Source organism: Xenia sp. Carnegie-2017, unplaced genomic scaffold (genome assembly GCF_021976095.1).
Source record: "Xenia sp. Carnegie-2017 unplaced genomic scaffold, XeniaSp_v1 HiC_scaffold_14, whole genome shotgun sequence".
In the NCBI taxonomy this organism is placed as follows: domain Eukaryota; kingdom Metazoa; phylum Cnidaria; class Anthozoa; order Malacalcyonacea; family Xeniidae; genus Xenia; species Xenia sp. Carnegie-2017.
Window position 1 is genome coordinate 2,638,921 of NW_025813447.1, and position 72,089 is coordinate 2,711,009.

Here is a 72,089-nt window from a genome sequence, read left to right on the forward strand (position 1 = left end):
GCCAGGGGTTGTAATGCATATGGAAAAGTAGCCTTAAGATCACCATTACAACTGACAAAGAAAATACGACTCAAAAAAGGATTTTAGTAAAAGACAAAGAAATTGGTCCTTATTATTATTCGAAAAGGCCTATCACATTCATCGTATCAATCCTTCACTGAACCACGGTGTACACGCGTAGAGTGATTGGACGAATTTCCGTTGATTATTTATTTATATAATTTAAATGAAATCAATGAACAGTTAATCACAATCTCATTCATAATTCGGAATTTTTTATAAGCTCGCAAGGGGTACGTACGTCTTACTGAGCTAGTATAATTTATTAGCAAAATGTCATAACGGCGTATTGTATTTTCAAATTCATGCACTTCTTAGAATAAAATCCTGGATCAGGCCTTGTATTACCTCATTGATTATTGCCTTTCGAAATTTTCCCACTTTTCTCTTGAAATGGACAATTTTTCTGCACATAAGCTTTTTCAAAGAGACGATTGTTTTTAAAAATCATTACAGAACTCTAGCGAACTGCTTTGTTTTCTGTAATATTTTGCATCGGCATAAAGGTGTAAGGAAAGCATGAGCAAAACTGACAAGCATTGTTCGCAGAAAACCCGACAGATAAATGTAGTGTTTTTGATCCTGTATTTCTTTATGAATATTCATGTTCTATAGGTCTCACAATTCTCACTTTAAGAGCCCATTCACAAAAATATAGTATGCCAATGAACTTGATTTCTTTCCTTTTTCTTTAAATTTTCAGTGTTGTATGCTTTCAACAAAAAGTTTTTTCTTCCTACCTAAACCAAGTAACGCTTGCGTCAAGTCTGCTCTTACAAATGCATTATTTTACTGGCCTCTTTTAATTTTCTATTTCTGGACCAAATACAATTTTTCGATCAAACGCACATATTTATGAAGTTTTGAAAACGTTGCAAATTACATATCACTTTTATGAATTAACAGCTTCACAGCCAAAATAACTACAATTTAACGGAATTGGACATTTTTTGCTCGTCCATTTACTCCTACATAAGTCATTTGTCTCCAGAAGAGATAGAAGAAAAGAGACAACAATATTGTCGTTGCTTTCAATCGATTCTTCAAGCTTACCAAGAAAAATTGAGGGAGAAAAAACGTCTCAGAGATGAACTAAAGAGATACAAACTAGAAAACAGAAAACTAAAAGAACAAGTCCAAAAAATAATGGACACACAATACGATTTCCAATCATTGTGGCAAAGAAATAATTCCAAAGCTCGAAGATGAGGTAACGTTTATGGTAGTTTATTTCTGAATTAAATCAGTTTTTCAACATATTTGTGTTGTACTAATTTCCATCACATTTGAAGTAAACAAGAAGTAAACAACGAACTATGAAATTGGTGTTAGTTGGTATAAGGGAGAGAAGTCTATTGTGATATCTTACCCACAATTTTTTAATTTGTACAAACTCCATCCTGTAATTATTTCATTATGGATTTGAATGGAAAATCTCAGCAATAATATTTCCTCGATTATTTATATGAAAAGCAAATTTAGGAGTAGTGGGTTATTTTCGTGCAATAATGCTTTTCAGGTAGCCGAGAAACTGACAATGACAGATGGGATTCAAATAAAAGAACCCCAGCAACACACTGAGAGTTCAATCCCTGCGCCAAAGGAAGATGACGAGGTAAATATGACCGAAGAGAATGAAAAACAACTATAGAAAGGCTAAATATTTGTGATTTAAATGATTGTATACGCACTTGCGCTGGTAGAATTTCCTGCTTTGAAAAATTATAACCGACAGGTGCTTGAATGTAAATTAAACCGATATAATTTATTTTTGACTTACGCTTGATTTTCAACGAAGAGGATTGTAAACTACTGTTGCTAGGAAACACACTAATGCCAATAGTTGACACGGCTGTCTTGCAAAAGTAGTTCCACCAACAGTTTTGATAAATATATTTCTATTAACAGGGACGAAACTAGAACGTTTAGGGGGGGGGGGTGAATATTCTTATGTATTAACTAATTTGGTTTGTTAGCGATTATAAGTTCAGACAAAATCAGCAGGGCAGAGCTAAATATCAGAATATTCACACCCCCCCCCCACTTAACGTTATGACAACTACGTTTAAAGAAAGGAGAAGCAAGCCCCCAAGGTGATGATCAACATGGCATAGCAAACAGACGCATAAATTAGTTAGCTGTTTCCTAGATTATTCCTGAATCGTGCACCTAAGATGCTCAGATTAAAATTAGAACTCATCGCCATTTTGCTATTTGCAACTCTGTCTAGGACTCTTCAGATGAAGAACTTGGCACATTATTTACTTGCGAGTACGCGCCATGTTGCCTTATTGCATATATGTTTGTAAATGGTTCAAACCATTTACTTTATCTTATTCATATGTTGGATAGATCATACATTAACTTTTGTCCGATAAAGTTTCTGTCGAAGATGGGAAAGACTAAAAAGGATTTGAAGTGTACGAGCATATTGCAAAGCTTATTAAATGAAGACTTATTGGAGATAATCCATGAGCAGTCTGGCATCACCACAGGACATGAAGTTGCTTTGGAAAAGGCAATGGAAATGTTTAAACTTACGGTTCCTGAGCGTAAAGCAGGAATTTTGCTTTATTCAACTGTCAGCGATGAGCATTACAATCATTGTGTGAATATGTACCTTAAGAAAGGTAAGGTGAAGGTTCGAGATAACACAAAAGGTAAAATTTTTATCAATGGTTTTCAATACGTTCGTACAATCCAAGTCGCTGTCTTAACCTTTGATGAAGAAGATGGAATGCCGCTTCTAAAAAAGAAATGGCGCAATTGTGAGAAGAGAAATTGTAAAAAGGAGATTAAAAACCCGTCAAAAACCCAATTAAAAGATGTTGTTTTGAATCAAGAGACAGATATAACTGACGTCCCTCAAGACATGTAATGCGTAGTATCAATGACAATGTCTTTCAAGAGGGAAGAACAGGTTCTAAAGGAACTTTACGAACGAATAATGATAAAGTAATACTGGAGTTTGATATAAATGAAGCCGATGGTTAGCACTGTTTAACACCGTCACAGGAATACAAAATAAATCAATAACGAACTAGTATGCAGTGAATAAATAAAGGGGATATTCTTTAACTCTGTTGTCAATATAAGAACGTAGGTTTAAAGGCCCGTTCATACAACCCGTTTTGTAGGATGCAATTGTTTCGGTTTCCGACTTTTAATTGGTTGTTTGTTCAGACGGTCCGATAATTTTGTTGATATTATATTCGTTTGGATAACTATATAGTCTTGACAGCAGCCAATTGTGCTATCCAGTACATTTATTGATATATTGCGTATTTTTATTCTTGTTTTCGAGTCTTTTACCTGTCAAATTTGGGAGGTAAAGAGAGTAAAAAGTTTGAGGCTAGTCGGCTTCCTTTCACAAATCGGATCGTGTGAACGGATTATAACACCAGTTATTAAGTTTGTCGAAGATCAGAGTAAAGGAGCAAAGTGTGGGAAAAAGTAATGTTGATTAAAACACAAAAATTGTCGTACTTAAAAAGCGTCAAGTTAACACCCTGAAAATTTTATAATATATGATTAATTATTATTTCTAATTATTATTTTAAATTAGATGCCGTTTCACATGACCTCATGCTGTTGTCGGGTGAATACTCTGCATATTTATTCCCAATTTTCAAAGCTGGTTACATTTGCATTATGGGATCGTGACTAAAACACCACACGAGTACATACGAGTACATACCATTGAGTTCTATAATAACTGGAGGGGAAACGTCAACAAAATTAGTATAAATTATTAGCGCGCGGCCGCGTGGTCAAAAACATGGCGGATTTTGGTGGTCAAAGTCAGCGGAGAGACGGGGGCTCATGAAATAAAATTTTTATCGCCCACCCTGATTTGACCACCACAATTGCGAGTATAGAAATTATCAAAACTATTTATTTTCATAACATAAACACTTTTTTAAAATTTTATTTATTAAATTGCCAACTTCTGTGGTTTGCGGATGCTGAAATAGTGACAGAAAAGTGAACATTTCTTGACTCCGGTAAGTAGCACAGTATTAGTTTTACTATTTTGTTTTTAACACGATACTTGAAGAGTGTTTCTACTACTAAGTTTTAATTTAAAGTTATTTTGGTCCAGTCTTGTTTGTTCTTCACTTAATCGCTCGCCAGACGTGTCGAAGCTGTCAATTTTTATCGAGTTTTGCATCCATCTTGTATCATGATCAAGGCATCAAGCTAAACTCTCCTGATTTGAATTGAGTTTACCTCCCAAAAATGGGGCATAATTTGTTCATGTTTTTTTTTGAAAAGATGAAGGAAAAGTTTACAACAGAGTTGTGTTGAAATTGAATGCAGTGCCATGCAAAATTAATGAGAACTATGGTATATGTTGTATAATAAAAATAACTATTTAACTGTTTGCCTGCTCAATTTGCCTGACTGTATAGTTTAGACAATTATAATGGGATTGGAAAGTAGGATTTATGCAAACAATTTTAAAGTACTCCTTAGTGTTACTGTAAATGAAGTATTTATTGTTATAGTAAAGAGGTTACTACTTCAAAACCAAGATAAAAGTAGTGTGTTGAACAATGTGCTAAAATTTGTTTCTACCTTGAAATTTTTGTTCAACAGTAGCTTATGATTGTATCATTAATATGCATGAAAATTAAACATATTGTCTCATCTCATTAAATCCATACTTGGTATGATTCCAGGTGATCCACAAATTCACATCGGATGCATTGGTTACAATGAAGTTGAATGTAGAAGAAGCAAAAATAGATGGCAAAGAAATTCTTTGTGTCTTATGAAGAATTAGTAGAATTCAATAAAAAGAATTCTTTAAACAAATTGTAAACAAATTTAAATTTGCTCATGGTCAAGCAACCTAGTCAAAGAAGCAAAGTCTGTCTTCAACATGTGACCTTTCCAATTATTTAGTTTCTTTGTACAAAATACTATTTTCGAGAAACTTGATTTGTAAGTCTTTCATTAATATTTTTTTACCAAGAGATAAAAGGAACTAATTCAAAGGCTTCATGTAAAATACAAAGATTTAACAAGTTGTTTATCATTTAATTCCCAAATGTTAGTTTGTACATATAAATAATTAGTATTGGTAGCTGTAAGCTGTTTAAGCAAAACAGAAGAGTAGTAGTGCTCGAAGGGGTTAGCACTTTTGAAAAATTATATCTTGTTCATGACATATATTACACAATTCCAAAAAACTGTAAGTAATGCACAATAATATCTATAGAACTTGATAAATTTCTTCACCTACACTGTCAAATAACTATTTTGCCTTCATGCAGCAATAGACAGTGTTTTTGTCAGAGAAACCAATGCACTTTAGTTTCCAAGTTTGTAATTTCAATGGAAAATTAATGTAGTTCTGTTCAGTAATAGATCCAAGATTCTGCCAAGCTGTTTACAAAATACAAATTACCAAGCAACAGTGTCATGGTGTTCTGAATTTTTTTCTTTTTTGTAGCTCTTCTAGTTCAATATACTTTCTTTATGAGTTTTCAGTAGATTTATCAGTTAATGACAATACACTTATGATACTTATCCATGGTAAATTTTCAGTTGACATGTCGTAGGACTGAAGCAAACATTTTCTCGCTTCCTTAGGAGCATTTTTACACAGATTTATCCATTTGAGCAAGAAAAATAGTTGCACCAAACTGTTTAGAAACAGTCAAACACACAGAAGCATGAAATAATGTATAAGTTGACAGGTCTACTAATGCCGTTTGATTTTCTCTTTTAAAAGGCTAAAATGTCATAAAATAACTTAAATGTTACAGCCAAAATATGCGTTTCTCTACCGTCGATTTTCTTTATTTTGATGTGTGTCTGTACTGTGTTTTTCACGCAATGCTGAAGCCTTATTTTCACATGATATGCTGTCGGTATCGTAATTGTTTTTTTCTCACTTGTTTTCGTTCATACAAACAGTATTAGAAATCAGGAGGGAGTGAATATTGAAAAAAATTTTTAAAGTGGAAGTTTTAACCACCAAAATCCGCCATTACCGCCATGTTTTTGACCACGGGGTCCAGGCCCCTTTGCCCCTCCAGGTTTTATAGAGCTCAATGGTACATACGACTCCATACGAGTAACATATGAGTACATACGATTGACATACGAGTACATACGAGTAACATACAAGTACATACGAGTAACATACGAGTACATACGAGTGACATACGACTAGTTTCCATTGAGTTCTATAAGACCTGGAGGGGAAACGTCAACCAAATTACTATAAATTATTATCGCGCGGCCGCGTGGTCAGAAACATGGCGGATTTTGGTTGTCAAAGTCAGCGGAAAGACGCGGGCTCATGAAATGAATTTTTTTTCGCCCACCCGGATTTGACAACCACAATTGCGATTATATAAAATATCAATGCCAAGCACAAAAACTGTTAGAAATTTTATATTTAAAACATGCTGCAAACTTGTTTGGTATACGGATGCTGAAGTAATGCCAGAAAAGGAAACATTTCATGACACCGTTAAGCAACGAAAGATTGTTCACTATTTAAAGTGTTCAGTGTTTTGTTTTAAGTCAATACTTGAAGTGTGATGGCTTATATTTTGTGAATGTTTTTACTCCTAAGTTATATTTTAAGTTATGTTTATCCAGTCTTATTTGTTCTTTACTTAATCGCTTGCTAGACGAGGCAAAGCAACCAGTTCTTATCGAGATATGCATATCTTAAAACTCCTTGTTTCAACTGAGTTGAAATGGAGGATTTTTTCATATTTTTCTGAAAATATGAAGCAAATATTAAGGACAGAGCTGTATTGAAATCAAATGCAGTGCAAGATTAATTAGTGAGCTCTTTGGTACATGTCGTACAAAAAAAAATACCTGTATTAAACAGCTAGCCTGGACAATTTGACAGATTATGGACAATCATAGTGATGGTGTGTAAAGGTTTGCTTTATGCTTAAAGTTTTATAAATGCCATCTGGTGTTTCTGTAAATGAATTGTTTGTTACATAGTGTAGTAAACAGGTTAGTACATCAAAATCAAGATAAAAACTACTTTGTTCAATAATGTGCCAAATTTTGCTCCTACCTTGAAATATTTGCTCAAGAAAAGCTTATCATGACATGCATGAAACATTAAATACAGTACTGCATCATCTGACAAAATCCATACGTTTTCAATTCCAGGTGATTAAAATTCACATAAGATGCATTGGTTGCAATGAAGTTGAATGTGGAAGAAGCAAAATTGATGGCAAAGAACTTTTTATGTCTTTTGAAGAATTACAATATCATTTAAAAGAATAAGAGTAGCAATCTAGTAAAAGAAACCACATCTGCCTTCAACATGAGACTTTTCCAATTATGTATAGTTACTTTGTACAAAATACTATTTTAGATAAACTTGATTTTTAAGTCATTCACTGATATTTTTAACAAAAGACAAAAAGAAAAATTCAAAGGCATAATGTAAAATTCAAAAGTTTGTCAAGTTGTTTGAACCTAGAAAAAATTAGTATAGGTAACTGTAATTTGTAAGGACACAAGAGAAAAGTAGTGCAAGAAGGTTAGCATTTTTGAGAATTAACATGTTCTTCTTGACATACATTACACAAGGCCATAATATTATAAATAATGACTGTACAATAACAATTATACAACATGCTAAAAATCTTCACCTACATTATAATTATTTAAACAGGTTTGCCTTCATGCAGCAATAAGAAAAGTGTTATATCAGAGAAACCAATGCACTTTAATTTAAGAAATAGTATTTTCAATGGGAAATTAATGTAGTTCTGTTCAGTAGTAGATCCATGGTTGTCAATGACAATCCAGTTTCTAATATCTTGGCTCAAAACAGAACCAGCAACATGATTATAGAATTTCTGAATTTCGTTCTTTTGCTCTCCTAGTTCAAGATATTTTCCTCATAAGTTCTCAGTAGATTTATCAGAATATCATAATACTTTATAAGACACCCAGAATCAATCCTACCAAAAAAAATTCAAAAAAATTACATACCTACTTATAATATATTTCCAGTCGACTTAAGTCGTAGGGGTAAGCTAACTTTTTCTTACTCCTTTTTGGACATTTTAACTAAGATTTACCCATCTATTCAAGAAAGACAGTTGCACCAAGCTGTTCACAAACAGTCAAAAACACAAGTAATGCGCATGGGATTATGAATTAAAGCTTAACAACACATTGACAGTGTAAAGATTGCCGTTTGATATTTATTTCTAATATAGCTAAAGCATTACTTGACAAAATATACGTTATTTTACAGTAGATTTACCTCATTTAAATGTGTGTGTCTATTTCACAAAAACCTGAAGCATTATTTTCAATATTTTATGCTTACGGTATCGTGGTTGTCATTATCGTGGTTGTCATTATGAGCAGTAATAGAGATCCGTTTCGGGAGGGAGCGAATGTTAAAAATTTTTCTCAAAGTGGAAGTTTTGACAACCAAAATCCGCCATTACCGCCATGTTTTTGACCACGGGGTCCAGGCCCCTTTGCCCCTCCAGGTCTTTTAGAGCTCAATGCAAGTTTCTGGTCAACAAATGAGAGACAACACAATTTCTTCAATACATTGATATTTGCGTTTATTTTTCCTTGTATTTGTGTGGACTTTGGGGCAACCATTTGATGGATTTAAATGCTGAAAAGGTATTTTACTTTCATACTACATTCATTTGTATGTTTTAGTTGAATTAGTTATAGGTATTTTGTCGATGCGATTTGCCAGTATTTGAGTGCTTTTTGAAACACTTTCACCTAGGAAATACATATTTATGAAAGCGATTATACATTCATTTTGGTCTTTAAGATACTGATTTTGCAGTTAAAAGACTGAATTATATCAGCTAGAACTTTAAAAACATTAAAAGTAAGCTGAAATTGTACGCATAATATGATATATATACGTAACACAGTGCAACTCTCATTTAAATTCAAATATATATAATGTACATTTATTTCATATAGCACGTTTTGAAAGCATTATTTATACGTTGTTTATTTAATCGCTTTCATAAATATGTATTTCCTAGGTGAAAGTGCTTCAAAAAGCGCTCAAATACTGGCAAATCGCATCGACAAAATATCTATAACAAATTCAACTAAAACATACAAATGAATGTAGTATGAAAGTAAAATACCTTTTCAGCATTTAAATCCATCAAATGGTTGCCCCAAAGTCCACACAAATACAAGGAAAAATAGACGCAAATATCAATGTATTGACGAAATTGTGTTGTTTCTCATTTGTTGACCAGAAAATAGTCTTATGTCACTCGTATGTACTCGTATGTTACTCGTATGTACTTGTGTGTTACTCGTATGTACTCGTATGTCACTCGTATGTACTCGTATGTTACTCGTATGTACTCGTATGTACTCGTGTGTACTCGTATGTACTCGTGTGGTGTTTTAGTCACGATCGCATTATGGCGGTTCGATGACTCACTTTAGTGAAACACGTTTTGACTTTTATCACTATACGTTTACTACATCCTTTGAACATTTTCGTGTGACAGGAAAGAAAGTGAGTACTTAATACCGATTACTTTTTGTATCGTGGTTTTAGCCGGTTCAAATAAAGAATTTTCGCTGCGTATTTGTAATTGAGTATCAAGTTCGTAATGTCTGATTAAATTGATTAAAATTGACGCTTTATTGACTTCCCAGAAAACTTCAGTTCAAAGATGAATAAACTTGAGTTGATTTTTTGTCTTTTCATTCAGAGAAAGGATTCTCAAGCCAAGTCGTTTTTTAGAAAATTGCGGAAATGGCAACGACAGAGCAAACAGTTGAAAATAACAACACGCAAATGCTTGACGTAGTCAGCCGAACGCAAATTGTGACAGACCTGGACACAATAAGACAATTGGGAAACACGGTAAGTGATCACCGAAGGTGTTGCGCAGCAAAAATCAGTAACATAATTTGCTTGGCTGTTTAATTGCAGAACCCGCCGACAATTCCTAATCTAGTTGTTAATTTGAACAGTTCGTCATAGTTTTTTATGTGTAAATAGACTCTTTACAGCATGTAAGTCCATTTCCCAATATTTATTGCCTTGTGTGTGCTTTTTTCGACATTTCTTTAAAATATCAAATATTGTCACAGCTTAATCAAATATGAGCGAAATAATGAATACCATTACAATTCTATATTTGGAAATGCTTAATAACTTATTGGCGAAATAATTTATTTTGCCAATAAATGTCAAGTTAAAGTGATTACTAAATGACCTCGAATGTTACAATTCAACTTCATTTATTGAAAGATGTTTTTGTTTGAAAAGTACGAGTTATTTCTCTTCTAAGCAAGTTTCAGTATTGCTATGTAAGCATTTTGTTACTCAGTTAATTTAAAAGCTAGATTATAGTTAGTTTAGTTAGATTTCTAAAGAAATGTACATATATAGTCATTCTCTATAATCTGGGGGATTTCCCATTTGACCCCTTAGGCAATGTTTACCTTTATTTAGGGGCGATTATTTGAAGCAAAGGCTTATTAATTTGATAAATTTAGCCCTTTTTGCTTCTTTTTATGACGTTAAACGTTGCCAATGACATATATACACCGAAAATTTAAAATGTTATAGCAATCGGATATACGGTGTGCATGTACCCAGAAAAAGTGAGTCGAAGCTTGTTATGCTTAAGTGCATTTGATATTGTGTTTTACGCTTATAGTTTTCCAGTGATAGCTATGTTTTACATGTTTTCACGTCGAAATTGCATTTGCCCTCCGCTAGGAACTGAGTGCAGTAAATGAGGTTTCATTGCTATTTCAAACAAAAGCAAATGAAACAGAAGTTTTTTCCCTGTGATGCATCATACGCTAAATAATGTTCAATGAAATTTAAAACAAACAGCATTCTTCAGTACACATACAAAAAGAAACAAAGAGTCTTTAAATTCTTTCATTTTGCGACTACGTAAAAATTTTCAGAAATTGTTGTTTGTTGTTGCAAACAACAGAGGAGTAAAGTTTCAAGGAAAATGCTGCAAAATTGCAACCTTTTCATATCACCCGACGTTAAAACGTTGCAATAATCCCAGGAAGTCGGCAATTTGTTACGAAAGCTAAAATCGATGAACACTCTGTCACATACTTACTCTACCTGTAAGCCTGATCCTAAACCTAATCATAGCCCTAAACTTAATCCTCATCCTAACCCAACCTGATGGTTGTTGGCAGTCCGTTTGTGGCAAGGTGTTCCACAATTGTGTCCTCCCGTATGTGAGGCAACCGCAATTTGTAAGTTATGTAGCTAATAATTTGTCTCATATTGTGTTCAGGCGTAAAGTTCCGTTTCCACTTAAGAAATTTTTGCATAGAAAGGAAAATTTGTTGCATATCTGTTTTTTCAGGAACAATTTTCATTTTCCATTCATGCAAAGGTGGGAATAAATATGGTGGCCTTAAATAGACGTATATTATTTCTTTTGCTGATAAGAAACCGCTACTACACAAGGTTGGGCATACAAAATAAATACAAGAAAATATGTTGTAAGACGAATATTTGCTGAAACAACGACTAACGGCAAATTTGCCACTTTTATTCGGGAAATAAGACTTGTAGACCACAAATACTTTTCAAACAATTTTATATTAATTTATGCTAAATGTTTCTAACATCTGTAACTTGATTTCAAAATTTCTGCTGGAATAAACACTGTTTCCACTGGAAAATTTGAACGCATCTCTTGCATTGCTTAACACGTGCACAATCTGGAAAATTTTACTATCCGTGGAAAATTTCTTAAGTGGAAACGGGCCTTAACTTAGCACAATAAATTTTCTTAGTTTTGTGGTTACTTGAGAATTTACTCAATGTTTTGAATTAGAACGTATTTTACAATCCTAGGTGTGTAAAAAGTTGCACATGCATTTGTATACTAAAAATTGGCACTTGTTGCTATGTAAATTACGGTTTTGCAGGTTTTTTGACACAACCCTGTATCAGGGATCGCGGAAGATCGATGATTGGGAAGAGGGGCATGTTCATTCATTCATATATACTGTATAATTCGTTATTACAATTATTTTAACTAACTAATAAAGTAGAACATGCATAATATGAGCATCCTCCCCCACTAATCATCAACCTTTTGCGTTCTCCGTGTATTTTATCTCTTTAGCTACCATAGTGATTATAATTTCGATCGCCCCTCAGTAAATAAACATCGATGATAGAGAGAAATCATGCACTTGATTTTTTATCTGGAGGTTTTATAGATGGTTGGTAACATTTTTCCAATACCATTGCCTGCATTTACAGGTCGATTGTCAAAAAGAATCCCAAGACAAAATGGCATTTGACTTGGAATATTTGCAGTCAGTACTTTTCTACGTGTCAAACGTCCGTGTTCTAATATCTTTGGAAGGTGAACATGAAAAAATTCATGAGTATTGTCGTTTGATTGAATCTATTGCTGAAGTTTGTCAAGTTAAAGTCAGAGAGCTTAAAGAACGTTACGATGAATTCAGTTCAAAGACGTGCGATGAGTTTTCCAAGATGAAAATTGAGGTAATTTTTGTAACTTGTCATTTGTGATCATCAAAATAAGTTGACAACCATGTTTATGCGCATTTTTCATCATATTTGATGAACAAAAAACGGAAAACTAGTCACATTGAAGCAAAGATTTGATTAGCAGAGAATTTCTTTAAGAAACTGTTCCTATTATCACCTGCAGAACAACACAATTTATCATGCTTAATGAAACCAAATTTTCCACTTACCTAAGTCTGCACTAACACAAGACACAATCACTTGAGTATGTCCCCGGAGAGAAAGAAATCAATTTTTCAAAGTTGTCACGCTTATTTCAGTTGTGAAAGATCTTTCAAAACAACACATTTGAGCATGCGCGAAGGCATTATTCCAATCAGTTTATACAGGATGTATGAAAAAAACTGACTATCTCTTAGAAAACGATATTTTTAAAAAAATATTTGTCGATTTCAGGGGCGGAAAATTATGCAGGAATCTTGTGTGTCAGATCACTGCGAAGAATACCAAGATCACCCGGTAGGTTTTCACTTTTTTGGCATGCTTTCAGACTTATAGATGAGATTCTTAATTTCTTCTTCGACGTCACTATCATCAAACTCTTTTCAGCAAGAAGCAATCAAGGCAATGACACCAGAAGAAAATGAAGATGAGTTGAATGGTTCTTTGTACGACAGTGATGTTGAGGTTAGTAAGGTGATTAATGAAGCGAACTCTTTACATCCAGTGTTAAAGATCTTTTGAAATGGTACTTTTATTATCGTGCTGAAGCTCTTGTTTTTGTTCTTTAAATTTTGGTTTGTGTATATGGGTCTCATTACAATTCAAGTGTTGTTTAAGCATTGCTATAATATTTTATCGTTATTTTTTGGCGATTTTTAGTCTCAAAATATGTTGGAGACCGAAAGAGAAAGACTTCCACTAGAACGCAGTAAACCTTGGTCCGAGCATGAAGTATGTAAACTAATTGCTAACAAAGGGAAATTAAAATTTTTTCGAAATCAATAGTTGTTGTGCTTCGTCTTTGGGAAATATTCGCTCATAGATAGCTAATTTACACTTTTTGTCTAATTGTTGATTCTCTTTAGGTTTCAGTTAATCATATTCTAGATTGCATGATTTAAAATCCTAATCTTTGTTACAAGCCACATATTAAACAAATAGACAACCAATGCTATCCTATTTTATGCTATTTGATCATATTTTCACATGATCATAATTGCCGCTTTCAATATCAGTCACACTGCGCTTTCTTAAAGTGTTATACTTCCAATTTTACTGCTTCCGTAGTTCTTTATACAGTTACGATATAAGTGTGTGGAAAGTAAAGGACCCATACAATCTAGGTGTGCATTGTACATTGTTTATAGTGTTGTTTTTTTGTCTATTTTAGCCTCAAAATATGGTGCAGAGCGAAGGGAAAAGTCTTCCACGAGAATGCGATGAGCCAAATACAGACAATCAAGTATGTGTGTATATTATTGCTTAGTATGGACAATCCAATTTCCCCAAATATGTTTTACAATATCCCATAAAGATACATTCAAATCCAATAAAGAAACCACATTTAGACAGATGACTTGTAAACTATTCCATTTCTAAAACATGTCTTATCTGTTTGGTTCGGTGGATTCTAGTTTAGCCATTGAAACCTGAAAATTTCCATAATTCATCCATAGGAAACGAGGTGCCCAGAAACTCAAACGGAATAAATTGAGTTTAATGTAGGCTAGTTATAAGTCCGTGGTATCATAGCTATAATTTGTGTGTAATATATGCATTTAATCGTAACAAGTAATATATGCATGTTTTAGTCCAAAGAAAACAATAGAGTTCAAAAGAAGTGAATGTGGTAAAACATGCATGTATGGATATGCGCCGCCACCCCCTTCCTCCCAATTGTCGAGTTTGTTACGCCACAGCCTAAAATATATTATATTATGTTTACAGTTATGCTGCCTCGATCCAAGGAAGATGATTTTCTGTAAACGGTCATGTGGTTTAGTTGCCCTGCAGGTGATGCTCTATGAAGAAGGAGTACGTTTTTGTATGTCAAGGTTTTGTCAGAAATTACAACAAATTATGGGGAAAGGTTTGTTCGAAAACAGGGAGACAAAAATGCAAGAGAAGCTTGGAGAAATGGATCGTTTGTTGCCATGCACAAAAGTACTTCCTGTCCTAAATGAAAAAGGCTTCTTGAGAAAAATATTCCTCAAACGGTGCATGGATGACAGCAGAGGGCTTCTACTGGAAGATGTGAAAAATGCTTTTAAAAATTCAAAGCGTAATGCAGGTGTTTTGCTTTATCACACGAATAAAATAAGCCATTGCGTTAATCTGGTGAAACACATGAAGGAAGTTAAAATTTACGATGGGACCAATGGTAGAGACAATCCGATAGACTTTGATAAAGCCCTTTCTGCTCAGGTTGTTGTCTTATCTTTTACAAACGATGAAAATGATGAAAACTATGGAATTTCTGTCATTGCCAGTAAATGGTTTGATTGCTATTCGGACATTTGCAAAACGGAATATGTCCAAAGTCACGCAAATAATAGAAATCTTAGTTGTTCAAGTAGGATGGATGCAGCTGATGGTCTTTAAACTTAAAATTTGTTTTGGGTGTTAGCCAAATTCCGAAACTTTCCCACACCCAGTCAATTATAATGAATTTACAAAGAAGCATGTGAACTTACATAAAATAGATTTTACGCCAAACAAGAAGACATTGACACCTCATCCCACAACTTACGTAGCAACATACCGAGCATCCCAACAAATCCTATCGACCTTCTCTTAAGCAACAAAAGAACCAAAAAAAAAGATCAGGATATTATACAAATAGAACCAATAGAAAAGAATGGGAAAATGCCAGTTAGGCGCTCATTATGCCAACCAAAAAAAACAGATAAAAGCCTCAAAGGCAAAAACCACCAAACGACCTGACAAGTTAAAAAGTCGTTACCTCAAGAAAAAAAATCCAGAAAACGTAGATAACACACAAGTTGCAAAGCCTCTTGGGTCTTAAATTATGGGCCAATATTATCTCACTTTCTTCCGTTCGATTTTAATCCATAGAAATAGGTGAGTACATGGGATAGAAATTTTTTCAAGCCTACTACAATAGCAGTTATATTTCTTCGATAGAAAGAAGCATTTTTACAGTTGAATAAACTTTTAAAGTAAATGGTTTGAACCCGGGAGTATCGTTATATGTTTGTAAATGATGATCGTCCAGGTTAATAAAGTCGTGAGAAGGACTGTTTTGTTTTTGTCAAATGACTCTGAAGATGACTACCGCTAAGGTTGTCGAAACGTCAGTCAACAACAACAAAAACAGTCCTTCTCAGGACTTTATTAACCTGAATAAACTTTTAATAGAAAAGTTTCGAGTGCTTATGGACGAACATTTTCGAGAGAGTTTTTTGAAATACTGCAACGAAATACTACCAAAAGGCGTGCGATATTAGCAGTCTTGGCAATTTTCCAACATTTATAAACATTCACCACAAAAACATTACTTCCTGACGTGTTTTTAATCTTTGTATTTTTTGTAATTCTTGAATTTCACACGATTGCGATTGTGGAAATTTTTGTTTAATTACAACTGCCTCCATGTTTTTTATGCATGGTAAAAGAGCTTCTTTGGCTTTCAATGCCTTTCTGTCAATCAGGTTACAGTATTTACATTACACATTTTCACAGTGTAATTACTGAGTTCTACTGAACAATTACACTTTTTAGATTTGCATTTACAAATAAACTGCACTGCAATCTGCTACTCGCAGTTTAGATATATCTGAAAATATTTTATTCACATCGTGACTATTTTTCCTTTAAAGATTTTTGAAAGAAAAAATAAAATCCTATCTACTTACCAAGTGCATAGCATTAACCAGTGGCTATCCAGTCTTCTTCTAACCGGCCTTCTGAGCATTGCTGTACGATCTGTGCTGTAAGTATTCCCTCTTTTGTTATCCCTGTAAGAAAGTGAAAAGTAGACAGATTCGAATGAAAAGATCGAGTGACGTCAATTGTACACCTGAAAGTGAAAACTTTTTGAAAAATATGCATGAAGTAGCTATTTAAATCATTCAAGAATATGCTAGAGAATCGTCTTGAAACTGAACGCCTATAACAGTTAGATATGAACTAGTGCAAAGGAGTTCATCAAGATCAAGTCTGTTGTCTGAAGTCATAAATTTATTGTCGTGATACTTGTCTATATGGGACTTTATATTTAAGCTAAGATACACAAGAAGAAAGATGAATTTCTGTTTTTGCTTTTGATCAATGGTTAAAACTTAGAAAGAAAAACCATTTTAAGGCCTTTAGTTTTTCAATCAATTATTTCCTTTTAGCCAAATTCTTCATATGTTGATTTTGATGGCTAAGTTACTTTATGTTTTCTACTCGTGCTAGCAAACACACGAAACAGATACTTATTCGTGGAAACGTCTTATCACTAGAGCACTGAACCAGACAATTTTAAATTATTTTAAGAACAGAGGAAACGTTACGACATTTAACAGTGCGAAGAAAGCAGTTTCATCGAATCATTTGGTTGCCACATCACGTGACCATTTATGCCTCTAGTTGTTGGATAAATCTTATCTTAACTTTGTCGAGTAAAATGTCTCACAACTTGGTGACATATAGTGATCACTACACCGTAATTGAAAGGTACAGGTGACAAAATGATGATGTTCTATTTGATAGCGATACACGTGACCACATTTTACTGTAAACAAGACCTATCTAAGATGTTTCAACAGTTTGATATGAATGAACGCAATCATCAACGAAAATTGAATACCACTGACGCGATTCAAAAGTTTTCATTAATGGAATACTTACTGGCAAGATGTAAGGGAAGAAATAGCTATAGCTATAAAATTTCTGATAAAGTTGAAAAAACAATCGCAAGATAAATTATTAATTTATGTATAATAGCTAGGTCTTTATAACATACAATAACGCTACCATTTACAAATTTTGTTTGATATTTCGATATGAGTGACGGATCATTGACACATCAATCAGAATATATTATTGTAGCTCGTTTGGGGTTTAAAAAATACCTTAGAGGAAACTTTTTTGATAAAATTTTATCATTTAGAAATTCAATTATTTAGTTTTCTTCTGAAAGTATTTCGTATTAAAAATTGAGCATCGAGCCAATAATTTATTTTGACTAACACTGGATCCGCCATTGTAACAAAATATATTTAATCACAAAACTAGCTTCAAAAGAGTTGTACGTAAAGTTTTTAATATTATTAAATTTGGCATTAATGAGTGTATACATCATGTAATTTTTTCTTTGGGATCTAAGTTTCCTTATTACTTGAAGTATCGCCTATCAATTACAAGTAGCTTTACAATTTTGAATCAACTTTTCTAATGAAGTACTATGGATTATGGTATGCTATCTCTTAGAAAAATGGAATCATATTCCGGTATTTTCAACTTAGATTTTAAGAGATGGCGGACGGCAGCATTTTATCCTTTATCAGAAAACTTTAAAAACAAGGCTGTATAATGTCATTTTAATTCACACATTTGATCAAATTCAGCACACAATAAGGATCGAATATCACTTTAGCAACTAGCAATCTCGTAAGTTTTGCTTTCTTGCAAGTTTGTTTGCCTGGTACTTCACCTTATACTTTTTGAGGGTAAAATTTACCTTCGGTAAATCAAATGTATTCACAATCTTTCGAGGAATCATTGATTCGATAACAAATAATTTACAACAAAACAACGAATATATTTGAACATTCAAAATTGACAACACTAGCTCTAACATCAACCGATAAAAAAGCTCTCTTGATGAAGAAACACCAGAGAAATCTTGGATAAAAATATCTTTGTTCACAACATCTTTTTTTCTTGTAATTTCAATTTCATCCCTCGACGTACAACTGCGTCAAAGTTTATGCATCTTTTGTGTATTGTCCTTCCTACGTCAAATTTACTTTCATTCCTGACCCAAAATTGTATTTGTCGAATAGATCGACCATCATATTCTCGCATAGTCCAATCTTTGTTTCAAATTTCACTGCAAATATAAATAGCTTTTTTTAGCCACGGTAATCTGTACAAAATCGAAAATATTTCTTGCAGGACGAAAATATCATACAATGAATCGACTCGAGCTATCTGCTAGAAATATCATTTCGAAAATGCAAGCATATTGCTTCTTCTTGGAGGTTGCATAATTATTGACTTAGGCCCTGCCTACACGTATCAAATATTGTTTATGACTTTTCGGGATGTGATTAGAAAAAAGTAACAATAAACAGCGCTTTCCATACAATTATGTTAAGTTTACTACCATAATACAAGTGTCTATATATGCAATCTAAGACTATATTTACACTACGCCGGATAAACGCTTCTCTATAATTTGAATGAGTTTGCCCTGATCCATGTAAATTCCGCTGCAGTTTTGCGGGTGCTTACACATAATGTCTCTCGCTGTCAAAATTCGTTAGTTGTTTGTGAAAGATGTCGCCATTTTTATTTGCATATTACTAGATGTTTATATCTCTAGCCATATGTTATGAAAAACAATGATATTTAATAGTTACAACGGAAATAGTCATTGAAAGCTTTTCAGAACGTAAAATGATCACCATTTTCAACTATGTGTCACAATACGGGACGAATTAAATGGAAAAGGTTTCTAAATTGTAGCGAAATTTTAATGGTTAGCTATTTACACGACAATGCGTAGCGCTTCGTTTTCTTTGACGACGTTTAGAAAGAGTGGTCGTATCGCTCTGGCAAAAGTTCAGAATAAACGCAACTTGGTTCTGTTACTTTTTTATGCCGTTTTCAGGCCGATCCGAATAAGTGTAAACATAGTCTAATACATCTCATACGATTTTTCAGTTGTGGGACCAAGGACATCTCAGACACGTCAGAAAACCCTTTTGAAACAATATGGAAGCAACAATTGTTTTCAGTGGGAAAAACATGTAAAAGTCGCGAGAAATTTGAATGACTTCACTTTCCACGATGCAAGGCTTATGAGCAAAGTCACGTGCCGTTCAATCTACGCTAGGGCGTTCGAAAAATGCAGAAAGGTTAGGCAACTAAATGGTCATATAACTAAAGAGCATTTTCAAATCTTTCACAAGTTTGACGTAAATAATATTAAATAGCTAATTTTTTTATATAATTTTAATATAACTATGTTGATTAAATCTACTTCATGCACTAACTATATACTTGACAAGCTACCCACATGTACGTGTTACGTCCTATTTTTCTAATTGCAATAACTTCCTGTTTAATTATCCACACTTTATCAAACGGTTTCTTGTTAGCGTAGCAGACATATACCTTAGTCTTCCAATCGCTGTATTGAATGATTTCCTTTTAGTAAAATTAAATTAATAGTGTAAACATCAATCATGTTGGAATAATACAAGTAAATACTAAACTAAATATATTCGCTTGAATGTCCCTATGAGTCAGCAATCCATTTTTAGTGTTCTGGTTTTACAGAATTCCGATTCTAATTTTCCTTATCTAGCTAAGTACACATAATTATTGATCATGCAGATGTCAAACGTCCTTAGATGTTTAAGAGCAAATAAAATTTTTGAACACACATACAATGAAATATGTTGCAAGAAGTCTGATGACCAAAATCATGAAGTTCTTATGTTATTAGGAATTTACGAAATCATACGATATTACATCAGTCAATTGAATTCAAAAAAGATGCAAGAAAATCCAGAACAATACTATGACGGTCTTCACTCGATGAAAGTAGCTTGCAAGCAAGAACTGTTGGAGATCAAAGAGCTTAAAAGGAAATCCTGGAAAAAAAACAGTTCGCAAAAGACATCGAAAAGTTAAATGAATCATTGGAAAAAGTTACAGTACAGGTAAATGATTGAGGCCTTTTTATAGCTTGTCTGTTTTGATCACCATTTTGCGTCAGTCGATCTCGTTTTTTCCCATCTATAGCGATACACTTTGTACTCAAAATTTCCATCACAATTGACGGAGAATATGAAATTTGTGTACATTAGAAAGAACGACGGGACTGACGCGATTTTTAACGTACGAATTTTTAAGTCTCCCTGAACCTCTTGTATTTTTGACGATTTCAATTGGCTTTTTCAACTTGAAGATTACCATGTCTCAGCATGTTGTTTATACGACAAGATTAACTTCTATTGGTAAAAATAAAATATTTCGCACCATTGCGAAGTATAAACATTAACGCTTTCTAATTAATCAAGATTATATGCAGTGGCGTAAGTTTGAACCAGGCCGCCTGTGGCCCTTCCTAGATGGGGCGCCTCCTGCCTCAACTCTCACAACATAAACATTTTCGTAATAATTGTTATTAGGATACAATATTAACTGTTTTTAATTTATATGCAAAAAATACCAAATAGAGCTTTTAATTGACTTCCTTGAACTTGAATTCACGAATGACTTTAAATAGGAGTTTTCCAGTCCTTCAGCTTGCCCAAATATAACCCTAGTTTTTTATCTTCCTTTTTATAAACAACACCGTTCAGAGTGCGTCCTTGCAAGAAGATCAAATGAAGACCTTCATTTATTGAGTGTTTTTCTTGATTCTTTTCAGATAGCGAAACTGACAACGACAGATGGACCACAATGAAAAGATCTCTCGGACACCAGCGACAACTCAAAAAAAGTTCATTAGCACATCATCACGTGAGTATTTCCAAAGCAAACAAGCACTCGTTAATTACAGGGAAATAAAAAGCTGTATGCAATACTTTCAACTTGGCTCAAATCGTGCTTTCAACTGACTATACTCCTTGAAATGCAGTCATAATCAAGACTGTATTGTGCCAAAAAATGATAGTTTACTAATTGTACATCTGTCAGTTTATATTTTGCTAAAGGGTTTCTTTTGCCCAGTGTCCTGGTTTAATGGCCTTTGTTCATGCAATTAATGGTCTATACATGGATATTGTTCCGGTTTTAATACACCTTTTATATTTGCTATACTCATTTTTATTATAGTTTCTAAACGCCCAGGAGATTAAGAGCAAAGTGGCCACGCAAGAGAATAACAGATCAAGTCCATATCATAATGATGTAAGTTTATTTATTATTAGAATGGGTATTTCAACATTTTTATTATTTCCAAATATACCATTTGCAAGCCACCATCATGTCCTATATCCCATAAGATATATTATAACAGTGAAGATGCAATTGATTTATTGACTCTGAAGATGACTACCGCTAAGGTTGTCGAAACACAGTCAACAACAACAAAAACAGTCCTTCTCAAGACTATACTAACCGGAACGATCAAGATCTACAAACATGTAACAAAATTTTTTAGTTTTCTAAAAGCAGAAAACTCGATAAAGATGACATTTCCCACAAAATTTACGGATGAGGAAAAAAAACAATCACTTGAAGAGGCAAAAATGACGTTCAAAAATTCACAGGGCAAAGCAGCTGTGTTTTGCTTTTTTATACCGACTACAGAAGTCATTGTTTTAAACAGTTGATGAATGAAAGAGGCGAAGACGTGATGGTTTGCGACAGAGCTGATGGCAAAATCGAAGATTATGAGAAAATTCACCACATGCAGGTTGTTGTGCTGGTTAAAAAAAATAGAAAGGCCGTCATCACTGAAAATTGGTCAGACTGCACTTTGGGCATATGTAAAAAGGAAGGTGAAAAAGGCCATGCTAATAATAATAATCGTAATAAAAAGCTTAAAGAGAAGTTGGCATTTGACTCACTTTAGACAATGCACATTTGCTCAAGATTTGTACTTTTTCGTTCTATACTCTGACAGCACTATATAAATATGACCTTCTGAAAAAAACGGATCCTTCTCACTCACGGCTTCTGTTTATATAAGGAGCATTTCTGAGTTATTTCTCTCATTCTGGATATTCCCTTGGACTCTAATGGCCTCTAGCCAGCGTTTATTTAACTCCTGAAATTTGAATAAAGGAAATGGAAGAATAGTCATTTGCTTGATTCGCCAGGTGTTGTAATGCACAAGGAAAAGTAGCCTTAAGATCACCATTACAACTGCCAAAGAAATTACGACTGAAAAAAGTATTTTAGTAAAAGACAAAGCAATTAGTCTTTTTATTATTATTCGAACAGGCCTATCATATTCATCGTATCAATTCTCCACTGAGCCATGGTGCACACGCGTAGAGTGATTAGAAGATTTCTGTTGATTGTTTATTTATTTAATTTAAATGAAGTCAATGAACAGTTAATCACGATCTCATTCATAATTCGGAATTTTTTAAAAGCTCAAATATTCCATTGATGAATGATGATGACATGTAATACTTCTCGGAACGTTTAGAAAAAATAATATTTACTTTATACGGAGTCTCAATTGCTTTGTGTACTACACAGAGAGCTGAAAGTACACACCAAAAACTCATTCTACTATTCTGTGATTGCTAAATAAGAGAAGCCTTTGCAATTTTAGATTTAGTCAACTTAATATTACCACAAAAAATACTTGGTCTTCCATCTTGTTAGTGTCACATGACATAAGTGTCCCAATTTTCCACCCTAATGCATAGAGAATTCGCAAAACTACTCATAAAATCTCCTGCCTTGTGTGTGTGGCTTTTGGGAACTTGTCATCGGCCTTTTCAAGGTACATTTCTAAATGGCCAACGAATACAGCTGCATTACATCTATTTTCTGTTTGTCCGAGCCATTGTGGGAAGCATGTTCCATTCTTATATTAAAGGGATTAGTTTTTTGAATATGGGTAAAATTCCTTTAGGAAGAACGTAATTTGAAATTGAGGAATAACAATATCATGCCATCCAAACTGCAAGAAATGCTGTTTCAGAAGTATTGTCTGTTTCTAAGATATTTTTCTTCTCTTTTTGGTAAAGTATTGATGTTATCTGTTTCCTAGAGTACTTGTGTTCTCTGTTTCTTAAAGTGTTCATATTCTCTTTACTAATAAAAAAGTTTAATTTTCTTTATTAACGTCCTCTATTTCCTAAGTCCTAATTAATTTCTTTACATTAAACCATTATAATGGGATGTTATTTCCGCTGCAGTTCTTGGAACTCTCCACACTCCAACACACGACAGGTATTTCAACAACTGCGTAGCCGTAAAGATATGACTACAAAGATAATCAACATACAAGCTTGACCGTACATGATCGATTGGTCTCAAATAACAAGTAATGAAGGACGATCGAGGAGATATGTATGTTGGCAATGAACTACATATGTATGTCTGAGGTAAATAATATTTGTAAAAAATTAATACACATTCACTCGAATTGAACAAGAAGCTCTTTGTTAGACTTTGTTTACGATACATGTATCAAGTGATGTATCCGCTAACTTGGTTCTAATTTGTCAATATTGTTAGGTTTTGTGATGTAGCCATCTACCTTCTTTAGTATATATTGACTTACACCAACAAATAGAGATATCACAGATAGCTATTACGATCACATTTAACGTTCAACGTCAATGTCTATGGTCTACGATATATCTTACAATTGTTAAACTACTTTTATTTATACAAGATATTACGTATGGATATATTTGATTCTTTACTAAATATGTTTAATTTACAATCAACGGAAAGCTATTAGGAACTATAAAAATATTGTGATTATTGCACATAAATATCTCTTAAAATAATCATTTAGTTAGTTACATTTGACTTAATTATTTACTAACTACAGGAAGAATATGAGAGCATATCTGGCAAATATATTGCAAGATTTCCGAGAAATTTACGATTATGGTGATCGTAGCAGTAGACACAATTTCGAATTTTTTAAAAGTTCCCATTTGTTTGCCATCTACAGCACAAAACAGCTGTGTTTAACGTATTAAACGCTTGACTAATAAGTGTAAATATGTATTTGAGGCTTGACGTTACCTTTATATCATGATCACTTGTTCGCATAATTAGTATAGGATTGTTAAACTATAACACAGTTTACAGTACACCATGAGCGTCAATCCTGCGATAATTGGGGGAACATATTCATATATTCTGTTATGCCAGGCTGATTTCTTTTGAAAATGAAATTGTTTTGAAAAGAAATTAGCCAGGCATAGCCGAGTATATGAGTATGGTCCTCCCCAATTAAGGCAGGATTGACGCCAATGCAGTACACAAGATATCACCGGTATAAAGCAAAAGTTATAACATCTGCAAAATGTCTGAAGCAACATGACGTCCATGACAGTCTCTTAGCAAGGCAAAATAACACATGGTTCTGACATGAAAATAAAGAAAGTGTGGCCATTTTTAACAAAGCGTGTGTTCTAAGTAAATGTTAGTTCATCGATATACACCATTGGACCACTGCCTTCGACTATGAAATTTTATATTTAATGCCTGCAAAAATAAACATTGCAAATTTCACCTACTTGACGTGGCATTCTAATTGATTCCTTTTTCACTGTTGCCAAAGTTTCAGGAGACTTTGTTCCCGAGCACTATCGTCTTCAGAAACCAGAGCTTGTGTAAACTCAACATAAACTATTCGTTCTGTTTTAGCCTATTTGTAAAGATAACAGATATTTTGTGACTTTCTTTTTATGAGCAAGGTAGTTTCAGCCCTTAACCATTTCAAGAAAAAAAAAACAAATTACCATTTTCGTCTGATTTTCATCGAGATGCTGATTGCTATAGTTTTCTGTCTCTCTTTGTATAAGACAATCTCTTTGAGACGTATCAAAGCAGCAAGGTTTGGTCCTGCTATGTAAATTTTAGAGCATTATCATCATTCAATTCTTTAAAATCTTTTTTTTTGCAGTGAGAGAGCACAAAACAATTTGCATAGCAGGGCAAAGTTTGCCAACTAGTTAGGTCATTTGAACTAAAATCTTGTCAATCAAGGGCTGACTCTAGCAGCAACGTAGCAAGAAATGTTCTTGAAAACGATACAGAAATAAAATTTTGATAGAAGTGTAGCGCGTTATCTATTTATTCTGCAAATAGATGGCTTATTTTCAGAACATTTACCAATATATGCACACACATATACCTCATAAAACGTATTTTCAGGATGGTATGTAAAAAATACAAAATTTTTTTAAAACTTTTGATATTCACTCGTTTTGAAATCCTCTTCTTAGCAGTCGAGAATAAGTTGCTGAGTTTTGAGTCCATTTTCCATCGCCCTTGGATGGAAAATGGACTTGGTAAAAGCGTCTGGACAACACTGTTTACTTTAATTATTTTTAATTTGTCATCGTTAAACCCTTCGTGCTGTTCAATCACTCAGCTCATTGCCATGAATGCAAGATATTTGTTCAGAAAAGTTTTTCATACTATTTTAAAGACTCTGGTCTACTTCTTTTATTAACAACAAAATTTTTCTTTACGAAAATCTTTCCATTTTGGTTGTGTAAATATTTACGATATCACCTTTTGAAGAAACGGCACTGATTCATTTAAAGTTTAAAAAACTGTGTTTCTATCATTTAGATTATGTGCCAGACATTTCTATAGAATGATAGTTGATGATGGCAAATATGTGAAAATAGCCCCCTCCCCTTATTACCAATTTTCCATCGCCCTTGAATAAACGCAAGATGAAAGCGAAGTTTTTCTCATGTACTAAAAATCAATGATTTTCTAATTTTGTTTTTAAAATTAAAGTTATATTATTAAGGAAACAGAAAATTTTTACTTAATTGTGCCTAATGAATTATAGAAAATGCTTGCCAAAGTTTGGAAGAAACTCGAAATTGCTTGGAAATACACTCGCACTTTGTGCCTGCTACAAAATTTCTCGATTCTGTCAATTTTCCATCATCTTTCTCTATAACTTTACAGAAACGATGAAAATGTTTTCTTTTTCTTGAATAACGGCATATCCATGAGTTTTTTTTATTTATAATCATACTTGCAGCTTGAGAAACTGAGCGTAACAGATGGACCACCATCAAAAAACCCCCAGGAACATAGGGAACGTTTACAAAAAAGACCTCGGGAAAATGATGAGGTATGTATGACAAAAGAAGAGATTGTAGCTAAAATGAAAGAGTTGATTGGTTTATAGCTGAGTTTGCATTGGTCTATGCAAACCGAGCTGAGCTCAATTAAATCAATCGAAGAAAATTTGCAAATCAATCATGAATACATGCTAGAGGAAAAATTTATCTTCTTCGCTCATAAGTTTTCACGAAGGTCTTCACAGTTTGCATAAGCCAACGCAAACACAGTAAACATCTTTTATTTGTCGAGAGAGAAAGAATTACAAAAAGGCTGAGCCTGCATGACTTTGAATGATTTTGATGACTATATCACAGACTATGCAAACAGTGTGATTGCTATGCTTATATGCTTTGAAAATTCATCACAATATCATTTGTTGCAAAGGTTTTTGAGTTTGAAATTCAAATAGTTTGATCACAATAAAGTGCTCATAAAGTGAAAATTGTGCTTTTTGTGTTATAGCTTTATCCAACTCTGTAAAACAGTTTATTTATATCTCTTTTGATTTTCAAGATAATGAAGTTTTTAAAATCAACCGTTTTGTACAATCAGTGACGTGATATTGTATAATGGATGCTAAACAATTTCAACAAAGAAGCTATAATGTCATAAATATATTTGACAATTCATTTTGTAATATGACGTCACTGTTTGTAAAAAAACTGGCACATTTCTACCAAAAACAAAGAGTTAAATATCATAGAAATGAAAAAAGATGTGCATAAAACTGTTTTAGTAAGTCTACTCTCATTTTAAAAGGTCTGTTTTATAAAAGTATAAAGTAAAAAGTAAATATTTTGCTTCATAACCACATTACTGAAAAAATAACAAAAAAGAGTATGATAGACAGTCGCAAAGAAAACCGACGTACTAAGTTATGGTGTTGACTGATATATGAGCAACTATGTCTCAAAATACAGCTGAAAGTGCTTTTGCAATTGAAAACCTAAGACTCTTCAGATGAAGATCTTCACAAAGTATTTACATGCGAGCACGCACCATGTGGTCATGTCGCCTTACTCCATTTGCTTGATAAATCAAACATTGACTTTTTTCCGTCGAAGTTCATGCGGAAGTTGGGTCAGACAACCAAGGAAACAAAATGCTCGAAAATTTTATCAAGCTTATTTCGAGATGGTTTATTGGAGATAATTCATGAGCAATTTGGTATTGATGATGGCGAACACAATGATGCTTTAAAAAATGCAAAAGAAGAATTTATAAAGTCAATGCGTCTAGCAAGAATTTTGCTTTATTCCACCGAGAGCGAGGAACATGAAAACCATTGCGTGAATCTATATCGTGTGGAAGGTTGTGTGATAATTAGAGACAGAACAAAGAACCAAATCTACTACAATGGTATTCGACACGTTCGTAAACTTCAGGTCGTCGTCTTAGCTTATGATGAGGAAGGAATGCCACTTCTCAAAAAAGAATGGGGTGATTGCCAGACGAGAAATTGTGAAAGAGAGATGAAGAGCATCAGGAGACGAAAGAGAAAACACAACACAAGCCCACAGCAGCAGGACGTAGAAATGAATGACAACGTCTTGCAAGACAGAGCAACAGGTGACAATACCCCACAACAAGGTGGTCATGGTAGCAATTTTCCGCACGACCTAGGTCCAGGTAGTAGTGACCGGGTAGAAAGAGAAGAGAGTAAAGATATTCCAGAAACAACAAGTTTAGAGAACTAAGATCTTCAAGAAAGAGGAAAGGATGCCCTACTCCCAGAAGCAACAAGAAATAGTGAAGATGTACAAGAACAGTTTGACATGAATGAAGTTGACAGCCATCAATGAACCCATGATGGAAGAAGAGACTGTAGGAGAAAACAAAAAGGATGATGAAAGTGAGCCAGGGTTAGAATTGTGGAAAGGATTTCGGCAACAGTCACAAAAAGAAACATAAAATTTATGCAGCGTCGAAATTTCTGTTATTAACACTCTGACTGAGGGGTAAATATACGCGAAATAGATAGTTTATTTCTTAAAAACGTACAGCTTTTGCCCCTGGTGACTGACTCCATCTGAAAACGTTAAGTGATAAGTACTACAAATGTTAAGAACTGTCGTCAACAGCTATTACATATTAATGAAAATACGTAATTTACAATTTTGGCTAATTATTGGGGAAATCAGCTAGTCTTTATACATTAGCAAAGCAGAATGATGCACGCGTAAGTAATTTAGTTTTCTTTTTATGTGTTTTTATGGTGACAATTGGTCGCTCGCAATTTAACGACAGCCACATTCATGAAATAAATATTCTATTCGTAGTTTGAAAATTTTCACCATCATCGGAGAAATCATTTCATATACAACATAGGCAATATAAATTTAATTATTGTCGCTGAAACTTCGAAGTAGTTATGCGCATTTGCCAATGTAGGATGAGACAAATGAGTAACATGGACGGCGACTCGAAATTAAACCTTGGGAAGGGAGGCTAGAATTTATATTTAGTAAGTTTACTGCGTCTTTGTTTGGCTAAAAAGAAGTTAAGGCCTCAAGTTAGGCTAAAACATATAGATATAGTGTTAGAGAAAATATTTTATCTTGGAGAAAAATCGCCTGAAAGTAGTGAGGAAAATTTTTTTCTGGTCATTCGTTTCTTTATTATACGAAGTATTTTGCCAAAATCGACATGCTATCATCTCCAAGAATTTTATCATTTTTAAAAATTATTTCATTGATAACACTGGTCAACAGCAAATTTGGTGTCTCAGTTTTGTAAACTGATTTTGGACAATTTTGATGTGCTGAGTCCAAAAATAACATTATTTTTGCTGGGTCAGGTCGAGATTTTAAGCTATCGTTAATTTTCTATTTTTTAACTTTTAAATACCCGAGAAAGGTACAACAGATGTACTAACCATTTACCTTTTAAAGTTCTATCATTTGAACAAATTTAAATTTTTTAGCACTAGCAATAGAAAGAAGAAAGCATTTGAATAAGCAATTATTGATTGAATTTCAATTAGGGAGTTTCGGTTTTGCGATTATTATGGGATATTTAAAGATAAAATAAGGCTTTATTTAGCCCATACTGGAATTCAATGGTAAAACTTGTTAAAACACACCAACATATTAATGTAAGTAAAAAGTAATAAAAAGTATTAAAAATAAGCCATATGTTTTTTGCTATGTTTGTGGTGAATACACACTTGCACCAAATCGCAATACTGTCACCACCTTTATCAAGCGCGTTTACAATGCATATTTTGGCATGAAGCTCGGCGATCAAGACAAAAGTTGGGCACCTCACATGGTTTACAAATGATGCACAGAGCATCTCCGTCAATGGAGCAAAGGCACGCAAAAGTCCATGAGCTTTGGCATCCCCATGATTTTGCGAGAGCCTTCAAATCATGCAACCGATTGATACTTTTGTGCTATCAATGTCATGGGAACTAACAGAAAAAATCGCACAACACTGGAGTATCCCAATCTACCGTCAGCTATGCGCCCTACTCCTTATAGTGAAGAAATTCCCGTACTTGTATTTCAAGATACAAGTATTGAAGAAAGCAGTAGCCAGGATGAAACTCAAAGCATTGCCACTACCGATGATGCATCCTTTCCCGATGACAATGATGAGCAGCCAAAATTGTTTTCCAAAACGAACTAAACGATCTTGTTCGCGATTTAAATTTGCCAAGACTCTGCCAAACTTCTTGCATCTCGTTTAAAGGACAAGAGCATGCTAAATGGTAAAGTTAAGGTAAGTTTCTTCCATACCAGGCACCAGGAATTTTTAAGATATTTTGCTCAAGAAAAAGAATTAGTTTATCGCAATGACATAGTAGAGCTACTGAAACATCTCGGCGTACCTGAATTACAAATCAGAGGACTGGCGAGTTTTTATCGGCAGCAGCAAAAGGTCTTTGAAATGTGTGTTGCTACACAATGGAAATCAATTTGCATCTGCGCCATTGGCACATTCGACAACATTAAAAGAACAGCATGCAGCAATTAAGTACGTCCTAGAAAAAATTTCTTAGGACCAACGTAAATGGCTGATTTGCGTTGACTTAAAAATGATCAACTTCTTGCTTGGTCAACAGTCTGGATTTACCAAATACTCATACTTTTTATGCCTCTGGGATAGTGGGGATCGTACTCATCATTACGTGAAAAAAGAATGGCCAGTACGTGAAGAGCTTGCAAGTTGTAGAGCAAAAAATGTGATAAACAAGCCTCTAGTTGACAGGGGACGTATTTTATTTCCTCCTCTGCACATAAAGTTCGGTTTGATAAGGCAATTCACTAAAACTTTGGATAAAGATGGACGGTGTTTTTTCTGTGTAAAACCTTCCCCAATTTTTCAACTGAAAAATTAAAAGCTGGTATTGATCCCGAAAATCTTGGCTCTTTAAGCGATGAGCAAGGAGAGCGCTTTCACCATGACTTAAGAGAAAAGTGGGGCATTGTGATGATGGCGGACAACTGTTGGAATTTAAAAAGAGATGTGCAAGCACCAAAACATTCGCGACCATCAAAAAAAACGAAAATTTAGACCGTAATAATGCAAACATTAACTTTTCATTTTTAGTTAAATGTACTGTACATGAAGTGTACATGATTCTTTCTTGGAATACTGCAATTTTATCATAAAAACTGACATTTTGTTTTGAAACATCTTGAAAACATGTAAATCTTGAAAACATTGTTTTAAAAAAATATAACTAAAGTCGCATAATTTCAAAGTCAAATTTGCAAAAAAATTTGACCTCCGAGAGCAAAATGAATGTTATTTCTAGATTTAGCATAGCAAAAATATAGTAAATCAGTCAAAAAATATCAGACACCTTTTAAAAAGTTTCTTTTTGTTGACCAGTGTAATCTATACCTATGTGACTTCATAGCCCAGTTGGTCAGAGCACTGCACAGGCACCGCAGAGGTCATGGGTTCACCGCAGAGGTCAGGCATCCCGTTGAGTCACCTGAATTTTTCAGGTTCATGAGACAATTGCTTAAATTGTCCAGCAAAGTGCGAAGATCATATCTTCATTTATTTTCAAACACCGCACTGCATAAAAACATTCTTTCATAATCTATACCTAATGAATTAAATGCAATTTCACGTGACCTTGACATCATGCTGCGCTCGTTTTATGATTTCAATGTCAAATTTTCAAAGCAGTTAACAGTAGATGTCAACATGGCGGCTTGTCAAGATCAAGGTAACTTATTGAAGAAGCATTTTTGATTTTATCTCGATTGACCACATCTTTTTAAACATTGTGCTGTGATTCAAAGGAAATAAGTAAGTAATAAACCATTACTTTACTTCGTTTCACCCGAGGAAAAATAGTGAATTAGTATTGCGTCATTTGGTTTGAAGTTCGCTGTAAATGCTGCACGTAATACCTAGTTGAAATGATCTAGCATTGATTAATTTCTTAGAAAACTTCAGTGCAAAGACGGTTAAATTTGAATGGACTCTTATGTTCTTATTTAGGAAAGTCGTTCTCTGTACGGGTGTAAAGATGGCCATGAAGACAGCAGCGTAGACATTGGACCAGCATTTTCTTGATGAGGTACTCTATATAGCAATTTTTAGCAACTATGACACAAAAAGGATTAAGAAATACAGTAAAATATTGCATAAGCCATTTCTTTAGCAAAGGCAAGTCACTTGCCTAAATTGCTTCCTTAGTAATTTTACCTCCTACGCTTTTGTGTCAAGTTTAAATCCAACATCGTTGCACATTTCTGTCTGTTTTCATAGCCCTATATCTGTAATAACATCAAATGGGTTTCATTGATTTCGCAACTTTCTGTATTTTCATCAAAGAGTTTAAATATAATTGTAATATTAACATTTCCGTGTATTGAATGCTTGAGCGCTCATCACTTCACTTGAAACGCTAACTATATTTGCTCTGTTTAATATCAAAAATGAACTTCATTTGTGAAAAGGACTTTCTGTAAACAAATAAGAGTTATTGACCTTCAATTTCCAGTTATTTGTAGCCAGCTGCCGATTTAATTGAGCTAGGTAAATATTTTGGTGTCAACTTGTGGTAAAACAATAGATTGATAACGAGTTAAATTAGGTCATTCTCGGGGATTTCCCTATTACTGCAAGACCAAATAATGATCTTGTGATAAACTCTCCCCATTCAATGTAACATTTAATGTAATATAACAACTAAATTGAAACAGGCAGTAATATACTTTCATACACATACAAAGTAACAAATCAAAAACGTCATAAAATTTCAGCAAATTTTTGCTCAAAGTTTACTCAAGAAATTAGAAACTATGCATAATGATGTTAGAGATTACATTACCGAAAATTCATCATGAACTTGTAGTGACGTACATAACGTGCGTATATTATTCATCTAGATTTATGTATTAGCAATAGAGGAAATAGCCAATCCTACACTTACTTAAACGCGCTACTTAAACTTACGCACTTTACTTTATAATTACGTAAAACTACTCAAATTTCAAGTACATTATCCGCCTTGTAATAACTGCACCTTGTTTAGCCAAATACATAAAAAGCCTGTAAATAAATTCTAACAGATAGAACACTCACGACTGTTGTAAATAACTTCTTCGCTAGTGAATAAAATAATCACAAAATTTAATAGCGTTCTAGTACATTGAACTCACGTTCGAAGCTCATACGAAAAACTTATATATAACGCTAAAAACTCGTGTTTGCTCTTGTAAACAACACAAAAGGTGGATAATAGTTTGAATAATCACTTGAAAGCGTCGTTAAAAGCGGTAAACAATAATCTGTAAATTTTTGACATCACCCGACAGCAAAGAATAAGCTAGGATATGGTGCCAATAATTCATTCATTAACGATGTTTTGATTTTACAAGGTGTAGTAGCTGTAGTTTGTATGCTCTTTAAACGGTTTTTTACCTCCATAAGACGTAATGTACGACATACCTCAATAATATTCGTTCCGTGGTTGATTGATTGAACTGGTTATGATTACGTGTTTAATGGAATATACACCACATATTATTTTAATATGCTGAACGCTTGGAATAAGAATGTATCTTAAAATCTCAAGAGCATACATATAATATTGCACAGGGCATGTTTTGCTAAAAATTGGTAGTGTCTGCTATGCAATTGCAGGCTTTCAAGTTTTTTTTCTCTTTCTTTGATTATTTTGTACTGACGTAATAGTTATTATGGATAAATGTCAAAAAATCGACTTAGTCTTAGAAAGCAAAAGAAGTATGAAAAATAAAAACTCATGCTCTTGATTTGCATGCATCAGGGAGGTTTGCAAAATAAAAACAACAAAACGCGTGCGCTGATTGGTCTATAGCTGAATTTTCATCAGCCTCTGCAAACCGATCTGAGATCAATCAATCGAATAAATCAAAAAGAATTGTCAAATAAATCATGAATAAATGTTAGAGAAAAAATTGAAACAGTTGTTTTAAATTTTTTCTTTTTATAGTTTTCTAGAACGTCGCCTCTGCTTACATAAGCATGTGCAAACACAATAAACATCTTTTACTTCTTGACTAAAACATGATTGGTGACACTTTTCACAAAGATATTTCTAAAAAATTACAGTTTGCCAGGCAAAAGGAGATCGTAGCCGAAATAGAATTGCAGTTGGAACGTTTACGATCAATCCGTGAACCGCTGTCGTTGGAAGTTGCACATGAAAACATTAGTGAATCTCGACGTTCCCTTCAAACGATTATTGAAACTTCCAAAGTTGAACAAAGAAGAGTTGAAAAGCTTGAAAATGAACTCGTATCAAAGATGCGCGATAAATTTGCCAATATAAAGATAGAGGTAATTTTGTAACTTTTCATTTTTGATAAAAAAAGTCTGTCAAGAACTGTTTGTGCGAATTTGTAACGAAATTCGTCGTATTACTCCTCATCTTTGATATAAAAAACTCAAATTATCGGCTGCAGTTGGCAGAACAACACAATTCATTATTCTCAGTGAAACCAAAGTTTATACTTACCTAGCAAAGTCTAAAACGAATACACGAGAACACTGATTCAATTGCTTGAGCATCTCGATAAGTTAGCGCTTATTTCAATCAGATTTCATCTTTGAAAACATAGCATTTGAGCATGCGCAAAAAATCTTTAAAAAATCAGTATTAGGTATTTCTTTTATAAGTTGTTAGAGTAGGTCACGGTCTTATAAATGAGCACAACGATACATATAGAAATTCAAGAAAATTTATGAAATAATTAAGTAAAAGCAAATCATGCTGGATGACAGAGTAGATGTCTAAAAAATCATCGATTATGTCGGAAAAAGACACAAAAATTTGCAGATAATTTGACCGGTGAACAGCATATATTTTTGGTTATGTTGAGCATCGAGCGACAGGGCCACGTTACTGTTGCAGCGCTGCTCGGTATTTATTTCTAAATTGGTGTTTTTTTAAAGTATGCGATGTCGATATGTGAATAAAAGCATAAATTTCACATTACAGCATTATCGGCAAAATTAAAACTTATGACATACATAAATTCCATTTCACGCATATGAAAACGACAGTAAATAATCGAACATTTTGCTTCTTGAACGAATTTTTTTAAGAAATATTTTTCAATTGCAGCGGAAAATAGTGCAGGAAACGACGACAGGTGTGCCAGAACAAGGCGAAGAAAATGAAGATCACCCGGTATGTCTTTACTTGATCGGCATAGAATTATGTATAGGATTCTCATTCAACATAACTTTCATTGATCTTTTTTCAGCATGAGGCAACTGAGGAAACTGAATCACTGTTATTGACATTCAAAGAACACGAAGACAATGTGAATGATGTGAGTAAAGTGGTTGATATGAAGACAGACTCTTACATCAGCTTTTTTTAATCAGTCAAATTCGAGACTGTTTGATTGAAAAGTTTAATCTTGGCCAATGCTTAATATTAAAAAATAAGACAGCCAAGGGTTCCCTACTGTTTAATATTCCACTCATTGATACACAAAATCATAATTCTGTAGGCACTTCAATATCAGTCAGTATGCATATTCTGAAAATGGTACATTCTCTCATTTTCTATGTGCCATTTGTTACAGTCAAAATGTGCTTTCTATATCAATTAATGTAAGTTTTTTGTTTATTGTAGTCTCAAAATATACTAAAGAATGGGGAAGAAAGTTTTCCCCTAGAACACAATGAATCATGTATAAACCATCAAGTATGTGAACATGCTGCAAACTATGGTCAATGATATTTTCCTCAAATTGCCCGTTCTCGGGCTTTGTCTTTGTGTAATATTCACTCATAGATCTTTTACACTTTTTAATTGTTGATTCTATTTAGGTTTCAGCCCATCATCATGATTTTAAATTTCTAAACTTGGTTATTAAAGTATTGTTTAGAATGTAGCAACTCATTATTTCACATGATCATAATTTCATACTTTAATAGCAGTAAGATTTTATTTTCCATCAGTAGTAGCAACTTCTCCCATTTTCCGGCTTGTATTGATCTTGTCTATTTAATTACGATTCTTGCTTATGGATATTACAGAAACCAAACAGTCTAACTGTCAATATGTACGTTGAATATTTTTTTAATATGTTGTTGTTGTTGTTTGCTTAGACAAATATGCTCAGCTCCAACAGAGAAAGTCTTCCTTTACAATGCAACGAGTCAGACAACAGGCAACGACAACGGGCAACAGACAACGAAGTATGCGTATATTGCTAACTATTGACAATCCTAATTTCTCAATTATCTTCTTCAATACACCCAATTATCGAGTTTGCTACGATGGTAAAATATACTATAATTATATAGGTATGCTGTCTTGATCCACGGAAAATGATTTTTTGCAAACGGTCATGCGGTTTAGTTGCTTTGCAAGTGATGCTACGCGAAGAAGGCGTACCTTTTTGTATGTCAAGGTTGTGTCAGAAATTGCAGCAAAATTTGTTGACCAGAAGGCAAGAAAAACTTGAGAAAATGGATGGTTTGTTGCCATGCCCGAAAGTACTTCCTTTCCTGTATGAAAAAAAGTTCTTTAAAGAAATACTCCTCGAACGAGGGTTTTCACTGGAAGAAGTGAAGGATGCTTTTAAAAATTCAGGGCGTAAAGCAGGTGTTTTACTTTATCACACGAAGAGCATAAGCCATTGTGTTAATTTGGTAAATCACATGAAGGAAGTAAAAATTAATGATTGGACTAATGGCAGAGACGATCCGATAGACTTTGATAAAGCCCTCTCTGCTCAGGTTGTTGTTTTGTCTTATACAAATGATGAAGATGGTAAAATTTATGGCATTTCCGTCATTGGTAATGAATGGGATGATTGCTATTCGGACATTTGCAAAACGAAATATATCCAAAGTCACGCAAATAATGGAAATGTTAGTTGTTCAAGTAGGGAGGAGGTAGCTGATGGACTTTAAACTTAAAATTTGTTTTGGGTGTCAGCCAAATTCTCAAATTCCCACACCAGTCAATTATAATAAAGTTATAAGGAAGCATGTGAACTTACAAGATGTAGATTTTACGGCAAACAAGAAGGCATTGACACCTCATCCCACAGCATATGTACCAACATACCAAGCATCCAAAACAAAAGCCTCCTATCGACCTTCTTCTAAGCAAAAAAAGAACCAAAAAAAGACCAGAATATTATGTAATACGAACTAACAGAAATGAATGCATGGCAAAATGACCATTAGGTGCTCATTATGCCAACAAAAAAAAAACAGATAAAAGCCTTGCAGGAAAAAAACACCAAGCGAACTTACAAGATGAAAAATTGTTACCCCACAAAAGAAAAAATCCAGAAAAGACCTACATGCGTAAGGAAGAGAAAAATATAGCTAAAACACAAGTTGCAAAGCCACTTGGATTTAAAAATGGAATTCATAAAAATAGGTGAGTACATGGAATATAGATTTCTTCGAGCATACAAAAATGCTGGTTGTATTTCTTCGATAGGATGAAACATGGTTACAATTGAATAAACGTATAATTTAATTGATAGAGCAATTCATCAGGGGAATAGTAAAATTTCGAGTGCTTACGAATAAACATACGAGAGTGAGTTTATTTTAAAGACTGCAACGAAATACTATCGAAGTTCGAGCGCTGTTTACAATCTTTGCAATTTTCTAACTTTCATAAACATTAACCACAAAAACATTACATTCTTTACATTTTTTGAAATTCTTGAATTTCACAAGATTGCAATTGTGGAGATTTTTGTTTACTTAAAACTGCCACCATGTTTTTTATGCATTGAATGAAAGGCAATTACACTTTTTTGCTGAGCAATCACAAATAAACTGCACTGCAATCTACTAGTGACAGTTTAAAAATGACTCAAAGTATTTTATTAATACCGTGACAATTTTTCCTTTAAAGGTTTTTGAAAGAAAAGAAAAAAATTCCATCTACTTACTAACTGCATATAGCATTAACCAGTGGCGATCCAATTTTCTTCCAACCATCCTTCTGAACATTGCTATACGATTTGTGCAGTAAGTATTCTCTTTTTTATTTTAGCTGTAAGGAAGTGATGAGTAGTCAGATTTGAATGAAAAGATTGAGTGACGTCATCGTACGTGAACGTTTCAGGTCACTTACGTCACCTGAAAATGAAAACATTTTGGAAAATATGCATGAAGTATTTAAATCATTCAAGAATTTGCTGGAGAGTAGTCTTAAAACTGAAAGCCTAAAATGGTTTGCTGTGAACTTGTGCAAAGGAGTTGATCAAGATCAATTCTGTAGTTTGAAGTCTTACGATCGTGAATCTTGTTTATGGGACTAAATTTAATTAGGCTAAGATACGAAAAAAAGATGAACTTTTGTTGTTGCTTTTGATCAGCGAGTGAAACTTAAAAAGAAAAACCAGTTTAAGGACACTGTTTTTTCAATCAGTAATTTTCTTTTCGGCCAAATTCTTCATATGTTGATTTTGATGGCTAAGTTACTTTATGGTGTCTACTTATGCCAGCAAACACTCGAAACAGATAGTTATGTGTAGAAACGATTTATTACCAGAGCACTGGACCAAACAATTTTTAATTATTATAAGAACGGAGTAAACGTTACGACATTTAACAGTGCGAAGAGAACAGTTCCATCGCACCATATGATTGCACATCACGTGACGATTTATGCCTCTAGTTGTTGGATAAATCGTATCTTAACTTTGTTTGGTAAAATGACCCCCGACTTAATTGGTGACATAGAGTGAGCACTACACAGTATTTGAAAGGTACAGGTGACAAAATGTAATTATTTTATTTGATAGCGATACACGTGACAACATTTTGCTGTAAACAAGACCTGGCGAAGATGTTTGAACAGTTTGATATGAATGAGCGCGATCATCAACAAAAATTGTATAAATCTGAAACGATTCAAAAGTATTCATTGATGGAAGACTGAATGGGAAGATAAAAGTGAAACAATAGCTATCTGAAATCGTACACGGAGTTGAGGCAGCAATCGCTAGATAGATCATTAATTTATTAGTTGAATATTTTGTTTGTGTATAATAGCTAGCTTTTTACCATAAGCGATAACGCTGCCATTTAGAAATTTTTTTCTGAAACATCAATACCAATGGCGGATCTAGGGTACGTCAATGAAAATTATTTATTGTACCTCGTTTGTGGTTTAAAAAATGCTTTAGCGACAACTTGATTCGTAAAATTTTACAATTTAGAAATTCAAATATTTAGTTTTCTTAGGAAGATTTCTTGAATTAAAAGGGAGCACCTATAATTTTTTTTGGCAAATGCTGGATCCGCCTATGTAATATGAAAGATTTAATCAAAAAACGTCAACAGAGTTGTACATAACTAAAGTTATATATACTATTAAATTTGGCATAAATCAGCGTATACATTACGTAAATTGATCTTCTGAATCTAAGTTTCTTGATTACGCACAGTACTGCCTAACAATGACAACTAACTTTTCAATTTTGCATCAATTTTCTAATCAAGTGCTACAGGCTATACCTTGCCATGTCTTAGCATAATCATATTACAGTATTTTCAACCTTAATTCTAGGATAAGACAGACTGCAACACTTTATCGAAAATTTTTAAAACTAGGCTCATAGTACTGATATAACAATTCAAATAGCTTTAAAGTGCCCCTTTCGGCAAAAATTTTTAATAGCAATATTTATTTAGGTGTGATTTTCAAAGTATCAGTAAAAAAGTTTTTACGTTTGTCAAATCGTTCCATTTTCATTGCTATTTAAAGTTAGCAAAAATTTTCCATCTAATGGACCTTGTCCATCGTTCAAAAAGTCTGGAACGACTTGCTTTTGTGACGTCATGCAAGAGATTCCACAATACAAGATATATATACCAACTACCTTGGATGACGTCAGAATTTGGCTAGACCCAGACTCAGGGGCGGATCTAGACCGATGCAACCGATGCGAATGCATCGGTCAAAATATTTAGATATTAAAATCTGCGAGTTTGCATTTTAATGAAATAAATAGCAAATATTATTTTCGAATTATTTAAAACGCACATTTGACAGTGATATATTGTTTAGTTAACTTATAGATTTAGCAGTTTTAAGCTAAAATTTGTTCTAGAAATAACATTTGTGTTCTCCGATAATTTTGTCGTATTCCATGACACAAATAGCGAAAGAAAAGTCGATAAAATTTAGCGAAATTTTGTCGTGAATACATAATTAGTAAGTAATTTAATAGTATTCTGCCAGCACGTCACGGTAGATGGAAGAGGCATCGCTACGTCACAGTAGATTTGCGATGCATCGATCGATGCATCGGTCCCGAGTCCTTTTCCGCGTGAAATCTACTGTGACATCAGCAAAACCATTGTTTTAGGGCCTCACGTCACGGTAGATTTTGCCGCTGAGCGATGCATTTTCCATAATTTTGTGATTGTGGGCACATGGCACCGATGCATTCAACTTTGAACTTCAAAGTTGAATGCATTGTTATTTGATCACTTGATATAACTCGCAATCATCGATCGAAGTCATGGCTGTCGAGAATATCAAACACGATCTGTGTACTCTGCTTCGAGAAGAGAAGTCATTTGATATTAATGGAGTGCGTCGAACCTATGAAACGAGAGCTGCTACTTTTATTTCAAAATCCTCTCCTTGGAATCCCTTTTCAAAGGGTAAAAATGGGAGAGATATGTCAAGTGAAATGTTAATACCTAAGCACTTGACAGTTCATTGGCAAAGTGGAGAACTAAGAGCTTTAAAGTAAGTAAATTTACCTTTATGCTTGCATGTTTTAAATGTAAATAGTGCACTCATTTCAGACTCAGAGTGTAGTCGTGTAGATAACGACGAACAATCATCATAAAATATACACGATGTCATATTACTTATCCAGCACTTATACTTGTATTCATATGTAATATAACACAAACTGTAATATGCAGGGGTAGGTGCGATTTTAGTTGCATTTTAGTTTATGTATTGTATGGATTATATTAAAAATGTAATGACTGTATTCCTTCTTCCAATATACTTATGACTTCAGTAGAAGCTAACATTTTCTTTTCCAAATAACCCTGTCAGACATTTAAGTTTTGAATTCTTCTGATTTCTAATTTTTAGCCACACAATGAGAATTTTCTTAACTCTGCTACATTTAGAACTAGAGGTGATGGTAATTGTCTGTACAGAGCCTGCTCAAAATTACTTTGTGGCAAGGAAGACCTATGTCATTTGCTGAGAGACTTGACAAGCATTGAGCTATTCAATCACCAGGAGTATTATGCTAACCACCCGTACTTAAAAGATAAGTTGCATTTTTTTAAGTCGGAAAATACTTCTTTTTCTGCATCAGTATCAGATGTGGCTTTAGGCAATGGCTATGATAGGAAAAATCCAAGCACAAAGGTAATAGTAGTTAAAGAGGAAGCTCTAAATAATGCATGCAATTGTACTTATTCTTCACTTATGTGTATATTTGGTTTGTCTTCTGTCACTGGAATGACTATAATTTCAGTTTATCCCGAAAAGTTGGACCAGGAGACCAAATATTCACAATTTCTAAATGGTAAAATTCTTCCACGGCAAGCACACCAACATATTTCAAGTCAACTTGTTCAGCCTACTAAGTTAATTTTGATGTGGACAACTACTGGTGCTTATTCTCTTCCAGAATTAGATATAGAATTTCAACCCAATCATTTTGTACCACTAATTGAATTTAATCAAACTAATAACTCAAGAGTTAATAATAAAAAAAAAACTACTGACCACTTTAAAGTTGATGTCTTACAGAAAAATAAAAGTGGACTTGAGCAACAAATAGACACAACTTTGGTAGCACCTGCAAAATCCTCACCAAGGGAAGACTTAGATGGCAGCAGCTATGATTGCTTGAAGACTTCCTTAAAACGTGGGTTAAATTAGTGATTGTTCATGTGCAAATATATTTTAATTATAGGTAAGCATGCTTTTCTAAGAACATAAGTAAAGCATACCATGCAATATAAAGTATTCGTTGTGGGATGGAGGATATTTTTTGTACATGTGAATAAATCCTTCCTTCTAAACATGAGATCGTCAAATTGGCAACAAGCTTTCACTCAAATGCACCAAAAAACAATGACCTATGATATATGACCTTGCATGTTAACGCATTCAGGCTTTATTATTTTGAATGTAGTCGTATACCTACATCTTAGTAACGTTTTATTTAGGACCTCTTTCATGCGACTTTGAAGATGGAAAAGTATCAAATGCTTCTTGTCCCTTGTCAAAATCTGTAAAAACTGATATGACAGATGTTGATCCCTTGGATATTGGACATTTTGTATCTTTTTTACCGTTGGGAGAAGACCACCTTTGAACATTGCTTTTATCAATGCTGTTATCTTGCAAAAGACGGCTCATGTTATTTTTTCGATAAAATTTACGCTTAAGATTTTTCTGTCACCTTTCCCAAATCGCTGGAAAATGCTTCTCGGATAGTGAAAATTCAAAAATTTTCTGGGGGAGCATGCCCCCAGACCCCCCTAGCGGTAGCTCGCGCCTTCGGCGCTCGCAATGCATCGGTCAGCTAAGGAGCTGGATCCGCGCCTGCCCAGACTTCATGCCACGACGGACAATGTCCATTAAAAGGCAACTTTAAACCTCCATAACAAGAAAACAGTTTGAACAAATTGAAAATATTTTTTCACCGAAGCTTTAAATATTACACCAAGTTTTGATATCGCTAATAAAATTTTTTGCTGATAGGGACACTTTAATCAATTGCAGTTTCCTGTGATCTCGGCTAGCAGCAGCGAATATACAGTAAGGCACATCCGTTGAAATTTTTTCTTTCAAGCATAACTTATTACGCAGGTGATTCGATTTAGATGCTAAGTGATGACTTTGCTGTGGTTGAATTTCTCTAGGAAAAGTCGGTTGAAGTTGTAGCAAAAAGTTGGATAGAAACCTGTGATGGTTTAAGTGCAATATTGAAAGAAAAGATTATTTTTTACTGTAGCTAAGTATGGTTCTTTGTTCCTATTTAGTGATGAATTATCTTGCAAACATTATTATGGAATATAATATGCTATTGGCTCCGCACAAACATTAGATCAAGAGCAAAGAGACTTGAATTTCCAGATAAAACCGCTTGGAAAGGTTTCAGAATAAGGATATTCACTTATACAGGTAAATTACACATTAGAGTCAAATATATATTTTCGGCAGCGGTTTTATAATTGTTAAAGGGGCTTATATACGTTGACTTTAGAAGAAACTAATAAATCCTTTTCCCAATTGCCAATCTGTTGTCGTCCTGATACACACAACTATGCTCCATGGAACAAGTAGCATCTGCAACTATACTTATTTCAATTTACTCAAACATGTTTTGCTTCCTAGCCTATACATTCCTGCAATTGACGCAAATTTTTCTCTTTCTTGTGTATACAATACCATGATTTTCAAAAAAATGATATCCTTAAAAGTCAAATGCTGCATATGCATTTACAACATTTTTTGTATGCTGTGTTAATCACGCTTGGCTTTTGTAGTTTTGCGCTCAGTGACATGTGCTATATGGTGGTGACAACTTTCTTCTGTTATATGCATTTCATTATTTCTGTATAGACACATGGGAAAAGGCCATAAAGTTTGAAAAGAAAGCCCTCGTCACGTCTATTTTGGATTCTGACGAAGATTCAGATGTAGAACCTATAAGGAAAAGACCTCGTTTAAGAAAATGCTATGAAGAAAGACTGATCATAGTGATGTTGAGTGTAAGTTATTATTAAAATCTTACGGTCATCTTGATACCATCAACAATTTTCAGTGCTAACTGTTTAAGAAACTGTTGAAATAGCCAAGTGTAAATGAATTAACTGTTGCAATAGCTACGTGTAAACAAGATTTTTTATTGGTATTATCTTATCCTGTTTCAGAAGACACAAGTGAATACATTTCGGGCTCTACTTTAGCTCCTTTACTGCCAGCAGCCAGCAGCTCCATCATTTTCGCCTCAAGTATCCCGTTGCTTAAATGAAGGCACTAAAAACCGAGTTTTGACTGTTGTGAGACAATTGATGACTTCAAATTCTGGTTTGTACCAATTCCAAAATATGTGAATTTCAACTGAACTTGTCTATACAAGTTTAAATGTACTCATTTTTCCTTTTATTCAGTAATGGCTAATGATTTCAATTTTTATGAAAGCGAGCGCAACATGGTTGAATTGCCAAATGAAGCATCTTGTAGGTAGAGAACAATGGCTTCTATTATTCATCATTCCCATTGAGCAGAAAATGCAGTTGACTGGCTGCCTTTATGGTAATCACATTCGTGATAAAATATGTGTGGCCTGGAAACACTATTTAGACCTGAATATAATCGATTGCTACAGAAATGAAGTATAATATTTTTCGGAAATTTCCATAACCGGACCAAAACTTGCGAGTTTGCTAAGTTACAGCAGTACATTTAATTAAAGTGACAATCTTTGCTAAATTTGATTAAATGAATGATGTATAATAACGATATTCGATAGCCTTCTTATTAAAGTTTTCGGATAAAGGATAATGTGCTGCAGTCTGCCTTCTATTACAATCTAAATTGAAAATACCGGAATATGATGCCACTTTCCTAAGACATAGCAGACCATATAGTCCACAGCGCTTCATTAGAAAAAATGATTGAAAATTGTAAAGCTAGTGGTCATTCTCGGTAAAATTCAAGTAATAAAAAAACTTAGATCACGAAGAAAAAATTACATGATGAGTACACTGATTTCTGCCAAATTTCGTAGAATTCAAAACTTTATACGTACGACACTGTTAAAGTTTTGTAATGAAATAGTTCTTATTACAATGGAAGATCCAGTGCTAGTCACAACAAATTATATAGATGCTCAATTTTACGTACAAAATAACTTCAGAAGAAAGCTAAATATTTGAATTTCTAAATGATAAAATTTTACCAAAAAGTTACCTCTATATACCCCCAAACGAGGTACAATAAAATATTTTGATTAATTCACCCTAAAGATCCCGCCACATTTCCGTTTTCTTCAGCAACTTTCTGAGTTGTGTTTCCTTGAACTCTTAGTTCCATCTTCAAGCTGGACGTGTGTGCATGTAATATTTCTAAACAGAAGGCAAACCTCGATTTATAAAAACATCGGTTCGTATGATTGTGTATTCATATACGTAGATCTAGTGGTGCCATTCAAAACAGGTCTTCGTCATAATGTACTTATCCATGCTTGCCACGTGTTTGGTACATGGACAAGATTATTCCTGCTTTCATTACTGTTATAGACAACCTTTTCTTACGCAGTAGGTCTGAGGACTGTGCTTGGAGATGAAACACTTACATATGCATATCCTTCGAAGGAAGACAATGCAATTATTTGTGTATTGTTACAAACAAAATCAATGCAATAAGGTTATAAGGAAAAAATTGAAATAAGTAACACCAAATTGATTTGGATTTCGGACAGCTGTAGGCATATATACTGATGCGACCTGAAAGCCATCTAGCTACATCAAAAGAAAGCAAGCTCAGACAAACAATATTGCCGTTGGAAGAATTGAAGCTGAACTAAATTATGGACTATAGGAGATCTTGATGATCAATTTATTCCACAAATACAAAGTAAAGTTGACGTATGAAAGACAGCACGAAAGATGCATAAATTCTGACGTAGTTGCACGTCGAGGGATGGAATTGAAATTACAAGAAGAACAGATGTTGTAACGAAAGATATTTTTATCCAAGCTTTCTATGGTGTTTGTTCATCAGGATAGCTTTTTTATTGGTTGAAGTGAGAAATAGTGTTGTCAGTTTCAAATGTTCAAATTTATTGACGAAATAGTTTTGATGTAAATTATTTGTTATCGCTTCAACGATTGCTCAAAAGATTGTGAATTTATTTGATTTACCGAAGGTTAAATTCAATAAGAATACAGGTGGTGGTTGTAGCCTTTTTATCATTCGTATTGGCCAAAAAGGAAGTTTATATCTCTGCTGTTATAGTAATCCCTTGCATAACAGATTGGGCTTGAAACAAAAATTTCAATTGGTTTGCCATGCTGTAAATTCAATTCGTTACTCCATGCCAAGACCACAGGAAACTGCAATAATTTAAAGCCATGAATTCTTATAACAGTAATATGAGCTTGGTTTTTAATGTTTTTTGATAAAGTGTTTTAGTCAGTCCTATCGTAGAATGAAGGTTGAAAATACTGGCATATGGTTCTACGCTTCTTAGACATGGCAAGGTATAGCCTGAAGCACTTGATTAGAAAAGTTGATGCAAAATTGTCATTGTTAGGCAATGCTGTACATAATCATAAAACTTAGATTCAGAAGAGAAATTTACGTAAAATATACTCTGATTTATGCCAATTTGGATGATGCTCATAACTTTATTTATGTACAAGTCTGTGAACGTTTTTGGATTAAATATTTCATATTACAATGACGGATACAGTGTTAGTCAAAATAAATTACAGATGCTCAATTTTAAATACAAAATACCTTAAAAATAAAACTGAATATTTCAATTTCTGAATAATAAAATTTTTCTAAACTTCTGGTATCGAAGGTATTTTTTAAACCCCAAACGAGCTTTAATAACTTATTTTGATTGATGCACCCTAGATCCTGCCACTGATATTGATATATCAGATAAAATTTCTAGATGGCAGCGTTATTGTATTTTTTGTACAAAATTTCAGATAGCTATTGTTTCATTTTTATTTTCCCATTAAATCTTCCTTTGATGAAAGCTTTTGAATCGCGTCATTGTTATTAAATTTTTTTTAAATAGTAGCGTTTATTCACATCAAACTGTTTTAACATCTTTGCCAGTTCATGTTTACAGTAAAATGTGGTCACGTGTACCACTATCAAACAGAAAATGGACATTTTGTCACATTTACTTTTCAATTTCTGTGTAGTGATAAATATATTATTACGTTGAGGGACATTTTTCCTCGACGAAGTTAAGATACAACACCTAGAGGCATAAATGGTCACGTGACGTGGCAACCAAATGGCTCGATGGAACTGTTTTCTACGCACTGTTGAATGTCGTATTGTTTACTCTGTTCTTTAATAAATTAAAATTTGGCAAAAGAAGAGACAGTCGATCAAAATAAGTTAAAAGATAGTTAAAAAACCCAATCCTATCACATATTTTAAAAACTATGAAAGACTATCAACTCTTTTAGTGTGTATACCAACGCTCATGAGGCACGGTTTAGCCGTACACATCGTAAGCTTTGGATTTATTCAAGATGGCTGCTTACCATTAGTATTTTGGTGACGTCAGGTATCTTGTAGTTGGGATTCAAAGTCATTGCATCAGATGTATTAACAAAAAATTTTTGGGCAAGTATTTCAAGTTAAGCGAGTTTTAAGAATGTTTACAATCATAATCACAATTGAGGAAATCGATTTTTATTTCAACACATTTCACTGACTTACAGTTACTACAAAAATCAAACTTCTTTTAAGGTTTTCCATATAGTCGTGAATTAGACAGTTTAAAATATTTATAAAAAATGTTCACACTTATTTACCGGCTTTGCAACTTCCAGCTATTTGACAAATAAAATGACGTTTATATGAACATGGCAGATCGTTATGTACTCCATCTGCATAAGAACTATAATGATCTATAGCAATCTCGCCACAATCTTCATTGCCATTGCTATTACTGGGTTGGCCGCTCGCCCAGTTGGTGAAAACTGGAAGATGACCGTTGGTAGTGTAGAATTTTGAGTCGAGGCCTGGAGCCGTCTTGAACCAACCAATAAAAGCCTTTTCAATCGCTTTTTTTTGCATTTCGTTAAAAAGGTAATCATTGTTTGCCTTTGAGAAGGGAACTGCAAGATCGGCACCTTCACTAATACAAAACTTCCTTGCTTCAAGCCAGGTAGTCTTGTAATCACTGAAGTAGTAACAGTTTCCATGTACACATTCCCAGGCTGTAAAAGAATTATAACTGTGTTGAATATTTCTCTGCTACTCTGTTTTTACATACTGGCGTTGAGCATTTACGTGAACTTACCATTTACCTGACTACAAGCCGAGGTAAGCACAAACAGCAGTAACATTATATTCACGTTGTTTTTCATATTCTGAATGATATGTCTTGAAAAAAAGGAAAATGTTATTACTTGGGTACTCTATTTATCTTCATTGTGTCCGAATTCGTTGTTCAAGTTAATTTATTCTATTCTTCAAGTGTATCCTAGTTCTTCAAGTTTTCTCTATATTTGTTCAAGCGCGTGCATCCTGTATTTTTACTGAATCCTAATATTTCAGTCTTCCTTATTGATTGCTTAAGTTGCGTATAACGTATCTTTGTGCCTCCTAAATCCTCAGTTTGTGTTAAAATGTCTGTAATGATGTAGCGTTCAGACGAAACACGTGGAGTACATGACGCCAATTAAGAAATGCAATGAACAAAAAGAAATTTGTCTGACTGCATTGGTGCCTTTTATAAGGTTCCTTCATTGTAAAATGAATCAAATTTGAAGGTAAAGCACGAAATCTTTTTCAATCTTTTGAGCTGGTATACCTTCGTAGACATGCTGCAATCGATTGTAATTGTGGGTCATTTTGCCCTGACGCCTGTGTAAAAGCGACGACTCATTTGAGCCTTGCTTGACCCTCTATACATTCATGCATCCGAAGAGAAATTCAACAATATTGAATTTTTTGGCATTCAAATTGCACAAATAACAAAAGGAAGACAACGAAACTCTTTTTTAAGAAGGAAATTGGAACCTAGAACATCTCAAACTTCACTAATATTAAACACGTGTATTATATGGTACATTGCAAATCCCAAATGGTTGGGAAAGCTGTTATTCTGAGCTTGACAAAAAAATAGTTAGAATCTCCGATTCTGTTGTACGTTAAGTTAAATTTCCTACCCTAAATAAGACATTGTCTACCTTTCCGTTTTCCTCACCAACTTTCTCAGTTATGTTTTCTTGAACTCTTGATTCTATCCAGCTGTACGTGTGTGCATGGAATGATTTCTAAACAGAAGTCAAACCTCAATTTATAAAAACATCGGCTCGCATGATTGTGTATTCATATACGCAAATCTAGTGGCGCCATTCAAAACAGGTCTTTGACATAATGTTGTTCTCCATGCTTGCCACGTCTTTGTGGCATGGACAAGTGGCTTGACCTCCTCAAGGTATTGAAATGCTTCAGTCGTTCTTCAACAGAAAGCAATAAAGGATAATGCAGACAAGATTATTCCTGCTTTCATTATACTGTGATAGACAAGCTTTTCTTACACAGTTAGTCTGAGGACTGCACTGGGAGATGGAACACTTACATATAAATATCCTTCGAAGTCACACAATTCAATTATTTGTATATTGCTACAAACAAAATCAATACAATAAGGTTATAAGGAAAAAATAGAAATAAGTAACACGAAATTGATTTGGTTTTCGGACAGCTGTAGGCATATATACTGATGCGACTTGAAGGGCCATCTAGCTACATCAGAAGAAAGCACGCTCAGACAAACAATATTGCCGTTGGAAGCATTGAAGCTGAACTAAAGCTTGGAATATGCGAGATCTTGATGATCAATCTATTCCACAAATACAAAGTAAAGTTGACGTAAGAAAGGCAGCACGAAAGATGCATTAATTTTGACGTAGTTGCACGTCAAGAGATGAAATTGAAATTACAAGAAAAACAGATGTTGTTAACAAAGATATTTTTATCCAAGCTTTCTATGGTGTTTGTTCATCAGAATAGCTTTTTTATTGGTTGAAATGAGAGCTAGTGTTGTCAGTTTCAAATGTTCAAATATATCGATGAAATAGTTTTGTTATAAATTATTTGTTATCGCATCCATGATTGCTCGAAAGATTGTGAATGCATTTGATTTACCGAAGGTAAATTTTATCCTCAGGAAGTATAAGGCGAAGTACCAGAGAACCAAACATGCAAGTCACCAAAATACAATGGAAACTGTACGGGCTAATATTGTCTTATACGTTTTTAAATCGAACAAATTACCTGAAATTTTTAGTTGTTGTTAGTTAGTCTTCCATAATTTGTTTCTCAAATCATCACCCAAAATGATGTGGAAGGTTTAGTGCGTTTTAAGATTGATTCTATTATAATTAAAGTATTTTGCTATAACGATCATAATTGTATTGTTGGTATGACTTCCATTAAGACCTTGTGTTTCAGTGATTCCTGTGATATTGCCCGCCAACCAGCTTAAGTCATCCGACAAACTAAACAAGTTATACTGCAACAGCAAGCATTTTGCTCTCCTTAAAGCTGATTCATGTGGATTTTTTAGCTACCGAATTTTTTTTTTTTCCTTGCTCATTCAGCTTTCTCTTATTTTTACAACTGTTGCAATAACTAACTCATGTTTAAGTGAGGTTTTTGCATCTTTCCAAGCCACGATTGTGCACGTTTAAATAGCATGAGTAAACATGTTGGATGGCTGCGCCATTGATATAAATTCGTCGAAACTCTTTTGGATTTTAGATCAACAAATATTCACAATTGCTCACAAACTTTGTGATATTATATACAAGACTATTCAATTGTCATGTCAGAATTGATAATCTAATTACTGCAGAGTAGCCATCTTTGCAATGTATTCTCTAAGATGACGTTGCGTTTCTGTACAATGTTAAACCGATAAATCCACAAGAAGATCCAGTTTGTACGAAACTTGTTGAATTTTGTTCGGAAGGTTGGCCGGACCGAAATCGAATTACTAGTACCTTGTTACCTTATTACTTTGAAAGAGCAACAATTACAATGCAGAAATGAATGTTAATGAAAGACTCCCGCTTGATAATTCCTTCATCGCTACGTTTAGATATTCTAGAAATGATTCATGCTGGCCATCAAGGCATCCGTAAGTGTCGTGAAAGAGCAAGAGAATCTGTTTGGTGGCCTGGACTAAGTAAGCACATTGAAAACATCGTTACTGATTGTTCCATTTGTTGTAAATACAGAGAAAATCATGCAGAGCCCTTACTAACAACGTGTTTTCCTCAACAACCGTGGCAGTAAGTTGCTACAGACTTGTTTGAACATAGCGGAAAAATTCTGTGCTTGTAGTAGATTATTATTCTAGATATCTTGAAATTGCTCCTTTGAAAAAAAGCACAACTGCGGAAGATGTTATCAGTCTTATGCAATCCATATTTTCCCGTCATTGTATACCAGAAACAGTTGTGTCGGATAATGGTCCTCAGTATGCTGCAGCTGTTTTTTCCAAATTTGCTGAAGAATGGGGATTTACACATTTAACAAGTAGTCCTCGCTATCCTCAAAGTAATGGAGAAGCAGAAAGAGCTGTAAAAACTGCAAAGAACTTAATCATAAAATCCAAAGATCCTTATTCAGGTTTACTTCCATACAGATCATCACCATTGCAGAACGGGTACTCACCAGCAGAATTATTAATGGGGAGGAAGTTACGTTCTAATCTACCAGTAATATCCGAAAAGTTAACTCCAAAGCTTGCTGATACGGAAAAATGGAAAAGAGACGAAGAAAGTTACAAACGACGTCAAGCAGGAAACTTTAATTGTCGTCACAGAGCTTCAGTTCTTCCAGACATGAGTCCTGATGAAAAGGTTTGGGTAAAAGATATAAAATCACCAGCTGTGGTTGTGGGAAAAACTGATAAACCAAGATCATATATATTTAGGACGGAGCAGTCTGAGGGAAAACAGTGAGTTTAACGAAAGAAGAAAGCTGAGTTTCAGTGATAAGAACAAAGTGAATGAATATTCAAGTAGTTTGGACAATGAACAGGAATTGAAGGTAATTCGAACACTTTCAGGAAGAATTAGTAGCCTCCCCCCAAATATATTGAACTTAGAAAACTTTTGAAAGATACATTTTGTATAGTTATATAGGTATAAATATTTATTATTAATTTGTTATTCTTTATATTATTTAAAAATGGAAGATGTGTAGACGTCACTTCCTGTTGAATATTACTTCCGCTTATAACGTATATATATAGTGGTCTTTTAGATAGGAGGGCCACTTAATAAAAACTCTACAAGGCCTTTGAAAAGGGAATTGCTTCATCCTAATGGAGACGACCGTTCAAAAAACATGACTTAAATGACAAAAGGCAACCGCTTTAAGCAATCTCGCTTCACAAAGATTCAATTGTTGTCATGCTTGTTGACTAAACTAAACTTGCTCACAGCCACATCTGTAATTGATTCCAGACCTCAGCAATCACGTACATAGCACGTAGACACCGTGTCATATTAAACTGACACTTTTACTAGGCAAATTTTTTGAAAAGTTTGTAAAAATTTCGTTTGCTGAAATTGTTGCCATTTGGCAAAACTACCTAGTAAAGGGTTAATGGTTAAAGCGTCCGGAAAAGTTTGGCATCCTCATTTTAACTTTATCATTTTTGTCAAGAGAATAAAATTTACCTTAGGCAGATTTAACTTACTCTGAAGTCATAATAATAGCTAATTTAAAACAAAAGTATTCCGAAAACGAGTCCCTTCATCCCTTAATTCAACATTTGAAACTGAAAAACACTTCTTCTCATATTAACCAATAAAAGACTTCTTATAACAAACAGAAAGCTTAGGTAAAAATATCATTACTTGAAACATCTTTTTTCTTGTACTTATGCTTTCACTTCTTAACGTGCAAGTTATAAAATGAAGTCAAAACTTATAGGCATCTTTCATCTATTATCTTTCCTACGTCAACTTTGTTTTCATTTCCTTACCCAATATGTGTCTGCGTATTTGTGAAGTAGATTTATAACGATAAACTAGGTATTCCAATGTAGCTTCCCAATATAGGTAATAACTCTTGATTCAAATCTTTCATGCAGTTGCAATGTAGTCTGTCCCGCGCAATTTGGTCTCCACTAATGTAAGCTTGAATTATTTCAAGTTGCAGTTCAGCTGTCCGAAAACCAAACCAATTAAATTTTGTGTAATTTGCTTCTCATTTTTTACAAACTTATCGTATTGTTATTAGTTCTGACCTTATGCAAATAATTGCGTCGCGTGTATAATAATATGTGTATCTTTGTCCTCTCCTAATACAGTCCTCCCTGTCTAAGAAAAGCTTCTCTGTTACTGTATAATGAATCTGGAATAATCTCGTCTGCATTATAATTCACTATTTTCAGTCAATCCTTTTTTTTAGCATTGAAGAACTCTAAACGATTATATGACAATGCAAAACTCCCAATCCAATAAAGAGCTACACTGGAAACACCTGCTTTGCAAGACGTCACTAGATAAACCTATGAATGTTTAATCGTCAGATGCGATGTTTCTAAATATCGAGCCGCTTTAGAATTCATCTCATACACACACATACAGCTTGACAGAATAGGATGCTCAAGAAAACAGAATATAGTAAGATTGCATCTTGTTTAGGAGAGGAAATTTAAAGATAACTAAAGATAAATAGATTGCATATGTAATAGGTAGTACTCTCCAGTCAAGTTGAAGATACATCATGGAGAAAATGAAAACAACGTGAAAGTACAGTTACTGCTGTTTGTGCTCACTTGTCCTTGGAGTCAGGTAAATGGTAAGTGGTCTTAAATGCTTAACCGCGCCAGAATTTGCCAGAATATAAAATAGGTTTCACAGTGAAATATTGAAAACAATTTGAATCATTTTACAGGTTGGGAATGTGTCAATGGAAATTGTTATTATTTCAGTAATCACACGGCTAGGTGGCTTAATGCAAGACAGTATTGTCTGGATAAAGGTGCTGACCTTGCAGTTCCCTTCTCAAAGGCAAACAATGACTACCTCTATTCAATAATGAGTAAAAAAGGCATCAATAAGACTTTTATCGGATTGTTCAAGACGGCTCCAGGCCTCGGCTCAAAATTCTACAAAATCGATGGTCATATTCAAGATTTCTTTTACTGGGGAAACATGCAACCCGGTAATTTAGGTGGCAATGAAGATTGTGTCGAGATGATTGCATCAGATCCATTTTATACAGGAGGAATACATAATGATGTGCCGTGTTCCGATGAACGCCATTTTATTTGTCACATAGCGGGCAGTTGCAAAGGCGGTAAATGAGTGTGAACATTTTTAGACATCTTAACTGTCTGTATCGATATAATTATCTAAACAATTCTTAGTATTTATAGAAAACTGCGATAAAAATTGTCTTTTCATCTGCTCCATGTTAGTAATATACAGCTATTGAAATAAAAAATTATGTCAATTTTCATTAAGAATGATACATACAGTATTTAGTTACTTGAAATGATTGGATACATGCAAAGTTCTTGAGGATGTATATAATACAATTTCATAGAAACCAATTTACTAAATACCCGACTCCACTAAACCTATTGCCATCTTTAGGAGTGACAAAACTTGCGATTCATACGACTGAAATATGCTTCGTTGGCATTGATATATAGTTGAAAAGCCGGAGGTGATAGTATATGTCTGGTTTTATCAACATTGTTTTTGTTTAGCGTAGTTAAACGTCTAGTTTTTCGTTTAGCCTGTACAAGTCAAAATAGCGTACTTGTCTCACATTGACAAGGTTGTCAGGCATCCATAGGATTGATTCATGTAGTAAAATTACATGACGAAAATGGAATGAAAATTAAAATGGAGTTATGGGCACTAAGGCTGCATTTTGTTTCAGTTTATTCCGGTTCAGAAAATTCTTGACCTTCGCTTGGGGATGGGATTATGGGAATACTCAGTATTAATAATCCAAATAAATTGTAATAAAGGCCTTTTATCCTTGTCACCTGTATCGCTTCATGAATATTCAAAAGGTGTCATACGCTTGTAGTTCATGCGCACGCTCTAACAATATAAAGGATGATTGAAAGTAATTAATTAAAGCCATATTTTTTACTTCCTTCAGTTTCTTGTACACGAATATTACTCCAAATCACTCGAAAGTTTAAGTCCATTCGACAATTTTTCATCCGTGTCACAAATGTGTAAAAAGAATATGGCAAGAAAAGGTTTCTGTGAAACAAGTAAAGTATAATGTGGGACGTGACACAGTGGCTGTGACCAAATAAGTAAACTTTCAGCTTGCATTTCATGCATGTTTTTGGTGGTGCTGTGTGTTTTATGATTTGTGGTGGATGCTATATCCAGTTTAATATACATATATCAATTCACTGCGAGCTTTGTTCTTGTCACAAAGAGCGTGTTTTGCCGCTCATATTTTTTACTGTGCTAAAATTTAATTAAAAACATTGGGTGGCATAAATAATTTACAACAGCTGTTATAATTATCCAATAGACACGTTCAATTGCATCTTGCGAACGCAAGTCGAAAAGTCACGAATTGATTTTTAAAAGTACACGCGATTAAGTTGCCTTAAATGCCTAACACATTGACTACTATATTAGCAACTGCCATCATTGGTTCATTTGGCTCAAGTTAGGCAAAAAATATAGTCCAGATAATGTAAAGTTGGATGATGTTCGTTTAGGTTACGCAAAATCAAGAAGTTGGGCAAAATATCATCTTGATAAATTTAGTACTAACTGGACTGCGAACCGCAAAACATTAGAATCAAGGAACTTATAAGTTTTCTGTCTAGTATTTTTACAGTTTAAAATCTAACTCATATTACTGTACGAATTTCACAATAGGCAACTGCCTTACTTTCTTACCCCTTCACAAAGGCGGCGGAACATCGATGATTGGGGGGGGGGTATTCTTTATATATGCATGTTTTACTTTATTAGTTTCTGTTAGAATAAATTGTGTTTACGGATTACAACATATGAATTTATAAATATAGCCCCCTTAACTATCAGTGTTCCGTCCCCACTGCCCCTGGAATACTCCCTCCCCGCTTAAGATCTTTAACTTCTTTGGGTAAAATATCCCGCAACATCAAGAGAATTGGTGCTCTAAATCATGGTACAGGTTACAATGTTTAGTTTGATAGCGATACATGTAAACACATGTTTTAATGAACAAAAGTTTCGAAAATGTTAGAAATGTTTGATATGAATGAACGCCATGATCCAGAAAAATTGAATTCCACTGACGCAATTCAAAATGAAACATTGATGGAAGACTAAAGAAGAAAATAATTCATTATGTGAAATTGTGGATAAAGTTGAAACAACAATCGCAAGATTACTATTTTGTTAGTTAAATATTTTTCATGCAATAGGTGGTGTGCAACCACTCCCTTGAGAAAGAGAGAACAATGGAATTTTTGCCATGTTGGATGACATTTGCGTTGTAAATAAGGAAAAATGCTTCGTTAAAATTATTCAAAATGGCAGCCATGACATAACTTGCACACCATGAAAAGCCACATCAACTTTTTAAAAGCAAACCCTCTTAGTTGGAAATGTTTCCTGTTATATTCAAATGTTAGTAGTGAATCAAGGGTACGTGAAAATAAAATTACTAAAGTGTGTACGGGTTTGTTCTCATTTCCAAATACCTTAGAGGCAACACAATTATTAAAATTTTGCTATTTAGATACTAAATTTTATTATTTTTTAAGGTACTTAATTGAGCAGCTAGATTTTATTTTGAATATCGCTGGATTCCCCATTGTAATATGAAATATTTCATTTGAACAATTTAAAAACAAGTCTCAATAAAATTGTCATTAGAATTCAAGCTTTTATTCAAGTGCAGTTTAATGTGAACAAACAGTACATATCGTCCTCTATCTTCTGTCATTTTGAAACATATCAGTGGCGACATAAACAAACAGTTTTCTCGTCCACTTTTTCAGCCAGATCAAACTGCGTAAATTGTAGCTATTTTCTCACAGATTTGACGTATGCAGGACGAGCTTTTTTCATTTCTTTTTGCATACACCATATATACATCATGGTCCATAATGTAAGTGAATGCAGATTTAAATACGTTTGCACTCATAATCAGTGGCGTAGATAGCGGTCTGGCTGGTCGGGCCCAGCCCGACCAAATATTTTCCCAAATATGAAAAATTTGTTTTCTTTAAAATTGAATTTGCGAAAATTTTAAATTCTGCGACTCTTTTTGGAATAATCCACAGTCTATTAGATTAATATTTGTCAAATTGCGTCGTTATTAGCAAAATTATCATATTTTTAAACGTTACTTAGCAACAATGACTAGTGCATTTTTAGTGCCAGGCATTACGCAGTTTAGTCGGGCCACAGAATAGATAACATACAGAAGGGCCACTTAGCGAAAAATGCGGTCCCAAATTTTAATGCGCATGCGCTACTCCGCCATGTTGGCAGCAAGATAAACTTGCTACACTAAATAAGGGTAGCAATGTACAACTCGAAAATCTTGGCGTTAATACTTGAAAAGTTGAAATATTTATCCTGAGACGACCAAATCAAAGCTGTGCTTTAATGGGAACATACAATCAACATATTTTTATGCTTTTTCATGTACAACCAATGTGTACAATTCTATCGAGACCTGTATGAGAAATGCTGTGCCGTGGCCGTGTGGTCAAGGTTATTCGTATTTATTTATTTGTAAAGAACGGAAGCGGAGAAGCGCTTAACGAACGTCTTTAAATCAGAAACAAGAAGGAACAATGTGAAATTTATCAACGGACGGGCTACACTAAAAAAGATATATCGTATGACATTGGATTTGGTGCTTTAGAATTCAGACAAATTTAGTCATATCTCGAACACTCGATAAATGTTCATTGAGAAATTGCAAACTTGTGCAATTGTATTTAATGCCAATGCCATATTGTGTTGGGAAAATTCTTATATTGTATGATTGTAGCTAACTTCCAGATGCTCTTATCTATATGTTCCTTATATTTGTCATGTATTAGATAATTTAAAGTATTGATTCCGTTGTGAGGAAATAAAATTGTCCTCTTGCTTCTATTAATATATATATATTGTTATTTTCGTTACATCGCTGTCGCTGCATTAATTTTCAGATTAATTTTCAAGTTAAATATGCTGCACAAATATTCAGCCACACCGTTGCTGCATCGATTTGCACATATTCATCAATTGGAGCACTACCACCATCAGCCTTGGGTACAGCTGAGTTGCTTTTCAAATATGATTCGCTTTTCGATTGCGTCAATAGTACCACACTGAAATCAGCAAAAGAACAAAGAAGTGCAATAAGCAACAGCAATAATCACATTGCTTTTCTCAAAGAAGCAATGTCCTTTATCCAGGGAATCAAAGTGGTAAAAGATGGTAAAAACATCACAGGCAGAATCAAATCACTGAAGGGATGGCTTATATCTATAAAGGCCATTATCTGTCTCTGGACCTATCTTCATGCCTCACATAATTTTGCATTCTTGCTTACCAGAAGATTAATCACAGATGCTCTAGAGAATTTTTTTGGAACAATATGCCAGCAATGAGGTAATTCTGACAATCCCACGCCAATACAATTTATCAGAGCTTTTCGAAAGGTTTTTTTCAGTTAACTTTTGACCTCTTCCAAAGGAGACTGTTCTAAAGGTATGGACACTCTGCTAACACAATTTAAAAAAAAAAAGCCCAAACCATTTAGTATGCCACATACCCATGCAAAAGCTCCAAGTAACTCACTGTTGATTGGTGAAAATGACTACCGAGAACAAAATATTAGCAACAATTTATTGCTCAAAAATGCTGCCTATGTTTCAGGATATTTGCTAAGCAAAGCTTTCAAAATCCACAGCTGTCTCCAATGTAAGAACGTATTGACTTCAAATAACATAAACAATGATGGTAATTTGCTTTGCTATTTCAAGGCATATAAAGAACTCAACTTTGGTGGGCTGACTGCTCCTTCATCGTGCTATTTAAATTACATTATGCAACTTGAAGACACCTTCGTGGATTGCTTCTCAGTCACAACCAAGAATCTGAATGTTGGAAAGAGCATCTTGAAGAGTCTTAACATGATACCAGTGCCATTCCGTACATGTTCACAGTTTCCACTGCCATATTTGGTCAAACTTTTTTTAAAAATGCGAATTTATTACGGCATCAAATTTGCAAATCGCGAGTTTTCCTCTTCTAATAAAAGATCGCGAAAGTACATTAAAGTCAAGCATTTGTAACATTCTACAAACTTACTACAAGAAAAATTCCATAGACAAAGTTGATGATCCTTTTCATTGTAATTCGCAATACAAGCATAACCATGATTGAATGTTGGCAAGTTGGCAAAAGCATCAGACCACAATAACAAAATTTTGATTCTAAAACGTGTATTCTAACGATACGATTCGACCTAAGTTGTCAAAATTACCTTCTTTGACATTGCTCGTGACGGCATACACAAAACAAAAATGGAATAGCCATATAAATATCGAGGACGCGCCGAACTGTTTCTCATTACTATATTTTCTATTACGAACTTGCTGGAGTTATCTTGCTGCCAACATGGTGGCAATGCCTGATTGCGGGCTAAAAGTTGACAACAAAATCTTCAAAGGCTCCGACGAGAGTGGCCCTTCTGTATGTATCTATTCTGTGGTCGGGCTCTGAAAATTCAGCCCGACCAAGTAGTAAAATCTATAGTGGGATTATCTGCAATCTGATTGGTTGACAGCAACTGAGAAAACTCAAATGCGCTGTTTCGCAACATCTAGTCGGGCTCTGAAATTTCAGACTACTGTGAAGGTACCACAGGAGTCATCCTGACATTCATCCTGACATTCGTCCTCACATTCACCACAGGATTCACCACAACATTCAAAATTAGCATAAAGTGTGAAGTTGACACCACATTCATTTTAATATTATTAAATAACATCAGTTTCAGAAACAAAATAGAAAAAAACCGTATTTTTTGCTACAAAAAAGCAAAAGATGCACACGTGTTTGGTGCCGTTGTAAAGACCAAGTTATTTAGACAAGGATTATACTATTTTTATTTTGGTCGAAAGTCTTGGAGCAAATCTACAGCCTTTTAAAGACTACTTCCGCTTTTGTCTCTTTACGTTAAATAATTGCGCGATGTTTACAATGCATAAATGTTGACATCTAAAAAGGCCTAATTTTCAAGAAATAAACACGCTGGAAAATACTTGTGTTTGGTAACATCCGAAAGTACGTTTTCTGAGGATTTCAAATATATCTTTACTTTTGTGGCTTAAATTCGTGGAGCGAATCTACAGCCATGCAAAGTGGACTGTGAAGGTACCACAGGATTCAAGATAGTACGGTTTTTATACGGTAAACACGCTACAATTTACTTGTGTTTAGTATCGTCTTAAAGATCTTGTTCTGAGGATTACAAATATGTCTTTATTATTGTGGCCGAAAGTCCAGGAGCGAATCTACAGCTTGAGAAATGTGGAGACTTTTTGCGTTAATTAATAGGCAAGTTGTCATGTTGCATTATTTCACTAACGTCTAAATATGCCGGGTTTTGAACTAGTTAACACGCTGCAATATACTCGTATTTGGTATCAGATTAAAGATCTTGCTATGAGGATTACAAATATATCTTTATTATTGTGGCCGAAATTCCAGGAGCGAATCTACAGCTTGAGAAATGTGGAGACTTTTGCGTTAATTAATATTCGCGGTACTTAACTGACATGTTTATATATATCAAATTTTCATGAAGTTAACACGCTACAATTTACTTGTGTTTAGTATCGTCTTAAAGATCTTGTTCTGAGGATTACAAATATGTCTTTATTATTGTGGCCGAAAGTCCAGGAGCGAATCTACAGCTTGAGAAATGTGGAGACTTTTTGCGTTAATTAGTGTTCGCGGTACTTAACTGACATGTTTATATATATCAAATTTTCATGAAGTTAACACGCTACAATATACTTGTGTTTAGTATCAGTCTTAAAGATCTTGCTCTGAGGATTACAAATATGTCTTTATTATTGTGGCCGAAATTCCAGGAGCGAATCTACAGCTTGAGAAATGTGGAGACTTTTTGCGTTAATTAGTATTCGCGGTACTTAACTGACATGTTTATATATATCAAATTTTCATGAAGTTAACACGCTACAATTTACTTGTGTTTAGTATCGTCTTAAAGATCTTGTTCTGAGGATTACAAATATGTCTTTATTATTGTGGCCGAAAGTCCAGGAGCGAATCTACAGCTTGAGAAATGTGGAGACTTTTTGCGTTAATTAATAGGCAAGTTGTCATGTTGCATTATTTCACTAACGTCTAAATATGCCGGGTTTTGAACTAGTTAACACGCTGCAATATACTCGTATTTGGTATCAGATTAAAGATCTTGCTATGAGGATTACAAATATGTCTTTATTATTGTGGCCGAAATTCCAGGAGCGAATCTACAGCTTGAGAAATGTGGAGACTTTTGCGTTAATTAATATTCGCGGTACTTAACTGACATGTTTATATATATCTAATTTTCATGAAGTTAACACGCTACAATTTACTTGTGTTTAGTATCGTCTTAAAGATCTTGTTCTGAGGATTACAAATATGTCTTTATTATTGTGGCCGAAATTCCAGGAGCGAATCTACAGCTTTGAAAGGTGGAGATTTTGCGTTAATTAATAGGCAAGTTGTCATGTTGCATTATTTCACTAAGGTCTAAATATGCCGGGTTTTGGACTAGTTAACACGCTGCAATATACTCGTATTTGGTATCAGATTAAAGATCTTGCTATGAGGATTACAAATATGTCTTTATTATTGTGGCCGAAATTCCAGGAGCGAATCTACAGCTTGAGAAATGTGGAGACTTTTTGCGTTAATTAGTATACGCGGTACTTAACTGACATGTTTATATATATCAAATTTTCATGAAGTTAACACGCTACAATTTACTTGTGTTTAGTATCGTCTTAAAGATCTTGTTCTGAGGATTACAAATATGTCTTTATTATTGTGGCCGAAATTCCAGGAGCGAATCTACAGCTTTGAAAGGTGGAGACTTTTGCGTTAATTAATGTTCGCGGTACTTAACTGACATGTTTATATATATCAAATTTTGATGAAGTTAACACGCTGCAATTTACTTGTGTTTAGTATCGTCTTAAAGATCTTGTTCTGAGGATTACAAATATGTCTTTATTATTGTGGCCGAAATTCCAGGAGCGAATCTACAGCTTGAGAAATGTGGAGACTTTTTGCGTTAATTAATATTCGCGGTACTTAACTGACATGTTTATATATATCTAATTTTGATGAAGTTAACACGCTACAATTTACTTGTGTTTAGTATCGTCTTAAAGATCTTGTTCTGAGGATTACAAATATGTCTTTATTATTGTGGCCGAAATTCCAGGAGCGAATCTACAGCTTTGAAATGTGGAGACTTTTGCGTTAATTAATAGGCAAGTTGTCATGTTGCATTATTTCACTAACGTCTAAATATGCCGGGTTTTGAACTAGTTAACACGCTGCAATATACTCGTATTTGGTATCAGATTAAAGATCTTGCTATGAGGATTACAAATATATCTTTATTATTGTGGCCGAAATTCCAGGAGCGAATCTACAGCATGAGAAATGTGGAGACTTTTTGCGTTAATTAATATTCGCGGTACTTAACTGACATGTTTATATATATCAAATTTTCATGAAGTTAACACGCTACAATTTACTTGTGTTTAGTATCGTCTTAAAGAGCGTGTTCTGAGGATTACAAATAGGAAGAAAAATGTTTTGTTTGTTGTTTCTTTGAATGGACATATCATATAGTTTATAAACAACATGTAATTACAATAACAGCTCGTAAAAAACATTTTTTAACGTTTTAGTTAATAAATTTCCTTAAGAACTCAAAAATTTACATGCAGTTTATTGAAGAACGAGCCAAACAAAAGCTGGATGTCAGATGGCACAATGGTTTGGGCTTCTTCGTGTATACTTTTTTAGTGCTTCACGAAACAAGGTCGCAATACAACGGGGACCTGAATTTGCCCTCCATCCGGGCGAATTTAATTGATTGATAATGAATAGCTGTTTGTAATAATGATTGGACACAGGAAAGATACTTTTTCAAAAATTTTTATTTTTTTTGGCGATTTTTTTAAACTTTTTTTTTCCTCTTTCGTTAAGACTTTCTAACCTCCTTAGTCCCTGCAAAAGATGGTAAGAACAATGTGAGATAACAAAAGAAAATCATATTTATTTTTTGCATTGTTTTGAAATAAGTTTTGTTTTTGATTGATCGAATAGAGTCAGAATCAGAATGTTTTCTTTTTATTCTGTGCGAATATAGTTTAAAAAGCTTCACTACTTAATTGATGAAGTAAATTTTTAATCTTTTTTGTTTGATATATGTTTAATGAAAATCGTTCTACCTTGTAAATATATTGATAACAACTTGGCCACGCCCTTGGCCACGCCCCCTTCCACGCCAAATTCCGCGACCTCGCCATTGGGGACGACCACGCCGTCCGCCGCGGCCTCTCCTGGCACCCCGCGTCCCTCGACGCAGTTTGGTTGGGCAATCTTCGGGGGCGTGCCCCACGTCATTGCATGTGTTACATTCTGAAATAATAAAGTAATAAAATCAACATATAATTTGTGCGAACAAGTGTGTCATTAGTTTAAACTCACTTATTTCCTCTTGCTTGTTTTCGACGTCTGCTAAAAAGTTGCGAACGATAAAGACGTTAGAGATTTTCCATGCCCAACAAAATACAAAAAAAATGTATTAGAATTGGAAACCTGTTCTCAACCATGCATTTAGATGGTTGTTATCAAAAGCGATAGTGAATTTTACAGTGTTGCGGAACAGCTTTTTATACTATATTCATTGGCGTTCGCTTAACATGAAAAACGATCATAAAGATATTCAATTATCATACATGTATAAGTACTATGTTAAGCACAAGTACAAAAAACACTCTTAGTCGATATATTGTACAAATTATGCAACAAACCTTTTCGCTTCTTTCGATTTTCTTCTTCTGATTAAGACGATTCATAAAAAAAGAGATATTTTTTGTAGGTTTGAGTCATCTTTATGCAAATGTATTTAGCTATTAACATTTTGAAATTTTATATCTATTCCGAAGAACTGGCTCACCTTTACCCCCCTCTCGTTTGTTTTGAGTATCTGGAACAAAGAACACACATTAAACTGATTGGATAACATGCATGTTAATAAACACAATTCTTTTGCGACTATTCTTTAGCATAAGCACGTTTAAGTAAGGTTGATGGTGATGTAATAGAATTGAATCAACTATTGTTGAACATTGTACACTTTGCCATAAAGACAAGTTGAAATATTTCTTTTCACTTAATGCAGAAAACTAAGAAACTTTGCAAAAAATGTTACTTATCGTTTTACCATTTTGTGCTTCTTTTTCGGCCATTTCTAAATAGAAAATAATGTTTATCATTAGTTGTACAGCGTGAACAAACTTATCGTCTTATGCCCAGCGCCGATATCGCACAGTGGCAAATATGCCATGTGCCCCGCGATACATGCTAAAAGGAAGTAACAATGCGTCATGGGGTACCGCAATAAGAAAATGCCTTGGGTACCGACATGTGTAAACGCGGCGATGCTCATGCGTTTATACGAGTAAACGAACGTTCAAGCAGTGACACATTACATAAAAATGGAATCATAAATACAATAAAAAATATCATAGTTTCGCCTCCGGAGAAAGGTTAAATATTTATGCTTTAGTACCATGTGATGCAGCGTATTAATGTATAAAACTTTTGGTAGAGAATAAGGCAATCCCAAGCATAAAAACAATCAAAATATGCATATGGTTGTGTCTAAATATATATACTTATTTTACTTTGGGTAAAATTATTGAAACAATCTAGTTGCTATAAAGGATCGTTCACTTACATTTTTCCTTACACACTTCCAATAACAGACACCACGGCACACTCAACAAAAGTGAATGAGAATTATGACGCGTGATATTAACACTGGCTTCTTCATTTGTATCTCTTTTGATGGACCAATCGCATTACTACTTCTTTATGATGGACCAATCGCATTCCTAATTAGTGAACTAAAGAGAAAAGGCGGCAAAGCAAAGGCCACTCCTTTGAAGATTTCCAACTGCCGGAGAAAATTTCAGTTGTGTTGTTTGGTAGGGAAGTTACAGAATTTTTGGTAAGAGTTTCGTCTTCTACAAAAACATTAAAATGATCTCTGAACCGATCCGAGTAGGCTGTTGCTGATATTTTGTAGAAAAACTAACAAAAGGTAGCATGTTTTATTTTTTTTTGCTGATAAAAAGTAATTTCCAAAGTCAGCATACTTGACATCGACTGGAAAATGCAACAGCTTTGTGACGTATTTTGTTATTCAACGATGACGCACAGAATGTCGGTTTGGCAGATTTCAAATCAAAAATTTTAATATTGTTTTTGCAGTGATTGAAGAAACAAAACACGATAAACTGATTTTATTTCTATTGTTTGTGTCGAAGAACGATTAACCCTTGGTGCACGCATTTGCATGCGTCATCGTCATTCATCGACAAACTAGCTATGAAACAAAAGACAATGTCAGCTGTCAAGTTTGAAGACATTGTAAATCACTAAAAAAATAATATGTTGCAAAAAAATAAACATATTCATAGGTTCGAAATTTAAATAATGTAGGAGAATATAATAATAGCACGAAAAATCAAAACTCCAGAATAGTGTTGGTGTTTTAAAGTTATTTGTCAATAAAACATTACAATTTGAGAAACACGACGATTTTTAAGCGCAAACATGTTTCGACATCAGAACGACATCTTTCGATGACAAACATGTTTCGACATCAGAATGACATCTTTATTGTAAAATGGTCAGGGTTAACACGTGATTTTAATATATTCCTTCATGGTTGGTGAGTGCGTACGATTTTTATGCACGAGTAGAAGAGGATTGAAAACAAACGAGTGAGCGTAGCGAACGAGCGCACAATAAAAATCGTACAAATGAAGCGTGCAAGTGTCCATTTTGATCTCGTACATACAACATACAATTTCGCAACTGGTACTAATATATTCTAGGATGTCCTTACTTTCTGACTTTTGTTGCCCTTCAACGCCTTTTAACACAAGTTAATAAAGCTATCTTACCAGAAAGATAGCTTTATTAGACATAGACAGAAAGAGACAGAGCTCTAATTTGCTTTTAAAAGTAGCTGACCTCACTCCTATCGTAGAAATGACTCATCATAGTGAAGTACTAATACAAAATAGCGTAACTATACGATGCTTCGACTTTGAATCTAATCTATTTCATTCTTTTCTATTCTTTAAAGCAGGGGTCTCCAAACTACGGCCCGCGGGCCAGATGCGGCCCGTTGGGCCTCTCAATCCGGCCCGCAGAGACACTTAAGAAAAATAATAATATTATTAAACAAAATAAACTTTATGCAGAAAGTTCACATTATGACGCAAGCCAACTAGCAAGAGTGGCTTACGTCAATTTTTGTCCCAACTTCCTACTTAGACAGAATCTGTTTCCATTACAAAAACATTTAAGAGTTACGAGACGACCGACATTTTGCTTGTAAGACGTTGGTATTTGACAACATCTAACGTCACGAGGAAATATTGTTTTTGAAATGAAAACGAGTTCATTAATGTACAGCTCATTAGCAATTATTGGTCGCAATGCGTTTATCAAAAAAATATTTGGACTATGATCATATAAGCCCATTCTATAACGAGCATAAGCCAGGACAAAAACACCACAGCTAATGGCATCATTCTGCGCTGGAAATTTGTCTTCCCAATGCGCCGAGAATTCCGACACGAAATTTTTGTTTGCTATTTCGATACATTGACCTCTCATTCGGTAAAGTTCTTTGAAGTAAAATTTTATATTATCTACCAATGTTAGATATTGACTGCCTCTTGCCATTGGGTCGTACAAATAAATGCAACATTCAACAGTGTTGATTATTGCCATACACCAGTGACTACCTTGTCCAACATTTATAGGAATTGCAATCACGTCGTAAAGATGAAACAAAACACCTCGGTAGTGCCTCCTTAACATTTCATGAAAGCGCTCTTTATTGTTCGGCTGGCGTACGGATCGAAGTTTTGTCATGAATTGTGTCGTGAATGCAAAACTACGCAATCCAAACTTTTCCGTATTTTTTGTTAGCAATAGAAGGTAACAATTTATAACCTCATCATTGAGCCATCCAGGGTTGGAAAGAACATATGTATCGTTTGAAAAACCCTTTTCCAAAGGTTCAAGAGTTTTGATATCTTTTCCCAGAAGATTGTATCCGTGTGTTTTAAATGAAGCAACACGTTCATTTCTTACATTGAGATCACAAAGTGAGTGAAATACCTTGCACATTTTCTTATATTTTGTGCAATTGACGGAGGCAAACTATCGACCTTTGATTGGACATCTCTACTATTCGTTTGTGCGGTTGGCGCACTTGTGCTATGAACAGAGCCCACAAAATTTGGTGAGCTTGTACTTCGGGGTATGTCCTCATTGTCACTATCATCGCTGAGTTGGGTTGACGACTGTCGTTCGTCTCCATAACCTTTGTCACTAAAATTTTCAGCGGAGTAAAAGGCTATGTACGCATAAGTTGACACCTTTGCTTCCACTTTTGTGATATATCAGAGACGAATGTATCGTCGACCTCATAAACTCTTCCATCTTTGAATATTACAGCTGTGTAATGGCCAACATCAATACCTGAGCCGTAATGCAATGCACATGAGGATAATTGATAAGTGGCCGATGCACCATCATTCTGCAATGTTAATTTTAATGGCAGTGGAACTCTCTGACAACTCTTCGTAACTCCTGATCCATTTGAAATAAATCTTTTGAAACCAAGGCATAAAATTTTAGGCAGTGTTTTGAGTTCACCTATGCGAACGTGATTCGTCCTCACACTGCATGTGCTACAGTGTGTAAATACAGAATCGACTAAACTCTCTTCGATTTTTTCTGTTAAGGTTTTGTTGCCATTGTCAACGGAAGCAAAAAGCGTCATGAAGGTTTCCTCATCATGCAACCGAGTTTTTCCACATACATCACAAATTTTTGCGAAACTATAAAACTCTCGTGAATATCGTGTTGTTGGCCACTCGCATAACCAAAATACTTATTAAAAATGTCGTGCAGCTGTTGTGGATACAAAGGTTTGTCATTCGTGTTTTTTAATATTCGCAAGGTTTTATTCAGTACTTTCACTACAGTTGGATTACATTTTGTCGTTGTTTCGGGGTATTCAACTTTTAATGCATGCAAACATTGCAGAAGACTGTTCAACCAGCAATCGTTACCCTTATTGATTAAACCTCTTGTTAATTCTTTTCTTAGCAAAGACACGTGCATCTTGTGCGACGCACCAATGGATTTGCTGGATTTCGTACGCTCGCTGTCTTTACTTTGTTTGTTTTTTGTCAACATAATTGTATCCTTGAAGCGGAACTTGTCCTCTGCCGACATATCTAGCCATAATTTAGCTGCCTCTTTCGTTAAAAACGCGTTAGGGCGATTTTTAGAAGCTCTCTTTTTCTTACTACCTTTATGAAAAAAATTTAAGAATGATGACGGTGGACGTCTACTCTGTGTACATTTATTGATTTCTGGAGTTTCGCTTAACGGAATTGCCGGTGACTGCTGGAATTGTCCAACTTTAGCATTAGTTTTTGGTGTCGATGGAGTCTTTTTCCCCCATGTTTCACTGACTTGTGAATAATCATCAACTTCATCATCTGAAGTGTCATCTGAACTTACGATAGTATTGCTTTCGCTTCTTTTTGTATTTTCTTTTATATCGATTTCTTGTGCAGATGTTTTGTCCGATGTTTGCGTCTGAAAATTTTTCGAAGAATTTATTGGACGTCTTTGTTTTCTGGTAGGTTTATTAGCAGTTAGTCTATCCGAGAAATCTGTCATTCGTCGCCTAATTCTGTCATAATTTTCCAAAACAAATGCATCAGGACGCAGTCTTCTTTGTTTGGAAAATCTTCTTGTTTTAAGTTTCGCATGACACCTTCCACATAGCCCTCTGTTTTGAGTTTTCTGATTTAAATGAAAGGTACGGATAGTCGTGTAATGTTTCGTAAACTGGATCGTTCTCCTCTATGTATCGGTCTAATGAACCTAAAAGTACACCAGACCACAAAGGCATCTCACAAAGATAAGATTCTATGAATGCAAAAAATTCTGGTGCGTAGCATCTATTATTTGCCTTGCTATGTTTTGCATCTTCCATCGCTCTTTCTTTGACATTTCGTAGCAAGCTATCGTAATGATTTTTGAATGGATTTTGACTTGTATTTCTGTCTGTTTCAGTAAGATCGGCATCATCATCGCCTGCATTTGAAAAGACTCCATGCACTTCAACATGTTCAAGGATTTGTTCTCGTTCCTCCATTGCATGGATCAATTTCCATAAGGTGCTGAACGCGTTTTGGACTTCATCATTTTGAGTCTTATGAAGCAGGCAAATTGCAACAGGTAGAAGAATATGATCAAATTCTTCTTGGGTTCTAGAGTTTACCAACAGCGACACACAATACATGTTAAAGCGATACCACACCTCGTTTGTCGTACTGACTTTGATACGCATAATTGATTTCAAACGCCTATGAATTATGTTCATGAAATGACTGCAGCCAACATGTAAAACCATAAATGCAAAATCTTCGTTTGATGCCATCCTCTGCACAATCCTGAATGCTCGAAGTAAAACTGAGCAAGGGTTTCTCCGTTGAACTCTTTCAGAGCAGCCAATATCAACGCCTTTGAGTAATCTGTATTTAACTGACGAGGTATTCGAACGTTTCCTTTGAAAACGTTTGCCTCATCTCGACGAAACCTCTCAATAAAGGAACGTATGCTGGGAGCACTGTGATCATTTGTTATCATTTCGGCAATCGGCACTGATGGATTTCCTTTCTTTGGGTGTCGAACAATAATTGCATAATAAAGTACTCTTTTGCCCATGAAATCTTGCACAATCGTTCCGGTTGCGTCCATGTATGCAATATCTTTCATGCATAAGTAATGCCAAAGACGCACCTGATCTTCATTCCACATATATACCCAAAGTGGACAAAATGAAATTGCTTGAACAAATCCTTCAATCTGTTTGGGAGGCATCTCGCGCTGTTTTTCTCGCTGAATTAAATCATCCATAGCCATCTTCAAGGAAGTCATGACGTCTTTGTCCAGCTGAGTTTGTTGTCTTCCTTCACTGGCTATTTTTCTCACAGTATCTGGAATTTTACCACATTCATTTCTATTTCCAGCTGCCTTTGCATTTACCGATATTCCCTCTTTTATTTCTTGGTACACTTTTGAAGGTTGGCCAGGTCCTTTGTGAAATTGATTTGCCAGTTGCTTACGTTTGTCACTCTTTATGAACCTAGACTGGCGCTCTCCAGCAGCGTGTTTCACAGATCCGTCATAAGTTACGGTAACTTTCTTGGGAAGAAAGTCTTTGCGAAAGATTTGCAATACAAACTTGCAAGAACAATCTGCAAAGATGCAGTGACCTGTAGCATTAAACACAATCGGCGTATTTCTTTTCCTCGAATTTTCCTTAGCGATGAAATGCCTTTCGAATTGGAAGGTGCAGTAGGCGTTGGATTTTTCATGTGATCCATCATGATATCCGTCCATGGGCACCGAAGAGTGTTTGGTTTTTCCGTGGTAGGTCTGATCCTTGACCACTCTGCTTCACTCAAAAAATGTTGCAGACCTACAAACATCGGCTATAAAGAATGTATTTGGTCGTGGCAAATATGGGCAGTCCATCATTCTCTGGAAAGTTTCGTGCTCATCGGAGCAATAGTTTGATGTGTTGCAATTATTGTTTGGGGTAATATTAGCATATGTTTTGCCAACGTTCTTTTCCTTGAAGACATCTCATACGATTCAACATCGCTGAATGGTGAAGATGTTGCATTAGCACAGACATTATCCATATTATCTTCATCTTCTGATATTTTCATCGGCTCCCATCCCTCGCTAGAATCACTTTCACAAGTAGAAGGTCTTTTATCAACATTGTCAAGTTTTGCAAAAAATGCTGAGGGAGATGATACTTTTTTATCATTACAATCATCGCGCCACTTGCTTGAGAAGTCAGTCAGTTGTACTTTTTCCTCTTCCTTATAATCATAGGAATGACATTTTTGAAATTCGTCAGAGTGATAAATGACTTTCTCAATCGACGGACTACTTTCCATGCTGTAAGATACACGATCTGAAATACATATGTTTTCATCTTTTCATCAATGCACGGTGAAGAAGGATGTAAAAGTACATTACATTCTCTGTTATCGACCACGTCTTCCATTTCTCCATGTGACTCCAGGACACCCTCCTCGTGAATATCATTTGTGCCAAAAACGTGCATTGGATCATTGTCATCAGTTTCTTTGTTTGAAAGTGACAGCAGTTCTTGTGGACGGTATTTATTGCGGGATTTTTTGCTAGCACAACTAGGACAGATATAAGATTTGCCGTCTATACAATTACTGTATTTTTCGAGTTGTTTCTTTGTTTTAAGATGAGGTAAACCAACGCATTCTGGATGATAAAACTCCAGACAACCTTCTTTCTTTTCATCGCACAAAATATAGATTCCAACATCTTCTTTTGACAGAGACACCATAGTTTTGGTTGTTCCTTTCTGGAGTATGGGCTTTCGGTATGCATCTTCTACGTTTTATGCATTTGTTTTCTTTATTGGATTGTGCTAAGGTTTTGACCACATTGTTGGTGTGTCTGCTTGAAACTTCTTTTTGAATCTTGTTTAATGGAAGATGCATCTCCATGTTCACTTTCTTTAGTGTAATGAATATCTCCAGTTAAATGCTTCTGGGTAGTGACCATGTCGAATTCCTCGCTAGCCTCATCACTGTCAGTCGCTGATTGGCCAAAATCATAATGGTCGTTTCCTGCGCATTCACCACTATGAGTGTTAAATGGTCGGGACTCTAAAAATGGCAAAAACTCGCGACCCGACGACGGGTGATGCGCATTATCATTATATTTATTGTCATGGCTAGCTAACAGATCTTCAGCATTTGATAACTAAAAAATGCAAACAAGTGTATTATATTAAATTGAGTGCATCAGAAGAAACATTGATTTAATTTGAAGTATGGTCTGGATTAGAACAAAGCAAATAGTACCATCATTATTAATACTGTAATAAACTATT

General features: G+C 34.5%; 3 protein-coding genes and 3 long non-coding RNA genes across 16 annotated transcripts; 4 read left to right on the forward strand and 2 right to left on the reverse strand.

The window, feature by feature from the left end:
* The first annotated feature begins 9,458 nt into the window (after window positions 1-9,458).
* Window positions 9,459-17,868, forward strand: LOC124433741. Of its 4 annotated transcripts, none has more exons than XM_046983521.1 (10): window positions 9,459-9,583; window positions 9,815-9,937; window positions 12,332-12,580; window positions 13,022-13,084; window positions 13,175-13,252; window positions 13,448-13,519; window positions 13,959-14,030; window positions 14,516-15,649; window positions 16,408-16,520; window positions 17,069-17,868. In XM_046983521.1, the coding sequence occupies exons 1-8, from the start codon at window positions 9,497-9,499 to the stop codon at window positions 15,167-15,169; spliced, it is 1,398 nt and encodes a 465-aa protein (XP_046839477.1). In that variant the 5' UTR covers window positions 9,459-9,496; the 3' UTR covers window positions 15,170-15,649; window positions 16,408-16,520; window positions 17,069-17,868. The 4 variants fall into 4 exon arrangements, with proteins under 4 accessions (XP_046839477.1, XP_046839476.1, XP_046839478.1 ...); XM_046983520.1 differs by having other exon boundaries at window positions 17,074-17,868; XM_046983522.1 differs by having other exon boundaries at window positions 17,285-17,868.
* A 5,853-nt stretch (window positions 17,869-23,721) lies between these two features.
* LOC124434519 lies at window positions 23,722-39,391 on the forward strand. Of its 6 annotated transcripts, XM_046984412.1 has the most exons (11): window positions 23,722-23,820; window positions 26,463-26,555; window positions 32,012-32,090; window positions 34,112-34,339; window positions 35,127-35,192; window positions 35,269-35,337; window positions 35,646-35,717; window positions 36,125-36,214; window positions 36,323-37,412; window positions 37,902-38,017; window positions 38,797-39,391. In XM_046984412.1, exons 4-9 carry the CDS (start codon window positions 34,307-34,309, stop codon window positions 36,932-36,934), a joined length of 942 nt encoding a protein of 313 aa, XP_046840368.1. In that variant the 5' UTR covers window positions 23,722-23,820; window positions 26,463-26,555; window positions 32,012-32,090; window positions 34,112-34,306; the 3' UTR covers window positions 36,935-37,412; window positions 37,902-38,017; window positions 38,797-39,391. The 6 variants fall into 6 exon arrangements, with proteins under 6 accessions (XP_046840368.1, XP_046840367.1, XP_046840369.1 ...); XM_046984411.1 differs by lacking the exons at window positions 23,722-23,820; window positions 26,463-26,555 and adding an exon at window positions 31,670-31,816; XM_046984413.1 differs by lacking the exons at window positions 23,722-23,820; window positions 26,463-26,555 and adding an exon at window positions 31,680-31,733.
* A 917-nt stretch (window positions 39,392-40,308) lies between these two features.
* Window positions 40,309-44,549, forward strand: LOC124435045. Of its 3 annotated transcripts, XM_046984995.1 has the most exons (7): window positions 40,309-40,754; window positions 41,153-41,904; window positions 42,209-42,803; window positions 43,028-43,169; window positions 43,611-43,759; window positions 43,922-44,078; window positions 44,162-44,549. In XM_046984995.1, the coding sequence occupies exons 1-3, from the start codon at window positions 40,522-40,524 to the stop codon at window positions 42,355-42,357; spliced, it is 1,134 nt and encodes a 377-aa protein (XP_046840951.1). In that variant the 5' UTR covers window positions 40,309-40,521; the 3' UTR covers window positions 42,358-42,803; window positions 43,028-43,169; window positions 43,611-43,759; window positions 43,922-44,078; window positions 44,162-44,549. The 3 variants fall into 3 exon arrangements, with proteins under 3 accessions (XP_046840951.1, XP_046840952.1, XP_046840950.1); XM_046984996.1 differs by having other exon boundaries at window positions 41,153-41,952; window positions 43,922-44,549; XM_046984994.1 differs by having other exon boundaries at window positions 43,922-44,549.
* Window positions 44,550-53,332: 8,783 nt separating this feature from the next.
* LOC124434188 lies at window positions 53,333-54,257 on the forward strand. The gene is made up of 2 exons (XR_006944709.1): window positions 53,333-53,582; window positions 53,679-54,257. It is a non-coding gene; the product is annotated as an uncharacterized LOC124434188 (long non-coding RNA).
* Window positions 54,258-57,866: 3,609 nt separating this feature from the next.
* LOC124434381 lies at window positions 57,867-58,446 on the reverse strand. Its single transcript, XR_006944760.1, has 2 exons — window positions 58,314-58,446; window positions 57,867-58,089 (listed from the first exon to the last, which is right to left on the reverse strand). It is a non-coding gene; the product is annotated as an uncharacterized LOC124434381 (long non-coding RNA).
* A 4,494-nt stretch (window positions 58,447-62,940) lies between these two features.
* On the reverse strand, window positions 62,941-63,536 carry LOC124435373. Its single transcript, XR_006945013.1, has 3 exons — window positions 63,512-63,536; window positions 63,253-63,442; window positions 62,941-63,028 (listed from the first exon to the last, which is right to left on the reverse strand). It is a non-coding gene; the product is annotated as an uncharacterized LOC124435373 (long non-coding RNA).
* Between the last annotated feature and the right edge of the window lie 8,553 nt (window positions 63,537-72,089).

Excerpts from the sequence above, each read along its gene's own strand:
- LOC124435045 (XM_046984994.1), top strand. The coding sequence starts at position 40,522 with ATGGCTGTCGAGAATATCAAACACGATCTGTGTACTCTGCTTCGAGAA. Across the intron at positions 40,755-41,152 it reads GGAGAACTAAGAGCTTTAAA|AACTAGAGGTGATGGTAATT; the intron begins GTAAGTAAATTT and ends TGCTACATTTAG. Across the intron at positions 41,905-42,208 it reads CTTGAAGACTTCCTTAAAAC|GACCTCTTTCATGCGACTTT; the intron begins GTGGGTTAAATT and ends CGTTTTATTTAG.
- LOC124433741 (XM_046983521.1), top strand. The coding sequence starts at position 9,497 with ATGACTCACTTTAGTGAAACACGTTTTGACTTTTATCACTATACGTTT. Across the intron at positions 9,584-9,814 it reads TTCGTGTGACAGGAAAGAAA|AAAATTGCGGAAATGGCAAC; the intron begins GTGAGTACTTAA and ends GTCGTTTTTTAG. Across the intron at positions 9,938-12,331 it reads TAAGACAATTGGGAAACACG|GTCGATTGTCAAAAAGAATC; the intron begins GTAAGTGATCAC and ends CTGCATTTACAG.
- LOC124434519 (XM_046984409.1), top strand. The coding sequence starts at position 34,067 with ATGATTGGTGACACTTTTCACAAAGATATTTCTAAAAAATTACAGTTT. Across the intron at positions 34,340-35,126 it reads TTGCCAATATAAAGATAGAG|CGGAAAATAGTGCAGGAAAC; the intron begins GTAATTTTGTAA and ends TTTCAATTGCAG. Across the intron at positions 35,193-35,268 it reads AAGAAAATGAAGATCACCCG|CATGAGGCAACTGAGGAAAC; the intron begins GTATGTCTTTAC and ends ATCTTTTTTCAG.